This window comes from Siniperca chuatsi, linkage group LG8, assembly GCF_020085105.1.
Source record: "Siniperca chuatsi isolate FFG_IHB_CAS linkage group LG8, ASM2008510v1, whole genome shotgun sequence".
Classification (NCBI taxonomy): Eukaryota; Metazoa; Chordata; class Actinopteri; order Centrarchiformes; family Sinipercidae; genus Siniperca; species Siniperca chuatsi.
The window spans coordinates 4,136,058-4,191,625 of record NC_058049.1 but is presented as its reverse complement, the minus strand read 5'-3'; the positions used below and the strand labels follow the sequence as shown (position 1 = coordinate 4,191,625).

The 55,568-nt window shown below is 39.0% G+C and overlaps 1 protein-coding gene across 2 annotated transcripts; it reads left to right on the top strand.

Annotated features, from left to right (window-relative positions):
- Positions 1-493: 493 nt before the first annotated feature.
- Positions 494-35,929, top strand: arhgef37 (Rho guanine nucleotide exchange factor (GEF) 37). Of its 2 annotated transcripts, none has more exons than XM_044205716.1 (17): positions 494-805; positions 1,544-1,643; positions 5,697-5,759; positions 6,071-6,188; positions 9,079-9,605; positions 14,078-14,207; positions 15,729-15,876; positions 16,029-16,228; positions 16,542-16,672; positions 18,016-18,120; positions 21,140-21,253; positions 21,524-21,693; positions 22,686-22,833; positions 23,173-23,301; positions 25,048-25,243; positions 26,368-26,537; positions 31,546-35,929. In XM_044205716.1, the coding sequence occupies exons 5-17, from the start codon at positions 9,090-9,092 to the stop codon at positions 31,762-31,764; spliced, it is 2,376 nt and encodes a 791-aa protein (XP_044061651.1). In that variant the 5' UTR covers positions 494-805; positions 1,544-1,643; positions 5,697-5,759; positions 6,071-6,188; positions 9,079-9,089; the 3' UTR covers positions 31,765-35,929. The 2 variants fall into 2 exon arrangements, with proteins under 2 accessions (XP_044061651.1, XP_044061650.1); XM_044205715.1 differs by having other exon boundaries at positions 6,068-6,188.
- Positions 35,930-55,568: the final 19,639 nt, after the last annotated feature.

Sequence of the window (55,568 nt, the reverse complement as noted above, 5' to 3'; positions counted from 1 at the left end):
GACAAACATATAAATAATAGTTTATAGTTTATTTTGTTTAAGAAGTTGGACAATTTTCTCAACTCATAAAGGAATACTTAATCCTTCAGTTCATCAGAATAATTCACATTCAAAAACACCACATTTTGGAAATACATGGTTTTAACTGGACAGGAAGGATATGAAAAAATGTAATCTGAAAAGTAACTTGTGACTAAAGCTGTCAGACAAATGTAGTGGAGTAAAAAATACACTATTTCCCTCTTAGATGTAGTGGAGTGGAAGTATAAAGTTGCATGAAATGGAAAAATTCAAGTAGTACAAGTATCTCAATTTGTACTTAAGTACAGTACTTGAGTAAATGTACTTACATTCCACCACTGCAAGTGTTATTGGTAAATTTATAAGCAGCAAATTTGTTGTTCGGCTTTTGTTCTGAAAACAACATGGGTGTTGCTGCTTTTATAAGGCTTTTATTTTGTAAAGTACTGACCGGACGTCGTGTTTGTTTGTTCGCGTGCTTGACAGGCTGCTGATTGACAACAGGTGAACGTGAGTTCCACGTCAGAAACACAGAGCTCAGGACATCAGCGTGGGGTTAAATACGTGATGAGAGGACGGTAACAGAAAGGGCAACGTTTTTATCACATTCGTTTGTCATTCTCTGGTGTCTTTATCCTAACACAAGGCAGCAGACAGACCGCATTATTCCTCAGCCTTAAACCAAACAAGGCTTTTTACCTCGCTCTGCGGCAGTTTGTTTACGAGATTCTGTTGGTTTGAAATCCTCCGACGGGCATGTCTACCAAGGGATACAGCTGAAAGCGTGAGTAAAGAAAATGCTTGACATCATAGAAAATATCTCTATCGTCTTGATTGGTTTCCGTCCCTTCTCACTCATAACGACATCAAAACAGGCAGATGCTGTTTTCTCTAATTATCCCTAAAGATAACATTATGCTTATATTACCTTATGTCTAACTTAAACCAGGCACTACAAACTAAGGTAACAGTTACTGTTTTATGGAGGACAGGCTGAAGATTTTTGGGAAGGACATTCATTACACTAGGGGTTGCTTGAAGGTAAAAATGACATTCCTCCAATATGTCCACCTGTTGCACATGGAGCTATGATTGTTAGGAATATGTGTACATATTTCTCATTAACCTCTCACACACATCTGAGTGTGTGTCAAATTATAATTAGTAAGTAATTATATTAAAGACATCATATGTGTAGTCAACCATAAACATGTATTTCCAGTTTCTAAAATCTATTTTAATGTACAGTATGTCAACTTCATGCCTTGTTAGCTGTTAAGTCTGTGTGTATAATATATGTCATGTGATGCTACTAAATGGATGTACAGCTGTCCACTGACTCAGATTTTCTTGTCTGATTTAAGGCAAATAGGACAGACAGGAAGGCTAACTGTAAATCCTCATGAGAGATAACTGGTGGTTGTCCAGACCAGACAGAGACAGGCCAAGAGATAAACACATCGTTCCCTGATGTGAACAATTATGTTTAGTCTGTCTGAATTTGTTTATTTCCGTTCTCCAGTGATTAGAAAGCCAAGGTTACCATGATGATTTCTTCTCCTTCCGCTGCTTCTGATGTCCTGGGTGGAACTACACTGAGAGAAGAAACCTAACGCACACAGGTAATACTACAATTTATGATCAGTTTATCATCATCATCATCATTCTGGGCACTATCCTGGTGGATGTAGCCATACTTTCTTCGTCATCCTCAGTTCGTTCCTCAGGTTAGCCATTGGGACACTAATTTGAAGAAAAAAACATCCAATTTGTTTGAGTCCCCTGTGGAAGGACATGTTTTTTCTACTGTTTGTTGACAGTTTGGAGTCACATGAGTTATATTGACTTTTTCTTGACTCAGTCCTTGTATATGTGACAGTGACATATTTCTTTCTTTTATTTTCTTCGGCAATGTATTTCTTTTAGGATACGATGCCTATAAGTACGTAGCTTCTTTTAAAATCAGGGTTAACTAGCAGGTGTTGCTTATCCTCCAGCACACATTAGAATAAACTCACTATAATCACATTGCTGCCTTTTAGATATTTTCATTCACTGAAATTTCTTCCCTCCCCGCTGCCAATATCTCTTCGCCAGTATGATGCCAGGTTACCAACGCTCAAATATTCAAGCAGCTTGTGAGTCCATGACGTACAGTACAGTGTGAAAACTAAATAAGACAACATAAATAAAGCAAAATAAAGGTGTGATTGCATCCTTAATCTGCTGTTACTCATACAATAATTGTTCCCTCATTGTGGTAATGCTGCAGCAACCTGAGAATTTGACAGGGAGGGTGTTTAATGCTGACTGAACAGGCAGGATGCGATCATCACTGCTTTAATTTTCAGCCTGGTCATCTTTCCTCAGCTGTTTGTCACTTAGCCTGCAGCAGGAAGACCTTAAAATGGGTTATTAACAGACTTATTGACAGAACTTGCAGTTCAGCAAATGATAACATGATGCAGGGATCGATGTGTTCTGGTATCAGCTGATGTCACATGTCTGAAATCAAACACTGCCATATAATAGTTTCCTTTTGGAAAACTACCAAACTCAAGCTATGTCTTTAGGAAGACACACATGTACAGTAGCCAGGAACTCGACCAACCCTGCAATTACAGTTAACGTGGTTCTACATGTAGCCTTCTCTGCATTTAGCTTTCTTACCACAAGTGTCATCACCCCACCCAGCTCTGACTCGTCTTTCACCTTCCTCTTCATTACTGAAATGACCTTCCCACTCCAGCCATGATGTCATGCTAACTCAAAAACTCTCCTGTCCAAGAAGCGTTTGACATTGCATGTGTTGAGCAAGATTTGTACAAATGCACTAATTTATGGAAAAGTGCACAGATCTTGTCAGCCTAAATCACAAATTATGTCTTCGTGTCTTCCACTCACAGAAAATCCTGAATCAAAATCTATGACTTTCTCATTCGGTTATTCCTTTATTAATATCTCCATCAAGAACATTGTTTTTTGTTTTTGGACAGGCTTACTTTTGGAAATTTGAAAGAAAGTTAATATCACAGCCCAAGGAACGAGTGATTCTTTTTTTTGGTGCAAATCCAGGATTTTCTCAGTATTTCTAATTATTTATACTCAACAGTAGAGAGATGACAGGAAATGAGAGAGAAAGCAGTGGGGAACGAACAGGTCCCTGGCCGGATGTGAAACTGGTGTGTTGTGGTTCATGGTCTGCGCCTTAACCCCTAGCCCACCAAGGCATCCCAGTGTCAGTCCAGGATTTTTAAAGGATTTATTAACTTTTCCAGATAGGTAACTTTTTAAAAATTTTGGATTTTAATGCAGATCAGAATACAGATAGGAAATAAAAACATTACCTGTTGTGTATTATAACCCGACCGATGCAGGAATTTTAGGCAGATACTCATATTGATATTGGAGAGTTCAAACAATCTGGCTGATAGTATTTTTTTCATTTAATATAAACACATAACATTACAGACAATTATGATATGCATCCCTTAGATTATTTTTTTTGAATAATTGTGAGAAAGATACAAACTGAGAGAGAAATTTTACAGGTGAAAAATAAACCTGTCGGTGCTCTCTGGTGAACAAACTATGTGATGGTGACACTGTTTCTAAATGGCCTCAAACCTAGTTTGGCATTTCTGTACTGCAATTTCTTGTTACTTATCAGCCAACATATACTCTAATACGATAAATCTGCAAGAAGCTAATATTGGCCGATATAGGTAGGAAGGAAGGTAGGTAGGTACATGTACTTTATTGATCCCAAATTAGGAAATTCTTGTGTTACAGCAGCAGGTTATCCAGGCATTGCACGGGAACAGTAAATACATGATAAATATATATATATATCAACCCTAGAGGAGCGAAAAATATATCAATAGAAAAATAAACACAATTAATTAACTAATTAATTAATACAGAGTATAAGAAAAACCCTTAGCATACTCCATAAATATAATAAGATATACAGTATATCTATTGAGTATCTATAGAATACACAATATAAAGAATATATATTTTAGATAGATAGATACAGATAGATATAGTATAGGCTCTATTGTCAATAACAAAAAGCATAACAGCTTTGGCAGTTTACGCAGCCTCGCTAGGTATGCTGAGTGCTTTCTAGTAATGGAGAATTTTTTTTCTTGGAAAGGCAGACTTTGGGTCTGAGAAAGATGTTGGCCCTTATAGGTCACTGTGGAGAACTGAATAAATGCCTGAAGTGTATTGTCACTGTGCAGAAGCCTTATTCTTCTAAGTCAGCTGATAAAACAATCCCGTCCTGCAGCATTCCTCCCTGACATGCCGATGTGTTTAACCAGATTAGCTGCTGCCTTCCTGCCTACCTCATCACAGACTCATTGAGTCGGACTGCAATGAATTCCTTCATTGTCTCAGGGCTCATAGGCACATACAATAAGATGGCCATTTGAGTATGTGTGTTTGGTTGACCATTGTTTTGGAGATATAGTGAACAAATGTTCTACATATTGTTTTTATAATATTTCGGATTTTATTGTAGTAGTAGTTTATTGCAGTACTTGCTTTCATCTTTCTTTATATTTTCTACTTCCTATGTTTATTGTTTTGCACCGATATACCAAGGCAAATTCCTTGTATGTGAAAACCTGCAATCAATCTGATTCTGTTGAATCATCTAAGGTGAGGAAAATTTTGTGCAGGAAAATAATAAAATAAACTTTCGGTTCAGTTCTGAGTGCATTCTGCCAGCTCAGTCAGTATTAATTCTCCACCCTTTTACTTTTTGGATTTGCAGCAACATCGCCTGTCTGCACTATATCAAACAACAGATTTTGTTGAAGGAAGGTTTTTTGTGAGAGATGCTAGATTGATTTTTGTTGATCCCTTAACTTTCCAGTTAGCGCCATCATCAGGTCAAACTTTTAATTTGTCCAATAGTTTATGGCCAAATACCTGCAAAACTAATGGCATTCCCATCAGCTGTACTTTGTTTTCCATGCTAGTTAGCAAATGTTAGCACACCAAACTAAAATTGTTTATGTGGTAAAAATCAGCATGTTAGCATTGTCATTGTGAGTATGTCAGGATGCTGATGTTAGCTAGAGCACAAAGGACTAAGTACAGCCGCGAGTGCAGCTGTAGGCTCTTAGACTTGTTCAGATGCATTTTCTTAGCACCACAAGTGAAATTCCATTCTCTTCCATTGTATTATGACAGGTGTCTCCAATTAACTCCAGATAAAACAAAATCTGTTTGCACGGCTGGATACCTTTTTTTTTTTTTTTTTTTTTTTTTTTAGGGGAAATTTGGGGTGAACTCACCCTTTAATATTGGATGAAAGTGAATAGTTGTGCTCACAAAATACACACTCCTCTTAACTTTCATTTGAATACCTTTGTGCTAACTAGTTGCCGCTCAGCGGACATGCACTGTCTTTAATTGCTTGTTTAATTGTTTGAAATAAACCACAGCCCACATAAATCTCTTATTTCCGACTGAAAAAGTCAAAAGGAATGAGTTGTAAATCTCTTTTTGTTACCCTCCACCAGAAAATCCAGACAATCCCTTTGCAAATAGAAGAGGATGAGATGTCCCGTGGTGCTTTTGTTTCCTGTGAGAGGAAAACTTCAATCACTTGAACGCTCTGTCTTCATTGGTCCGCTTAATGTTTCATGTAACCTCCCTAGGTGTCGTCTGATTGGTCCTTCATTCCACTGTGAAGACTTGTCAACCAATCAGCATCTGCTTGGGTGAGTGCCACTTCCTCTTCCCACCAGCTGCTGTCAATCAGCTTATTCAGCAGTGTGTGTGTGTGTGTGGCCACCCTTTCCTCCCCCTCCCCTCTTTTTCCTCTACAAAAAAGCCGTCCCACCCTCCTTTCCACTCCCATCCCCCCTTTCCTCATACACTGTTTTTATCTCACATGCACGCACTCATGAATAAACACTCACACACTCCTGCCACATGAGGCCCAGCAGCAGCCTGATGTGTGTGAGTCACTGGAGAAAGTTACACCAGTGTGTGTGTGTGTGTGTGTGTGTGTGTGTTTTCAATGCAGCAGCGTCTCTGCAGCAGATTTCTGCTTCAGTTGGGACAGAGCACAACAAGACAGACAGAAAGAGAGAGAGAGAGGGTGAAGATCAAGGTTCACCACAGCTGAATTTGGGATTCTGCACAAGGTAATGATAGCCTGATCTCATGTAAATGTTTTTTAATGATACTCACTCACTGTCACTCTAATACACACTGCTGTCGTCATGGTGGAGAGTTTGCTGTGGTTTTGGTTTGGCCTGTGGGCAGCAGATGTCTCAGCCTGGAGCTCTGACACACTTGTTTGTTTGTTTTTCAGTCAAGTTGTGACTTAAAGTCAAGTTTGTGTGCCATACTTGTACTGTAATGCTTTATAAAGAGCTTATAGATGAAAGCTGAGTTTTGGTACCTGTACCAAAATTATACTCTTATCAATACTTTACATTTAGCATTCTAAACATGTTTTTCTTCAAGTCAAAGTTCTCAAATTCTGTCTAAAAACAAGCAGCCTGTCAAGAACTTTGCCTAAACAAAATAGTTTAGAACAGGCAAAATTTAGATTTTAAATAAGAAACTATCTGATCAAGCAGGTGTTCAATACCAGCTTTTGGTACTGTTTTCAATTATTGATTTCCGTCAGTACTAAAGAAGAATTGAGGTTTGATACTCAGCTATAGTTGTAAATCTCAGTTATCCCCAACTCTGGGTCACCAAATGCTGCTAAACCCCTAAACCTTTTGTTGGAGGGAAAAGATAAATCTGTGTGGTGGGATTAGATCCAAAATGAATGACAACAGTCACAGTAACCTATTTTCAAAGTGATGTACAGGTGGAGGACACCTAAAAAAACACAATGTAGTCCAGTGTAGCCGTGCAGTATCAGCTCTGGGTATAACCCCATACGATTTATCAGAACCACAAACTACAGCCTTCAATAAAGTCGAATCAACACCTCTGTAAAGCAAAAAACTGAACATTAAAACCTTCATGAACGTAGAAATGAATGCAGGGCTGTTGTATAAGACAGCAGTAGTTTTAGCTAGGTGTAGCTAATAAACTGGCAGCTGATATATAATGAAACAGATTAAAATGTATGAGAAACAAGTGAATACACAATCATTTTCAGTAACCTATTTTTGATTAAGTAGATTCAAACAGATTCACTTTGTGCACTAACTAAATGTGAAGGAATTTGTTTGTCTGACATTGTTGCAGGAACATATCAGTTTATCATTTAGTGACATAAATACTTTTGTGACTCTCAGTTTAGAAACAGCAGGACCTCGCATTCAATTCAAACAGTGAAAGACATATACCAGTTTTATTGTGTACATTGATGCAGCAGGTGAGATTTTAGTTATGCAATGGTGCAACCTGTTAATAGATAGTTGTACAGTACCAAACTATAAGGGCTGGATATTGAACCTCAAGTTTTTTGGTACAGACTGAAATGTGTCCGTAGAACAGTACACACATGCTCATAATTGTCAAGGTAATGTATGATGAAGGTATCAGTATTGAAACTCAAGATTGCATACTGGCGCTATTGGAAAAACACCCAACCTTACGGACTATGATGCACGGAAGAAACTCCGTCAACAGCCGTGTTGCTGATGTCATGAGCGACTCCTCACACAGACATTATAATTTAATCACTGAGTCAAAAATAAAACTGTCATTTGAGGCTGTCCTTTAAAGCCACAGAAGACTGTTCAGCTGAACCATGTAATGGCTAATTGTCACAGCAGTGGTAGCATTAGTCGCTCTGTAAGCAGCTTGCCAGCCTCCCGGTGGGCCAACACGTGGTGTTCCAGCTCAGAGGATCCATGACAATACATCTCCCCTCTCTGCATGTTTGTGTGAAGTAAACCTCTCATCTGCAGCTCTGTTGCTGTCTGCTGGTTTATGGAGTTATAAAGGCCATCTTAATGAGTCCACTCTTAAATCAAAAGCAGGAATGTTACGTTATCTGCCTTGAAATTTCTAGGAATTTTCCTGTGGAACATATATCCGGCACCAGATGTTTAGAAAAACTTTTCTTGGACCTTTTCTTTACTTTTGAGGTCTGTGAATAACAGATATAGGGTAGAAAATGGTGACAAAACTCACCTCATACTACATACATAAACTGAAAGGTTGTTATGTAAAACTGAATGTCTCCAACAGCATGGCAGTTTATTTAACATGTTTCATGCTCCTACAATCTGTATTTTTTTCACCTAGTCATGTAAATGCCACTTCTGACATGTCTCATTCACTGTTTGGACAACAGAACGCAGTGCTGATACAGGAGACATACAGGGGGAGGACTTACACAAAGTTAACCTGCAACAATCCTGTTCTCCTAGCTGTTGCTGGTTGTTTTTCTACTGCCTCTGTATTGAGCTTTGAAGTTTAACACATATTCCCAATTTAAAATTACTGTTCATAACTCATTTCACTTAACAAAAGAAGTCAAGTATGTCCTCTTTCTAGTTACAGTTTTTGCCTTAGAGTTTTGACTGATCTGAGGTTTATTTATTTATTTATTTTTTGCTATGTTTGATGCTAAAGCTGCTCATATGTCACCACAATTAGGAGACTGAGATGCTGTAACATTTTCTTAACTTCTTGGAAATGCAAGAAAATGTATAATTTGATTTTTAAATCCTGAGTTGTCATCCAGTATTATTGTACATCGAGTGTTGTCCATATGGTCCACACTGGAATGAAGAAATTTGACACCATGCAGCGCCCTGGTGTTGCCCTTCACACTGATAACTCACACGATCAATAATGGTGGAAAACTTATATCTTGTTAAGATGGATGCTTTGCAGTGGAAAACTGCAGTCCAAATTAAAAACCAAGGGGTTCATCTTTTTCCACTTACCATACTCAACTCTATATACTATATGCTTTTATATGTCAATAAAATGCTTTTATAATTTTGGAGAGATGCTTAACAGAAGAAGATAAATAACATGTTACTTAAACTTGAAGTACAAAAATTAAATTTAAACATGAAAACACATTGTCTAAACAGTGTTTCTCTTTGACAGTGATCTCCAGCATGGAGGTGCCCAGGAGGCCACAGCCCTCCTCCTTCACACTGCCTCTCCCTAAACCGGCCTCATCTGCCCTGTCTCCCCTCGGAGCTGTAGAGAAGATCGCCAAGAAAGATCCGTTAAAAGAGAAGCTCCATGAGAAGGAGGATGGAACCGTAGAGAAAGATCAGTTTGGAGAAGAGACGTTCAGTACAGAGGAGGAGTCGGACGTGTCTGGGTTTGTGGATGCACCAGCTGAGACCTCAGAACTTGTAGATACAGATGCTTCCACTGTGGAAACAAATTTAAGACTTTCCTCACAGGATAGCTTCTCAGAGGAGAGCTCAATATCAGAGGAGAGATTTGCAGAGGAGGCAAAAGAGGCCAAAAAGAAGTCTCAAGAGGAGGAAGCAGCAGCTAAAGAGAGGGCAGCCCAGAGACAGATGCTGGCCATAGAGGAACTGGTCCAGTCTGAGAGGAATTACCTTCGACTGCTGCAAGTTAGCACTGTGACCATCAAGAGCAACCTACAGAAACTACAGGTATGTGTGGCATTTAGTGGCATTGTTATGGAAAAATGAATACTACTGATTTGGGCTGCAACTAACTTATTTTCAATTTAATTTAATCTGTGGATCATTTTTTCTTATTATCTTGTGAGCCCAAAGTGGAGGTCTTTAAATTACTTGTGTTGTCAGTTGCCAACAGTCCAAAATCCCAAACCTTTACAATAATATAAAACAAGAAAGGCAGCAAATTTCACATTTTGAGATATACTGCTTAGCAATGTTTGGCATTTTTACTTGATACGTGAATTAAACAATTAATGATCCATCAAAATTCTTGCTCAAGTTATTGAAGTCATTCAGGAAACAACTATTATAAAGTTCATGTACACTACCAAGTCATATAAACAGGTGCGTCGGGTCAGAAACTAAAGATAATGGATTTATTTACGACCAAAGTCTTGTAACTAAACTAAGTACAAGGGATTGACAGTGTGCAGGATTCTTTAAGTCTTTCAGGAAACAAAATTATTTTATTGCAGTTTTTAATCTTCAACTTAATTTACTTTTTTCATTGCAACATTTCTTAAAGTGGTAGCTACTTAAAAGCTTTTTTCCTCACAATGTCCAGCTGTTACTGACAACTACAAAACCTTACTTAAATTCATTCATTATCAGGTACAGTATCAAGTCACTAATCATACAATGCTTTGATCTTTAAAAATGTTTAAACTGCCACATTATAGAGCTGCAACGATTAGTCGATTAAGCAATTGTTTTGAGTAATTTTTTAAGAGAAAATGTCCAAATTCTCTGATTTCAGCTTCTCAAATGTGATTATTTTCTGGTTTCTTTAGTCCTTTATGATAGTAAACTGAATATCTTTGGATTGTGGACAAAACCAGACATTTGAGGACGTCACCTTGGGCTTTGGGAAACAGTGATCAATGTTTTTCACCATTTTTTGACATTTTATGGACCAAACAACCAATCGGTTAATCAAGAAAATGATCGACAGATTAATTGATAAGGAAATATTTGTTACTTGCAGCCCTACCACATTATTGGTCCACTGTTTTCATGGGGTAGCTGTTTCTTAGGGTATTAAGTTAAATATTTTACACTAGGATTGCAGTATCAAATCTGGAGGATGAAGATGCATTCTTAACATTGGAGACACATATCTGTGGTAACTATTCCAAATGCAGGGTCCACTTACTTAGCTATTCCCGGAGCTTTCGACCGTATCCCACGGCTGAAGAATTTGCTGTTCCATTCTCTAAATAAGATTGTGGGATACAGTCAAATGTTCCAGGAAGAACTAAGTGAGTGGACCCTGTGTTTAGAATATTTATCACACATAAGGAAGTTCTCCCTACCCCATCATCACCATGTGACCCTAAACTGGTACGTTTTGGGGCCCGTACAGATTGTACAGCTCCTAGGTCTAAATACTGTACAAGGGGAACTATACAGAAAAAATGTGAAGTATGATTTTGCTAAGAAAGAGGCTGCAAGTCCAGATCAGTTGTGTTCAAAAAGCAAGCTTAGTCTCATGTACTGGGTTCATGTGCAAGTAAAGTAAATCTTTAACAGCATCAAATATAGATTTAGTTGTTGTTTAGTGTTAAGATCTGCCAATCAATTTTGGAGCAATAGCAGGTTTAGTTCTGTGTTTTGAATATGTATTGTGGGACAGCCCTTTGATTAGCCTTTAAATAAAAGGTAATCACTGCATGTTGAATGGGAACTGCAGCATCCAGAACAACTGTAATGCCAAGGCTGCTTGGTGGTTTATTATCGTTAGCTTTTCATTACATCTGAGGTATTGCTTATTACTGTTAAATAGTCATTTATTATCACTGCGGTAATGAAATGAGGCCTCGTAAAACATAATGGAATCAGGCTTTATGGGCTGGGTGGGCTGAACTGTGGATGAGTAAAATGATAACACACCGAGGGAACAGTAGATGAAGGGAAAGAGAATTAAATGAAAATAGGAGTGGAAGGGCTAAATTATGGCCTGATGACCTGTTAAGGGAAGGAAATTAACTGGTGAATAGTTGATGAAAGAGACATTAAGAAAGAGATTTGTCTGTGTTATGTGGCATTTGTCCATATTTTCTGTTTGTTTTTTATATTAGATGTATATGCATTTTTTGCATATGTATAAACACATAAAAATCAAATAACTTGTCCAATGTAAAGTTGAGAGACAAAATGCAAATGTGTGAAAATAAAATGAAAGATGGAGTTGAAAAGGGTGTTAAAAATATGGCTAAAGGAATATGATGGATGGAGGAAGGACAGCAGGATGAAGACTGAGGGAAGCAGCAGAGTGAAGGACGGCTGACACACAGAAATACAATAAATATGTGAATGAATGGTGCCGTTGTCAGACAGGAAAGTTGTTGGTTTGTTTTCTGTGGCAATGTGCACATTGTTCAGTCTTCCAGCAGCGCCCACTATTCTCTCATTAGAATAGAATGGAGCTAAACAAAATGGTTCTTTATCAGCTATGCATTAGCATTTTTCTTGTACGTATTTTTCTTGTAAGGGAGCGGACACACATGCATATGTTGCACAAGATAGACATTTCATTTGAATATGCAAATAAATCTTACTTTTAAAATCTACAATGTTTTTATAATTACACACTTCTGCCAGAAACCTCAGTTTTGGAAGGACATTTTTGTTAGCTTTGCCATTCAACATTTATTTTTGTTTTCTGCTGTAAGTAGCTAAGTAACCTATTAAAAACAGAAATACCTGTTGTTATTCAACTAATTTTATTTGAGCCATCAACATGTTTAATTCAAGTTTTAATATGTACTAATGTGTTTTTTATTTATTTTATTACTTGGGTCCTCTACCAGAGGCCTGGGAGCTTGAGGGTTCTGCGCAGTATCTTTGCTGTTCCTAGTACTGCACTTTTCTGGACCGAGATGTCTGGTGTTCTTCCAGGGATCTGCTGTAGCCGCTCCTCAGTTTGGGGGTCACTGCCCCGAGTGCTCCGATGACCACGGGCACCACTGTCGCCTTCACCTTCCAGGCCTTCTCCAGCTCTTCTCTGAGCCTTTGGTATTTCTCAAGTTTCTCATGTTCCTTTTTTCTGATGTTGCCATCACTTGGTATTGCCACGTCAACCACAACGGCTTTCCTCTGCTGTTTGTCCACCACCATGATGTTGGTTCGCCATTATCATTCTGTCAGTCTGAATCTGGAAGTCCCACAGGATCTTGGCTCGGTCATTCTCTACCACCTTTGGAGGTGTTTCCCACTTTGACCTCGGGGTTTCCAGTCCATACTCCGTGCAGATGTTCCTGTACACTATGCCAGCCACTTGGTTATGGCGCTCCATGTATGCTTTCCCTGCCAGCATCTTACACCCTGCAGTTATGTGCTGGGTTGTCTCAGGGGCCTCTTTGCACAGCCTACACCTTGGGTCTTGTCTGGTGTGGTAGATCTGGGCCTCTATTGCTCTGGTGCTCAGGGCCTGCTCCTGTGCAGCCATGATGAGTGCCTCTGTGCTGTCCTGCAGTCCGGCCCGCTCTAGCCATTGGTAGGATTTCTTGATATCAGCCACTTCAGTTATGTTCCGGTGGTACATCCCATGCAGGGGTTTGTCCTCCCATGATGGTCCCTCCTCCAATACCTCTTCTTCTGTTCCCCACTGCCTGAGACATTCACTGAGCACGTCATCTGTTGGGGCCTTGTCTTTGATGTACTTGTGGATCTTGGATGTTTCATCCTGGCTCTCACACTCACTAGTCCATGGCCGCCTTCCTTACGGCTAGCGTATAATCTCAGGGTGCTGGATTTGGGATGGAACCCTCCATGCATGGTGAGGAGCTTTCGTTTCTTAACGTCTGTGATCGATCTCCTCCTTTGGCCACCTTATTATTCCTGCAGGGTATCTGATCACTGGCAGGGCGTAGCTGTTTAGCTGTATTGCCTGGGCCTTGTTCTTGCCATTGAGCTGACTTCTTAGGACTTTCCTTACTTGTTGGAGGTATTTGGCAGTTGGTGATTTATATATATAAAAAATTATGTTGCAAATAAGTGTTCTCACTTTAACATGTTCTTTGGATTCAGTGTGTTTTTAACACAAATAAATCACATTCAGTCATTTCAGAAATCAAATCAATCAAACATTTAGAAAAATGGATTCAATTTGGGCAAAATTAAAGAAATTGATAAAATGTCCTCTCAGTTGCTCTGGTATTAAATTGAAGAATCATTAAACATAATGGAATCAGGCTTTATGGTGTGCAAGGACAGACCTATGGATGAGCACAAAATTAAAAAATATGAAAAATGGAAAAAAAAGTGGAAGGGCTATTGGGGGAAATTAACTCTCCAATACTTGGTCAAGGGGAAAAGTTAAATGATTGTGTTGCGTCTGCATGTACGTCATATTATATTCTATGTATTAAATATAATCTTAGTCCAGTCTACAATTCTGTGCATCAGTAAATTAATTAGTGCATTTTTCTGTCTGCCTGCAGCCGCCTCTAGCCAACCTGGACAGCATGTTTCTCTACATAGAGGATGTGATGGACGTATCAAGTCGACTCCTCAGCCTGCTGGACCACAAGCAGGTTCAGCCTGGAGACCCTCTCTTCCTGGAGACACTCTGTAAGGGATAAAACTTAACTTTCACTTTCATTTTTTTTTTTATCGGTATTAGCCCCAAATCTCCCATCTTATTGACTGGGGTTGTCTTTGTTACCTGACAACATGATCTTATTCAGCCTTTCACCAGGAAGTGGTTAGATCGTTGCTGGTTTCACAGAGGTTTTCTCTCTCTAGATCAATGCTCTGATCACACTTGTTGACAGGAAACAAATAAAATCTTCACACGTCTTGTCGAGGTGGTTTTCACATTCATGTGATAATCTAAACGAGTTCACACTGACAAATTCACAGTCTCAGCAAGGTCTCTGGGTGGTGTAATGGGTGCATCTCCAATTTAATGTACACACAATATAGTTTATTGTTAAAGTAGTGTATCTGGGAATGCAGCTATACATTTTACTCTATTACTACATGCTAATGTGTGAGAGGTGACAGTTGAAGAGGTATAGGCTGTCAGGGCCACAATGTACTTCTTGTATTTGTGGTATTGTTGATTATTTTTAGATGTATGTGTCTTTAAATGTGTACCAACAATGCAGTCTTTGGTCAAACAAACCAGACTTCCAGACATTCTTTGTCCTTTTTTAAAGGACATAACAACCACTGTTCCAACTATGGGATGCTAGCACTTTCACAGACCAGTAGTACTATGAAAAGCTACAATATGAACATGTAATATTTGTATGGATGTATTAGACTCTCATCTTTTTTGGCCATTGTGGTCATTTAAAAAAAAAAAGCCTTGACTGAAACTGGGTGTTAAAGAGTTAAGAGGAAAATTGCCCTCAATAAAAACACACTGAAACACATAAGATAAGAATATAGACCTCAAACTGTGTATGTAACAAGTAACCTGGACAAAAAACAAACGTAAAAATGTATATAATAAGTAGGTGATTTTTTTCTGTTCGATAGCAGAAAATTAAATAAAATTAGAAGAAAACTCAACTTATTTTCCCTTCACACTTGCACCAAAATTCTGTATAAAATGTGTAAGTACAACATGGTGATCTGAAAGGGGGTAATGAAAGTGAAGGGTGTTTTTTTTATTCTGGGTCCCCATAGTCAAGACATGTCTACATGTGTCTCTTCCCATGACATTGTATAGTTTCTCAGCATGGAGGCTATTGATTAAATCTGGCTTTCTGCATGATGACTATGACGAGACTTAACTGGTGTTAACTGAGTGTTGTTCTGTGCAGTCTATGGCTCTTTTAATCAGAATGGTAGTAGCGTCACTGAAAGCATGGGTTGTCTTTTACATGATTCCACAATGAGCTATCTCTCATTTGTATAAATTAGTCAAATAAATGAAGGGTACAGCTAATTTGATTTAAAAATAAATAAATAAATAAAAAATAAAATATTTTAAACATATATTAGCATTTTAAAGTTGGTACTTCTTACCTTTTTTTGGTATCCTTACAAAAACTATACTATAATTAGTATACTTAACCCCTGTGTTGTGCTGACTGAGCATGATTTCTATATGTAAATAAGTAAATATGTTTTTCCTGACAGGTGATTCGTTCCTCAGCATGTCTTCAGACATTGAGTCAGCCTATAAGGAATACCTGGCCAACTATAACAATGTTACAGTGCTGGAGAACAGCTACAAACAGAAGGAGGCGCTCTGGAACGAGATTGTCAGAGTCATCAAGGCCTCAGCGTAGGTTTATATCATCTTCAACTGTACTTAGTATTGCTTAAAACATAAAATAACAAAAATTACAGCTGGATAAACAATAGACCCAACATGTAACCATTGTTGATTTCAGTCTTGAGGTTATGACCATTCATTGTTGCTGTCCATCTCTCAAGGCCTGAAGTAAACGCCACCTCTCTGAGTTTCTTTTTGGTGATGCCGGTGCAGCGGATCGCACGCTACCCCCTCCTCCTGCAGACCATCCAGAAACACACTGACAGAACTCACCCAGCGTATGCACTTCTGGAGCAGACCGCTCACACCTCCATCGCCTTAAACTGTCGCATCAATGAGTACAAACGCTTCAGAGAAGTTGGTGAGACGGGTTACCATCAAGTCCACTATTATCATATAAACTGATAATGAAAAAAAATATATATATGTGTGTTATTTCCTTTTATGATATAGTCCTTTGTGATCCAATTAGTGCAGCAAGGCACTGACATATCGAGAGTCAGGGATTCAATTCCCTATGCAGCACAACAGGTGGAGGAAGGCAGTAGTGTTTCTATAAAGTTATGTGGGTTTAAATGCACACAAACACAGTGAAGATGTTCTTCAGAGTCACAGTTGCATGGGAGGACTGGCACTGTACTCCAGATTAACTGTCCCTCATACTGTGATTGTAGCTGACAAATACAAGAAGACAGAAACCCTGACCATAAAGGACAAGATCAACCGCCTCAACACCCACAGCATCGCAAAGAAGACATCGAGGATCAGCCAGCACATCAAACATGAGACTGGAATAGCACCTAAGGTAAGATAGAACTTTAATGGCCCTACTTAAATAACACCTTCCCTGCTGAAGTGCAACACAGGATCCCAGCCAACTCCAGGATGCTGTTCTGTAACTGACCATGACCTGGCCATCACTGTCCCTTGTTTGGAGTTAGGCATTCGAAAGGAGAACCTAACCCATAAGAATCAAAGAAGCAACATGTTACAGTTAACGTTTAAGCATGCTTATACCTCAAGGCAACTCTTCCAGGCCTCTGAGCCATCAATAATCTTAAAGTACATACTCTCCCTCTGCAATGCAGTAGTTAATAATTAATCAGAGAAGTGATTAATTTGCAGAGAAAACATATGATATGAGCGTTTATTGAACCTGCTGTTTGCTCTGGCCTGCTACACTGTGCTTTCCTATGCTTACACTTGTCAGTCCAATAAGGTTTTTCTGGTCTGATCCAAGAGTTCACATTCATGAGCATACTCACTTGTCTCCTGTGGCTTTATTTTTAACATGTGCTGACTGGATTACATTCTACTTTGCCTTTTGACATTTCTCATACAGTATGTAGGTTGTAACTGCATTGCATATACCTAGAATATAAAGGAATCACACTTTGAAGCTTTGCAAAACCCAATTTTCTGTGCGTTCGCCTGTCATTTGAGGCTATTTGCTATAAATTGGTGATTAAAAACAAGTGCAACCACAGCCTTACAGGACAGCATGGACTAGGAGCACCCTTCCCAACCATACATGAATGATGAACATTGTATGACTTTGTAGAAAAGCGGAAAAGCTCGGAAGGATAATGGGAACAAGCTATGTGTCTAGAAACCATGTTGACAAAATGCACCGTTATACCAGTGTTGCATAACTGCATGGAAAGCAGTACTTACAGGGGTCTGGGGTTTGGTACAAGTGATTATTTTATATTGTAGGTTCCCAAATATGTATAGCATCATTCCGCATGTGCTGATCTGGCAGCTAAAGAAAGAAAGCTTACATCTTGCAATCAAAGCAAATAAAAAGCATGTAGAATGTTTTCTACTCATTATTTACTGTATATTTTGAGCATTTAGCTAACACTTTGAGTGGTTTAATGCATCTACAAAATATGCTTCCTTGAAACAGCTACATTAAAATCACAAGCCAAGTCAGAGCCATACTGCCCTAAATGTATTCTAATAAAAACAAATTAATAAAGGCCCAGAGAAATGAGAGGAATTAGAGCTTAGAAAAGAGTAGATGGGATCTTGTATTTGCAACCTACAGATGAAAGCCCCATGGCATGTCCTGACATACAGGGACATAAAGCATCTTTTTATCTAATTGTATGACAAATATATGTCTCCCTGTGTGTTGTGCTCTAGCTGGTGGATGAGGAGTTTGACGCCCTTGAAGGTTTCTTTTATGTTCTGGAGCATGGGATCCTGGAGCTCCTTGAGAACGTGGAGACGTACCTACACCACCTGCAGGTAGGCTGCATTTATTCTACATTATGCTAACTAAAAGCTAATGCCTGTTATTTAACATTTTGCTGTTGATATGTTAAAACCTAATGACTTCATTTCTGTTTTTTATGGTTTAAATAAAAATGAAGTATCACTTTTACTAAATAATAAAAACAAAATTTAATTTTGTGAATTAATCATTTTATAAATTTTGACGGGTCCAAAATGAATGTTTTGTTTATCTCTGTGTGGGATGTCTGACGTTTGGTTGGTGTGACGTGGTATAGTTGCCAGTTAGTGTGGAAAAAACGGACACTGACATAAGCACATATTAGCTATCGTAGCTTAATCATCGGAACAACAATAATCCATAAAATTACAGTTCTGCATATTTAAACAAAATAAACAAAAAAATACCGACAGTCATAGTCCTTACAACCTTAACTAATGTGTTGTCACCAAAATTAGAAAAATAACAGCTACAATCCTTAGCATTAGTGATGGTTGCCTCCTGTTACCTAACGTTATAGTTCGTCTCAAACAATGTAACGTTATAATGAAGATGTGTATCAGAGGGGATTTAGAAGTGGGCATACCGACATAACCGATGGCCTGGGGGCCAGTATAAGTTGATGCAGGGCAAGCTGATTGACCAGTCACTCGTCAGCTTATGAAAAGACGGTCGCTCTTCTTTAAGAACAGAATGGACGTGGGATCCCAATATATTACCAATGTGTCATGTCGAAGGTAAATTAAAGTTTAGAACTACTATAAATCTGCTCATTATAGTGTTTAGACCCAAAACGTGACTGTTATTGAGGGTGTCTTCTCATTTAGCAGTCTAACATTAGCCCTATTATGACACTTTATTGAGGTAACGTTAACTTACTTGTGTCTAGCTAGCCATGTAGCCAGCTGCATTGCGCTCAACAACTACAGTACTCACGTTAACATAAAAATCTGGAAATATGATCATAGTCGTCCTTTCTCCCTGTAGCCATTGTTCCTGTGTGGCGCTCAGCTGTTTATTTTATAACCCGCTATGAGATTTGCTTTCAGCAAGAAAACACTTGGACTAATGTTGGTCAACACTACGCTAACACTAACGCTAGCTAACGTCAACTTTTACTGTAGCTGTCTGTCTAATGTGGGTTTTAATAGCATCCCTGCAATGTACTGTACTCTTTAATTGTATGAAAATAAATATTTACTTAATGTGTTACAGTGTAAGGATGATTTGAAATGTCATTTTATGGTAAGTGTTGCAATATAGGGTCCCTAATAATTATTAAATAATGGGAGGGAAAGGGTTACCTAAGGCTAGCTAGCCATATCCTAAGATTACCATAGATAACGTTACATGAAACACCACCGCACAAAGTAAACTAAATCTATAGTTAATGTATAGCTATATGTTGCAAAATGAATTCATTATGCTATCATGAAAGATTTATCACTTGATATGACTTGAGTCTGAGTCTCACTCCACTTGACCATGAAATATGCAGGTTGTGCAATGAACTGGCAACCACTGGAATGGAAGGGGGAGGGGGACTGCGTCATCTAGTGGCTGGATGTTATCAATGTTATCAATAGCACCTTTAAATGAATCATAAAATAAAACAGTTTTTCTTAGCAGCCTCTGACTGTTGTTGATAAGAATGAGGGTGTATCATTATGACGGACATTACAGGTTGACAGAGGCCTGAAGGTTAGAATGTCAGGCTTATGTGCAATTGCTGATTTAAATAAGGTCCTGGACTGAGTTTGATAAATTATTTATTACCACCATCTTTGGTGCTATACATGTGCAGAAGGAAGCGAGATGGCTCACTCTTTAGCTACTGTCATCACTGGCTCTGAAAAAAACAAGGTGTTTTATTCTTTTTTACCACTTGACCAAGTGGCAAGTGAGCTTCCAAATTTTACTTGCCCTGGGCAATTGGGGAAGCCTTATTGTTGAGCCCTGACACTGCAGACTATCTATCTACTGTCAAACGACTGCTCATGTCTCACTTTAGGGTTTTTGTATCTATTCTAAGAAGTGACCCGTACGTCACAGCAGTATGATCTCACAGACATGTTTAGAGAATACACAAAGTAACAACACCATCATGTCCCTTGTACTAGAGATCAAACACATTTTAGTTACAGTTTGTAAATGTGAATTTTGTTTAACTGAGGCATCTCCACAGATACCGAACATATCATCATCAAAAATTTTTGAAATTCTGATATGAGCATCCCATTTTTTGGGATTCAGGAAATGTCATTTTGTAACTTTTTGCCAAATACATTAATGAGTAAACTTCAAATCTGGGTCACATGTGAGGGGATAATTCCTTGGATGCTTTGGGCTCCAGAAGAATTAATTTTACAAAACTTACTTGTCAGCACTGTTTCCTTCATACTAATTCAAATCCACATATTCACTGTGAGTACAACCAACAAGTTTGGAAGTTAAGTGCCTTTCTTAAGAACACCTGCAGGTCTTGAATGAAGGGTGAAAAGAGTGCATATCTAATAATTTCCCCCCATCCAGATTGCACCAGCCCATGTGACCCGTGGAGAAGTGGAATAAGTGAAACATAACTGGATATTTATTCTTGAACATGTTTGAGTCACACTGTGTAAACTCAGAGGCTCCTGAAGTCCCTGAGGTCAAACACATGAGCTTCTGTGTACCTTTCCACTCTAAAATTATCCTCTGTTGAAACTGTTTTTCCTCTATTCCCAACCAACAACGAACAGCACTGTATCCTCCTCCTTTTTTACATTTTCCAACTCATGAGGCCAGTTATTTTCGCCAGGCCAGGACAGTTGTCCTCTTGCTGGGATAATTGACAATTTTCTTGTATATTCACAAAGTAACATCTCTTAACAACCTCTAATTTGTACATGGCAATCAGTTCGAACCTTGAAAACTAAAAAAAGAAAACACTGGTGAATTCAGTAATCCCACAGTCTTTTATCAGAATGAACCTAAGAGACGTCAGAGACCTGAGCAGGGTTTGACAGCTCCTTTTTCTTTGTTGGTCTGCAGGGGTTCCTGGCCTGCAAAACAGAGGAGTTTGACTTGGATATGGATGGAGAGAAGGCACCTATTTGCTACAAGGAGATCACTACTGCTCTCAGACAGTGGATTCTTCCAACATTTGTGAGTCTCTCCGACATTTGCATCCAGATACCAGTAGTAGTCAAATTTTATACATAACTTAAAGCAGTAACACCACAGTAAAACAAATACTGAACTGCAAGTAAATTTGCTGCTTTATTAATTGCACTTAAGTAAAAGAAAAAAGTACTGGCAAAAAAACATAGTAAGTTAAGTATCAAAAGTAAACACACTCTGAAGAATGGATCAGGCCAGTCTGAAATGATTGATGCGTTAACCATTTGTCTGATCATCATCTCTTCTTCCATATAGGAGAAGAGGATGAGGACGTTAATCCACAAGCCGCTGTGTGCGCTCCGTGACCTCCTGGTGGGCCCGCGGAACCTGATCAGGAAAAGGCTGGACAAGCTGCTCGACTACGAAGTGATTTGTGACAAATCCAATCTGAGCTTTGAGGAACAGGAGGTGGCCAACACATACAGGTAGAGAGAGAGAGGGATTGTTTTAAAGTTACAGGCTGGACTGATGGGTGGAAAGTGTGTGGCATACCAGTAATTTGAGTGTCACAGGGTCAATCCACAGAGAGTCAGTGCATCTGTCCATATTGGAGTCTTGACCAAGACACTGAACCTCACCTAGTGATCACCTGACCCTGATCGCTTATTAGAGTGCTCTAAAGAAACTGTTCACATTCTACAGGGGTGTAAGAGACATGACAAAATGCTGATCCAGTGGCAAGTAAAAATGTGCAAAACTTGTCCCACGTATACATACACTGTAGTAATACTTTTAATTTAATGAAATGAGCAACAGAAAAGTACTTTCTAGTAGGACAACTTGCTTCTTTGCTGGATGGGAGCTTAACAGATTTAAAGCTGTCATTAGCACTTGACAGTATTTTTTTAAACTGATTTTCTGATCACTCTGAAATAATTGTGGCAGTTACCCAAATCAGTTTACTGCTTTCTGAAATTCTAGTATTGCAGACTATGTGCCCTTCATAGTTACTAGTGTTGTCACGATACCAGACTTTTGACTTTGATACCATTACTAAACGTTTTAGCATTATTTCCACTGTGGTTTAAAGTTTGTGTTCTGTTGATTTTGTCTGATTTGTCTGAACATTTTTTTTGTCTTTGTCACCAGTTTAAGCAGAGAGGGATCTACTTCAGTTGTAATAAACTGTTTACTGCTGTTGAATATATTCAGCTATTTGATTCTTAACTACTCCACTAACAAAGTCCTGTCTCTCTGAGTCTGTGTAAAGCCAGACAGTGGCTCTATTTTCACAGCCTCCTCCATTGAATTATCATAGTCTATATACACCCTTTTGAAGTGATGTAAAAAATAGAGTTTGAGCTTGTAGCATCTAATGAAAAAATAAAATGTTATTGAAATCAAATATTGAAATGAGTTTTTTGCAGTTGTGTAAAAGTCTAGCTGACTTACATGTAAACCTCTTCTCTCCTCACAGGACAATCAACACGTTGCTCCTCAATGAGCTTCCTCAGTTTAATGGTTTGGCTCTGCAGATGATCTGGAGCATGTTGGGGACGTTCAGCTGTCTGCATAAAGACCTCGCCTCAGACATGGAGCAACTGTTCCAGAGCTTTGCACAACAGGTAATTTTTTTATGTACGATGTGTTGTCCACTCGAGCCTCTACACTGATGATAGGGTAAAGCAGAAAAATAGATCAACATTTGGGCACCAGGTTGTATCAGTGTGTTGTCCAAGACTGTGCTGAAGTTAGCACAGTTAGTTTTCAGTGAGGTGGAGAAATGAATTACTTCCCTCTTACGGCCAATCAGTTATCCAAACAAATAAAAAAACACGATGAGTTAGCTATGTTCCAGTACACAATGAGTAGGCTATATAAACATTAATGACCTTCAAAGGTTTAATTTCCTTTCTATACTCATTTTGTTTCTTTCTCCCTATTTTTCGTCGGTCTTCTTCCAGCTCCCTCACAGCACTCTCGACCCCAGTGCATTCTGGGGTTGGGCCGAGTCTGCAGTGCTGGAAGGTGCGAGGCGACTGGAGACTTTGTGTCAAAGTGTAGAGGACACGCTTAATGCGCCCGCTGTCCAGGTTGGTACAAACTGAGCTGAAATAGTGTATTTTGTTGGGTTGTTACTTCATTAACCCTCTGAAACCCAGGCCTAGTTTTTTTTTTTTTTTTTTTTTTTTTTTAAAGTTAAAGATAGATAAAATGTTACTAGACAGTCAAAAGACCGTAAATTAACTATATCATTATAACAACAATCATTGGACACCTGACCTCCGTCACATTTCCTTATTGCACAGACTACAACACGAGCCAAGTGCACCAGCTGGGCGTAAAAAAGTAGGCCTTAACTCTTACGCCGGTCTTAGCTACGTCCAACTTTGTGATTTGAATTTCCACCAAGCTTGACTGACCACAGTCGTAGCTGCGCCCGGTCTTATGATTGAGTGTAATGCTAACATAGGATGTACGGCTGTACCTGTAATAGTTCGAAGCTTCATTCATAATGAAATCTTAATCAACATTCGATTTATTTTATTGCCATTTCTGTTGTAGCATAATATTGCTATTAGCCTAAGGGCGCAATTATTACTTCATCATTATTTTGTTCCCTTATTGTATTAGCCTGCTGCCTACATGTATTTATGTTGACGAAACTGACGAGTTATATTCATTAAAGAAAGTTGATTTAATAAAGAAGACTAACTCATATTTAAAAAAAAAATTTAGGGTGATGACGTCATAAAATATGACGACAGATATTCAAAGCTTCATTCGGAAACCTCAATAAAAGCTTCAGAAGTTTAAAAAAAAAAAAAAAAAAAAAAAAAAAAAAAAGACTCAGTACATCCCTAATAGGAAGCTAACATGTGTTAGCTTGTCAATTCTCTAGAATAGCAGCATTGTTATATAATAATAGTTTTTTGCAGTATGTCCTGCTGACTACCTGTCAGATGTGTTCAAATGGGTCACATTCCTTAAACTTGCCAGGAAACCTGAGCAGGTTACACAGTCATGTCATGTTTAGTCATAGGTTATAATAATAACCTTAGATTAGATTTTAACAGCTTCTGACAGGTTCTATTTTTGTACTGTCCAACATGTCATACAAGCTGAAAGAATTTGCCAACTCATCATCATATCTGCAGCTTTACGTCATTCATGTAAATCCGTCATAGATGAGTAGACTCCGAATGTGCTTCTTCTTGTTTTGCAACTTTCTTAATCACTTCCCAGTATGTTCACAGATCCATTGACGGGAAATGTTTAATGTTTTTGCTAAGCTGAGCCTGTCATGCAAAATCACAGTAAAGGTTCCCGCATGATTAATTTTCATGATTTTATTTTTAAATGTGTACTATGATTCAGGTAACAACCAGATTTAGCTCATTCAAAAGAGTATATAAGGTAGAAATGTGAAGGCTCGGTCCTCAAATTATTAATATTCTGATTGGACAACAGCAGGATCTTCTCTAATTAAATGACATAAATCTTCAGAATTGAGGCTTTCTGCATTAAATTAGAAGCTGAAATTAAGGATTTTCTTATTTTCTATAAGTAAATAATTTAAAACAGCCCTTAACTTGAAGAGATCAGATTCCAGTTTTGGGGTGTGACATCAGATTAACATGTAAGCCCACATAAACACGTCTTTGTATAACTTCATAAACACATCTAAGTTAGATTTTCAGCTTGGCATGCTTTTAGATAATTCAACGTGACCGTTTTCTATTCTGTTCAGGCCTATCTTGTCCTTTTTACCTAATCTAATATTTAGTTTCCTTACATTTCACTCTACCTTCTCTTCTGCCTGTGCTTTTTTCTGTCAGCCTCTGAGTCCATCCTCTCAGCGGCGTCTAAAGCAGCTAACAGATAAGCATGGTTCTGGAAAGATCTACCAGGTGATGGGGACGGTGGTGGGCAGCCGGGACCTGGACCTGAACCTGGCCAAAGGGGAGCTGGTGGCCATTATCAGTGAGGCAGATAGCCGTGGAGACAAACGAAGATGGCTGGTCGATGCAGGAGGTAAGAACCAACTACTGCTGGGTAGCTGGTTAAAATGTTAATCAACAAGAACCTTTCCTGTTTTTTTTATTTGTTTCGTCTCAATCTTTGCTTATGTCAAGTTCTCACTTGTCACTGTGACAGTGTTGGCTGTATTGTGATGTTTTCTTCTTGGATTTGTGTTTTCTGTGATCACACTAAAGGAAAATAAGACACATTTATAAGAGCATCATTTGTGAGTGTGGCCTTCAAGGGGAGAAAAAAAGCTGGTACTTGTCATTAGCAAGCTGAGATATGAATGAACAATGTTATGAGACATAATGCTCTTTTGGCTAGCCAAGTTATATGTGATGAAGATGAATTAAGAAGCACTTACTTTCTATATTTACAGATGTGGAAAGTAAGAACAATAACCTACAGTGTCTAATTTATATCTGAGGTTAAAATAGATGCTTGGTAGCTAGAAATCCCAGGAATTACAGATGCTACTGATACTGCTGTAGAAAATATTGTAACACCAGAGCAGCTTTTCTTAAATGCAGCTTTGACGCCATCTTTTGGGTGTTTATTATTGCAATTAACCAGAAATCATATACGTGTACAAGTATTTAGTATAGGTTAGTAAACCAGGTACTTTGGCAGATAGGGTTATTTTGTTGTTTTATGTTGGATTAAACACTTAGAAGAGGTTAAATACAAGTTAGGATACGTACTTTATATTAATAAGTTTGTCAAATCTAGTTTTAAATTTTAGTGTTACTGACTAAATGATACAAAAGTAAATCAAGAAAAAAAGCATTTTTTATAATTAAGTCATATTTTAAGCAAAGATGTCCAAAATTCACTGATTCTCAAAACTTTTTCGTAGTCCTCTATGATAATGATAGTAAATTGAACACCTTTTGGGTCAGACAAAACTACAATTTGAAAACGTCAGCTTGGCTCTGGAAAAATGTTATGCCTATTTTTCACTATTGTCTTACATTTCTAGACCAAACAATACATTTATTTACTGAGAAAAGCTGCTGATTTAATTGATTTATACAAATAATCGTTAGTTACCGCCTTAATATATAATTACATGGTAACGTTTTACAGCTTTTCCATGGACAACGCCTCCTTTTATCTGTGTATGTTGCATGCAGGCAGAAGAGGGTACGCTCCTTCCTCCAAGCTGCTTCGCTATCACCAGCCAACAGAGGACCCGCCCCCTTCGCCGCACCTGATCCTGCACGAGGGCGTGACAGGAATCAGAAGACACTCCTACACGCCAGAGGGACGGCCACTGACGGTCATGAGCCGGCCGTTCTTCCAGGTGATTGATTGATTGACTGTATTTACTGAATTTACTGGAGCCACCCTCAAACTCAAACTCCCAGGCCTCTGCTAGAGGACCCGAGCTTAAGGATGACACGTACCACCCCACGGAGTGAGAGGGGGAATTTTATATATACATAAACACACATTTTTTTGCAATGATCCCTCAAATGTGGTTATCAAAAACTTGTGACAAAGATATGTAATAGAGGCAGGATTTTCTACATTTTAAAAATAAACTTTATTGTCCAAAATGACATCAGTGCACAGGAACTGTAATCTACACTGGGAATTTAATAGTTACAAATAACTATAAATAAATAAAAAAAAAAAAACAAAACACAAGGACAAGCAAGCCTACTGCCGATCCAACAGGGGCTGGTTTATGCAGGAAGCACAGCTTTTTCGCATTGTAAACATCTTAAAATAATAAAAAATAATAATAAAAAAGGCAATTTAACTGCTGCTGAATCAAGAGAACAGCACCACTGCTATAAACGTTCAGGGGAAATTTTCAACGTATCCGGTGGAAAACCAGACTTTTAAATTTAAAAATTTCACAAATGCAGCGACGGGAATTGTTAGGTTTGGAGGGTGTACCAAACTGCGAGTCCTGAACAAAACTGTTAGGTGTGAATATATGTAACGTTACCATTACACTCCTATTAATGTCATAACACATAGTTGAGTGGAGGCTGTTGTGTGAGCATCTTAGCCCATTCTGCCTGACAAGGTATGAAAGTAGCTACGTGGTTAACTAGCTAGCTAGCTAATGTAGCAAACGAGTAAGTATGAGTGACATGACGGTTGTCACAGGAGAGTAAAATATAGAAAATGATGGGTTAATTTTTTATTAACTTTCCAGCAATGTATTTCACAAACTAGTTAGCAACCTACCATGAACACACTGTTTGACTCTGCACCACCATCTGCTCAGCTGTGATGCCGACACATGCTACAGTGCTGAGAATATTGTTAACAATGGAGTCGGAGCGCACTCTGCTGGACAAACTTTGTGATGACACCATTTATAAATTACCCCAAGCATTGTTTTCTGCATTATGTTTTATTAAAAAAAAAAAAGTTTTCATATCCGCGCATATAGGACAACATATACACAGATACCGATATAACTGTGCTAAGCCAATATCGACCTCAGCTTGCTGCTATGACTTTAAATTGTCTGACATTAAACTCCAAACTGTAAATGTGTGTGTTAATTTCCTTTATTAAACGTTACAGACTCGGTGTGTGTCTGTAGCTTTAACTGATCGATGTGACAGCGTTCTGCTACGGATGCATCAATCTGTCACATGTCTGTGTGTGTGTGACAGACAGACAGAGAGAGAGAGAATCCTTGCATGTCCAGCCTCGTGCAAGTGTAATAATGTGTGTGTGCCCATGTCTGTAAGATGGCATACTGGAGTGTGTGTGGGAAAGGTAGTGTGTGCACATATGTAGATTTGTGTATTTGTGTGTGTTATTAATGGGAAGGTCCATAATTAGCTGTTTAACCTTGTAAGTGGGTTACGGTGTGAAGGGTTGAGAGTTAATTTATGCGACGCAGCACTGCAGGCTGAGATAGAGCGTGTTCTTGTGTGTGTGTGTGTGTGTGTGTGTGTGTGGGTTGTGAGACTGATTTACATTTGCAACACATGTGAGTGTGAGAGGGGAGTGTCATGGCTTGTACATTTGTGCTGGTTTATGTGGATGTGTACATGGGAGAGAGGGAGATTTAGGTGAGTGGATGAGAAAGCAGGAAAGCGTTAGGCGTCAGATTTGTGTGTGTGTGTGTGAGATAGGCCTCCACACTGCCTGTTAAAGTGAGTGATTGCTCCTGTGACCTTTTTATAGAGGCGGTTTTTCATGCCCCCTCCTCCCCACGTCCAGCCCTCATGACCCTGAGTCTGCTCATATACAGAACATACACGTCCTCAGGCCCTGTCCTCACTATTACAGATTAAAAAAAGCATTTTTTTCACTCCGTTCTGTTCTTTTATCCACACTGAGCTGCTGTTTTCCACCACAGAAAATAGATTTTTTATTTATTTATTTATTTTTTATTTGAACTATAGCAGTCTTTCCAGGCCAGGGTGTACCCTACCGCTCATCCAATGTGAGCTGGGATGGGCTTCAGCCCCCCTGTGACCCTCCATGTAGGCTACTATATTCTCTCTTTAGGCACTGATTGGATCTTTTTCTCATTTTAACATGATATGGAAGTTTCTTGTTGTAACAACATACCACCTTATGTTATAACAAGAGTTTCTTGTTTTAATTAGATACATTTTTGTCATATGTCATTATAACAAGAAATATTTTTTGTTTTAACAAGTTTTTGTCCTTTCCATCCCATGTCTCACATATTGCTTTCATCACCATTTTCATCACCAAGAATTATTTACACTTCTGTCCCTAATAAGAGCCTTTAAGCAGACTGTCCTTTTGCCTTTGTCGGAAATAATCAAATTTAAATCTCTCATTTCCTCACATGTCTGTCCTGTCATGTTATTGCAGCTTGTAGACATCCTAGAAAACAGTAATATTATTAATAAATTCCAGTGTGGCTTTTGTAGACATGCAGGCAGTCTCCGTTAACTCTGTCTCTGTCTCTCACATTTGTGGCCCCACCATGTTGTCATGACCATATATCAACACAGGGAGGTGCCGTTTAGCTACACCACAATCCTCACAGCTCTTTCATTTCCATCAGAAAAATAGCTGCAGCAAATATTCACCCAGCTCCTACAGCATGAATCACTCTGCAGCCGAGAACCAAGGCCATTTTACTATTTTTTTTTATTTTTTCTCCTCCTTGTCTCTGTCCAGCAAAATGCTAATTAAATGCTAATTGGTGTAGACCGTCAGGGCAGAGCTAATGTCGTAGCTGAAAGGTGAGCTGAGGTGAAGGGTTTGTTAATGACACCAAGCAGCCAGCTAAACTCAGCTATTAGCACTGCTGGGGCTCTCGGTCATACCAACACAGGGCTCATTAGGAAGCCTTCATTCTGTCTGTGTGTGTGTGTGTGTGTGTGTGTGTGTGGTGATGGGATTTATCAAGACATAACTAGTAGGATTAACCTTTTCAGAGAATATTAACATGATTTGTGGTTGTGTTAGCATTTGTGTGTGTGCCTGAGTGTGTGTTCGCTTTTGTACCTGTGTGCATGCATTCTCTCGTGCTTGCTCATTTCTTGAAGTGTTGTGTTGTGTTGTGTTGTGTGTGTGTGTGTGTGTGTGTATGCCCTTATTTAGGGATGCCCTGATCAAGTTTTTTTTTGGCTCCGATCCCAATCCGAGTACTTTAGTATTGGCTGTACAGAGTCCAATCTGATGCTTATATTTACCTAAATGTTGTTAAAATAAGTATCTGACACATTGAAACAACAGTCATAACCTATTTAATCTGACACACCATATTTTTTACAAGTTGCTTGATCCAAATACTTGAGGTCCTGGTTCAAAATTATTAGGTTTATAATCTTGAATCATTAATATGATAAATGAAAGATTAACTAGAGAATGCGACTCCTGAAACTGAGGTAAAGCGATGAGCTAGAGAGAAGACGTGTCACTCTGTTGGAACCATGGAAACGCTCAGTCCACCTGTGATTGTACAGTGGTGTTACAGAGTGAAGGTTCTTCCCTCAGAAATGATTGGCTTTGTACAGACTAGGCAGGGGACAATATGAAAATTTCATGTCACAATTATCCTTGCCAAAATAATTGTGATTCATGATATTATCCCAATAATCATTCAAATATGCTCTTAAAATGGCACTAAACATACTGAAATCACTTACACTATACACACTACATTTAGTTAAGAAACAAATATTTTTATTGCATCACAGAGAGGACACACATCTCTTTAGTGAAAATCAAACAATCTTAAATAAGGTAATCATAAATCATAAGGTCCCCCTGCATAAATAAAGGATAAATAAATAAAAAAATAGAAACGTCTGTTCTTTCTTTCATGATAATTCCTGTATTTTTTTTAAATCAGTCTCTATTTTTCACTTCTCTACCATGATGTCAAATGGTACAGACAACAATTTCAACAATTGCATCAGTATATATAATTTACCCCTGACTTAAGAAATGCAGGAATTATCCTTTAACAAAAGTCCAACTGGCATTGCGGCATAGAGTCAAACTGTACTACTTTGAAAAAACAACACTGTGGCACTTAATGCTAACCTTGTGGCCTAGAGAGTGAGACGTGCCAAACCTCGGTAATTCAAAATAAATCAGAAAAACAATATAGGACTGTATATTGGCGATCTAGACAGCTTTTTGAAGTCACTCATGAGGATATTCACAAGTGGTTTTTTTTTTTTTTTTAGCCAGATCAGCGATAAAATCGTATATCGTCCAATCACTAGTACAGACATTGCATCCAGGGAGCGCTTAAGCCCGACAACAGAGAAGTTTTGGCCTGTTATCAAGTTGCTGTAGGAATTAAGATTAATTAGTGACAGCTGATTTGACTTGCTGTCTGAGACATTTGTCATTTTAAGAGGTGAAAGCAATGGTTAGCACCGGCTAAAAACAAGAAAGTGTACACTACATTGTACATTTTGAGTCCAAATAATTATTCATCTTGACACACATGCAGTTAATTGCTCGCATTGGAGATCCAGCTGTGCTAAAGGAGAGCTGCGCTGCAATATTAGCAGGCTTAGTTGGACAAACACAGTAGAGAACAGTAAACACCAAAAGACAAATTGAGCCTGAGAGTCATAAAATGGCCACTTTACAGAGGATAAACCCTTTTGAGTTATGTAACAACATGACGTTTCCTTTGATGCCACACTCAAGCCTAATTTTATATCTTTTCCCCTCTACTACGAGTAAGGATCTAAGAATAACTAAGTTGTCTCTAGATTTTCCTCTTATCCCATCATTTTGTTCTCTGCTATGGAATGAACATTACAGCCTCACAGGGTACCTGGCATGGCTGACTTTTACTCTAGTTTTTGACTCAGCATCCTCTCTTCCAGGTGTTTGCAGCCTATGACTTCAAAGCGAGAGGAAACCATGAAGTTTCTGTTTGGTCTGGCGAGCCAGTTCGTGTCCTGGAGCCCCACGACAAACGAGGGAACCCTGAGTGGAGTCTTGTGGAGGCGAGAGGTGGGCAGAGAGGCTACGTGCCCTCCAACTACCTCACAATCATGCCTATGGGGAATGGGCCACCTGGCACATACCAGCCCTACTCCTAGGAGGGAAGAAAGGAAGGAGAGGACAAACAGCAGCATGAACAGTATCAGCATGTACAGTATGACAAGGGTTTCATCAATACCGTCTTTAGAAAGCTTGCAGCACTATTTTTATAATGAAGCTGCATCTGCTTCTCAAATAGCATGTATCTACATAGTGACTATCAGTTATTTTGATTTTCACTGTCAAAATCAGTGTTTAAGACATTAAATACAATAGTTTGATGGCCACAGTGTTAGAACAAAAAATTCCAGATTCTGTTGACTTCTTTTTTTCAGTTTTACAGATTGAATTTTTAAATGTATCCTCATCTCTTTTCACAAAAGTGCCCTCCAAAGTGGAGAAGACACAAGTCTCACACAATGTTGTAGACAAACTAATTTGAGCTTAAAAACACTGACATCTGACTGTAATGTCATCCAAACTCTAGCTAAACATTAAAAAATTGTTTGACGGTGCAACAGTGTGAAAGCCAGAAAGCCACTTGGCAGAAAACGCGAAAAGCTGTTGGCTCAAGCGGCTGGAACATGTGCAAAAGAGAATATATATACATTTGTGCTGCTGGTGTGACGTTTCAATGTGGATGGTAAACCTGTAAAAGAATCAAAATTTTTAGTGTGTGAGGATAACCTTTTAATATATCATCAGTGTTTCAAAGATTTTCTGCTTTACTGTGGACATGGCCCTACATAATCCCTGTCCTTACTAGTGTTAATATTTGTGACACACTGGAAAAAATGAAGGAAGCTGTAGCCCTGGTTCTGGTAGTTGTATGTTATGCATCTGTGCTGCCAAAGTGCTAATTAGCACAGCTTGTTGAGATGGAATTTAACTCTGCATCTTAAGACTGAAAGACAATCTTCTTTTTTATGGCTATTGTTACAAAGCACCAGAGATGCTGGGAGAATAGTTTTGAAGGCAAATGGGGGGGGCATCTGAGCTGTATGAGAAGAAAGAAGTGATGATCCTCCAGTGGGACAAAGGGACACTTGAATTGGAAACGATAGACTGCATGTGTCCGTGAGTTACCAAGCTAACTGAAACACTTAAACACACAGAGAGCAAAAAGTGTGTGTGCGCATCTATTTGATATGAAATTGGGCTGACAGGTGTGTGTGTGTGTGTGTGTGTGTGTGTGTGTGTGTTGATTCTCCTCCTCCTCCTCACCTGGAGGCAGGAGGAGTACTGTATCGAGACTGACAGGTACACAGCGCTCTCATCATCTCAGACTGTGTAATGTGATGTAAATGTAAAATGTCTCCAGGGCAGAGTAGGAGAGAGACAGACAGAGAGAGGGGAGAGGAAGAGGTGTCTGTAAAGACAGAGGAAGGACTTTATACATGGAGAAGAACTGAAAAATACAATGGAAAAAGGTCATGAGGAGGAATAGCAGGATAACTCTGTGCCGAGTCTCCTGCCTGCCTGTTAGTCTGGATGTCGGTTTTCTCTCCGCCTCCTTCCTTTTCCCTCTCTAACCATAAGCTGATTTAAATTCTCTCTTCTCTTCCTACATTCACTCCTGTATCTGTAAAGGCGATGTGTTACTGTTGTGCTTTCATTGTCTCTGTGCCTATTATAGTAAGAGACTAAGAGGTTTTAATCATGATATAAAATAGTATAGACCGGACTTAAGCGACCTACTTCTGTATTCATAGACACCTGATGATGCTTGTTGCTATGGATACTGTTCAATCAATGCAGGTCGCGTCTCCTTGTGGCATTCAAGTTGGCTGGACTGTGAAAATATTTAGCTACAGCAGAATTTAATTGTTTTTGTCGCTTTAGTGAACGTTTGCCGCTTCAGTATCTTCTTGTCACAAGGCATACAGACCTGTATGACAAGAGGAACCGTGCTGCACTGGAAAAAAGTACCATGGTCTCAATACTTCCACTTCTTCTGTATTTGCTGAGGCAGAGAGAATGTCTTTTCCATACATTTTATTTCTGTGCATTTTATTTCCATTTTAAAATATGCATTTTTGTTCTACAGCTCTCATCGCTTTAAGTTAAATAATTTCCTTATCCTGCAAACATACCCTTTGGATTTGGAGTCAAGTCTTCATCTCCATTAGTTTATGTATGCTGATGTATTTACAACTAAAAATATTATCTAATGGTAAAAAGATGTTGACGTCCACCAGAATATCAACAGTTATCGTTTGGCCCACCATATTGAGCTATCCCATATCTGACAAAGTAATCAACAAACATGTCAGCATTAATGGAAAAGGCCAAATCATCAAAACTGTACCAACTAATAATGTGGACACATCATATTAGAAAAGAGACAGAAAGAAAGATGCACTCTCCATTGTTTTAATGTTTTTTGCAATCAAGCCCCACTCCTATCACTTAATGCTCCAATCAGAGCTGAGCAAGAATTTGGACAACTTCCGTAGAGTAGAACAAACTAGATACCCCGTTCATGTCAGACTTAGCGTTCACGTCAACATCCAATTCATAATTACGACGGGGAAACTCTCCTGAAATGTCTGAAATATCCAACTTGGCATTTAATAATACAAAAGTGGCAGAAAACCAAACCAACATGGACGCCTCACATCAGCCAGAGACCGCCTTTCAATATGATTAAACCCTAATTCAGTGGATATGGTGTTATGTCAATGAACAGTATTTTATTCCTCACGTGACCAATTCTGTAATCATACACCTGTTTTGATGATGTGAACATTCGCAAGTCATGAACAAGGGAATTTTTCCCATCTCTTCCATCCATCCCATGTGATATGAGCATGGTACAATGCCTGCCCAGAGATCTTAAGGGTATCCGAGAGAGAGAAGCAACATTTCAATCTTAATGATCATTTTCCCACCATGTTGGCGTCTGCTTGACAGTGACTGCATATGACATTCCTGAAAGTGGACTTCTTATTACACAAGCATGTTTTGCATAAAATTGAGCCTTTTTCCTCTGGATTGTGCTGTATCAGCTGCTGTGGATGCGAAGCAGAGGGAAGGAGGCTGGGATTCAGAGCTGCTCAGCTGGAGCTTAGCTGTTCCCATCCGTCTGAATGTCAGGATGGAGCAGAGCAGCAGGAGGGACAGAGAGTGTGTGTGTGAGATGTTACTAATATACCAAAATACCAAATGTCCTCAAGGTTAGTAAGATGAAGGAAAATAAAGAAAATCCCCCAACCTGACAACACTTTACCTGCTTTCACCTCTTCAAAGGCCAGTTTAGGGTGAAAGGAACAATTCAGCCATTAAATGTTGTTTAAAACAGGTAATGGCAATAAACCTTGCATTTTGGCATATATTCTGCTGTTTAGTATTTATTTAACCATTAATGACAAACTAACAGTATGAAGTTGCTATTGGTGATGCTCCCTGCAAGTTTAAATCACTTTTGTATTATATATAGTATTTTCTTATTCCCTGAGGAGAAAAAAATGTAGATACTGTATTTAGTACTTCCCCACACACTCCTGGGAAAAGATTGAGTCACATGCTTATGATATATGACCCTGTATAAAGTAGCAAAGGTTGTATTTTTCCATTGAAAAATTACTGTTTGATCAGAAATTGGATAATGTAATGTAAACTGGATAATGTAGAGACCACACAAGTAAGGTTTCGTGATGTCCGTACAGAAATGTGTGTTTATGTGTGTGTGCCCTTATTACCAAAAGAGGCTTTCATTTTCAACTCACCACCACTAGAGGGAGTAGGAGACCTAGGTTGGTAGATGAGAGAGCCTGTGTATTTCACTGTGTAACTGGAATGTGTTTGTGTGTGTTAGACCTCTTTACCTTTGTCAGTATTAGTGCTTGCCTGAGAGCAGAGCCTAAACATAATCCTGTACATTTTGTTCATATCCTTCTTTTTTTATTAACCTGCTATCAAACCAACATGTGAAGTATAACATGTTTAACCTGCTGATGATCTGGTTTTACAGTCTGTACAGCATTTGTGTTTATAATTTATTGTTTTGTAACTCTGTTTAGTCATACTGTTGTTTTAACTTATTTGACGCCGCAGGGCTATAGGACCTGACATGAATCATGAAGTGTTGCCAAAGTTATGATGCTGAACTCACTCACACACACATGTGTTCACCCAGCAGATGGGAGTTTCTGCACTGCAGCAGTAGTATCTGTCAGGGCAGCTGTGAACTGTGTGGCTTCAATAAAACTAAACAGAAACCTGGTCAGAGTCCTCATGTCACTTCACACTACTGCAAAAGAAAACCCATTTAGATGTTAATGACAGTCTGCACCAATGAAACCTAGTGCAGAGGCACCAGAGTTAAAACTGATAAACTGTTATCATATATAATTGTGTGAAAATAGGATAATATATAATATAATGGGAAATCATAACCTTTCTGACATCAGATCAGAATCAATTAACTAATCTTGATTTTTTTTTAATTATTATTTTTTGCTTGTTTGGGTTGGCATTGCATTCATTGAATAGAGCGTATTTTAAATTCCCCACGTGGAGAAAAAAATGTCTTGTGCTCCTCACTGCAATTCCAGAAACACTAAACACAATTTATGTCAGACATAAAACATTACAGAAACAATAAAATAACAAAGAGATGCATGAGATGGTCTTCACCATCTTCCAGTCCAATGTCCATCCAAAACCCTCCCATGTGCCTGAATTACAACAATTCTGCAAAAATGAGTGGGCCAAAATTCCTCCACAGCGCTGTAAAAGACTCATTGCAAGTTATTGCAAACGCTTGGTTGCAGTTGTTGCTGCTAAAGGTGGCCCAACCAGTTATTAGGTTTAGGGGGCAATCACTTTTTTACACAGGGCCATGTAGGTTTGGATTTTGTTTTCCCTTAATAATAACCACCTTCATTTAAAAACTGCATTTTGTGTTTACTTGTGTTATCTTTGACTAATATTTAAATTAGTTTGATGATCTGAAACATTTAAGTGTGACATGCAAAAAAATAAGAAATCAGGAAGGGGGCAAACACTTTTGTACATGCTGCTGTGATTGGGAAAACCTGCCTCAAAGCCTGTTTCACACCTTTTCGAGGAAACGTCGTTCAACCCGGAAACCGTAGCAAAATGGTGCAAACCGTTTTCAGATTGAACTTGCCCGTGGTTAATGATGTGAAACAGTCGCAGTTCGGTTGAAGTTTGTATCTCTGTAGACCGGAGACTTTGACAGGGCATGGTAACTGTCAATCTTTTTTTTTTTATTTGGCCAATCAGTGGCTTACAAAAACTAATTTCACCAATACGCCTCCTGAACCAATTATCAATTACTTTTTAATTCAGCTAATCACTTCACAGTATTATAAAGGGGGCGGTACGCAAACAACTCGTGCTCCATTGTACCAGACAACTTTTCAACTAGCTAGCTATGCTAGCGTTTGCTTATGGCTTATCAACTTCTTGATCATAGAATATAGTAACTTGCTCATGTTCGAAAGGCCACCACAAGAAAACTTGATCGTTGTTTAGATTATCAAACAAACAATGAATCATATTTGTTTGTTTCTGGCTTCCAGCATTAGCTAGCAAGCCTTCATTTTCCCAGGATCATGCCCGGTGGGTGGAGAAGGATCCAACTGCAGTCCTCCCTCCTGAAGCCCCTAGTTCTCTGAGCCAATGGGGTTTGAGCATGCATGTGAAGCGGGTCTCGACTACACTCGAAATGCTGTTAAAACAATGGGTATATGTAACCTAGATATCTAAAAACTATAACTTTTTGACCAAATTTTGCCCAGTCTATTGACCTGCAAATCCCAATATCAGTGGTCAATGGGTTGCCTACTCTGTTAAAGGATAGGTACACAATTTTTCCAGCCTGTCTTTAAAACAATACTCATGTGCCCATATAAACATTGAGACAGGTTTGACTCACTGTGATCGTTCCTCCTGTTCATACTGGACAGACCCTTCCTAGTGTATTTCCAATTTAAGTGATGGGGGACAAAATCCACAGTCCTCATCTGTGCAAAATGTTTATCTGAAGTTGATGTTATTCAAATCAAGTAGATATCTTCCAAAGTTAGTCTTTTTAGTATAAAATTCCATCAATTTCTTATAAAACCCCTTGAAATCCATCTGCGTAGTTTCCTCTCAGATACTTTCAGCTTTCACCTTGCCAGTCGCTAGTTTGAATCCCAGACCATCTGAGAAAATTTTGACTGAAGCTGGCGATGAGCTTCTTGCTTCCTCAACAACCACTGTGGCGGCCATAAGCAAGGCACAGAACCCCACAGCCTGCGTGTCAGCTGGGCAGTTTACTCTCTGCAAAAACAAGCTCTGGCAGATTCTTACAGACTGAACATGTTTGCAGAGTAAACACAGCTCCTTACAGGTTTCGGACCCTGCAGTGTGAACAGGCCTGCTGTCCAAACTGGTCGGATTCTTTACGCAGCAGCTGTCACTATATCATCTGCAGCTAATCTAAAATGTTGAGTGTCTCCTCTCTTCCTGTCTATTGGCTTTGTTCACATCCTTACCTCAACTCTCCATCTTATTCCTGGGATTGATTCAGCAGTCAAACATCACAATCATTCTACTCCCTTTTGTATTTTTCACCACAGTATATCATGAAACAATTCTTAAATTCCCATTTTCTCTGAGCCACCTTAGTCATTTTGTGTTTTCCAGAGCAGCAGGTGTGAGTTTGAACTGTTCACAGATACCTCTTTCATCTTTATACACCTACAGTGTAGCGGAGTGCAAAATAAATGCACAATAGAAAGCTGCAGTGAGAATACACACACACACACACACGCACACACACATTTATATGCTGTGCTGTGTTTAGCTTTGTTTTCGTTTCGGGTGATTTCAGCATTGCCTTCAATGTACGTTCACCTGCTGTGTGAATGTAAAGTAGCTCAGCAGCAAATATTTCCCAGAGAAATAAAAATGGGAAAACATGTTGTGACAGTGTTTTTTATATTCCCCGCATACAATGTATTTTGTTGGTGAGCCAAACCTAAACACCTGTCACATGCTGTTAGCAAGGTGTGCTTTTACCTATTTTGTTCTCACCCATCATCAGACAGCAAACTGCCAGCAAACATCCAGCCACAGGTGTCCTAATGGCTTGTTTGTCTGTTATTAACATAATTTTTTGTTTACATTTAGGCTGACTTTAGTTGAGTTATTGATAAAGAGATTAAAGAAATGCTAAATGGAGAAAATGAGACAAAGCACTGCCAGTATTGATTCATACTGAAATAGAGAAAAACACAAGATGACAGAGTATTAATGACATGAAAACACAAACAGGAGGGGACAGAAACTGAACCAGCAGTTTGCCTCTGTGAGCTGTTTCAGTGGATTTTTAGAAACAACATGACTTCCAGGAGTTTGGATAACTGCAGGAAGAGGTTTTGACTGACAAATACACTGACTGGTTTGGACTCTCTGGACATTAAAGGTAAATTTAGATTTATTTACATTTCTTTTTATGTATGTTTTCTAACTTTGGACAGCCAGGGTAGCTGTTTCCCCCCGGCCTCCAGTCTTTATGCTACGCTAGGCTAATCGTCTCCTGACTCCAGCTTGATACTTAAAACAGACATGAGAATGATATCAATCTTCTCCTCTAACTGTTGGTAAGAAAGTGACTGAGCCTATTTTCACCAAAACACATTGTGTGTATCCTAGAGTCCCATCAAACGTATTGAATGCACACACCTTTCTCAAAAAACATTTGCAGAGCTAGTTTTGAAACCTGCATTGTTAACTTGTGACTTGACGTCCATGTTTACATCGACTAACAGTCTTCTTCCTCCATATAGTTACTTTTGGGTCTTTATTATGCAATAAAGAAATAGCTTTGAGAGCAAAAGTATCCACACTCACAAATGTGTGAGAAGTGTCATCCAAAAGTTTTGTTTGCAAATCCAAAAGTACCTCCCCGCCTTTTGCTTTTGCATTTGCAGCATTTCTTGACACTTTACCGCTACCAACTGTCAAATGTGCAACATTTTGCAGAGCAAGGCAATTATTTTCCTTAGAGAGAAAGCAGCTGAAGTTTCTCGGGCAGCTGTGCGAAATATAGCGGCACACGCTGTCCTGATTTTCCGAAAGGTTTTTTGGCCAAAGTTCAACACTGAAAGCAGGTGGAAGTATGACGGATTCAGTCCGCCCTCTTCGGACGGTAGGAATCACCCATGTGCTTATGTGTGTGTACATGCACGTCCTAATACACATGCTAGTAGATATACAAAACATTGCTCATGGAGCCACTAGTAGTCAGAGTGTCAGAGTACCACTTATTTTGGGTGCATTTTATGCCTTTATTACAGAGTTAGATTAGATTTGACACCAGAAAAAAGAAAGCCACGCCACCAGGGCCATTGTGATTACATGATCAGCACCAAACCCCGGTGGAAACCCAGAGGTCACCAGGGTGGCCCAGAGTACCTTTCTAACTGATTAGTTTAGTTAGTTACATGTCCAGCAGAAAACAACAACTTTGCCATCACTCAGAGGGTCATGTCCATCTTCAGAGCTTTGTGTCTTGTAAACACAATGCCAGTGTTTGCTTGCATTTTAGTAGCATGATGTCTGCTGTGTATTTTCTCAGTTGTGTTTAAGGCTGGAGCTGCCTGTGAAATCTGAGCAGATGAGTGTGTGTGTGTGTGTGTGTGTGCTGAGCATCTCCAAAAGGAGCATTAGCTGGATTCAGCGGGCACTGGAATGTGAACTGGAGAGGTGGTTTGGGGGCTTTTAGAGTGGCACTTAGTGAACAAACGCTGCCTCTGTATTCGTGTGTGTGCTCTGTGCATGCTTGAGAGAGTGTAGATGCTTGGATGGCTAGTCTTGTGTTTATCAGTGTAAAAAATGGACATATGCATGCATGAATATCTTGTTGTCATGTCGTGTATGTATATTTGTGAATAGCAAATATTTCCTGTGTGGATTTTCTGTTTACATCTTCACTGAACATATGTGTCCATTCAAGCATTCAGTTTTAACAGTGGCATAAACGTGTGTGTGTGGCTGCGCCTCAGCAGTGTGACAGTGAACAGATCTCAGGCTATAAATATCTTGTCCGTTAACTGAGGCTGAGCTAAAAATAGACAGACAGTTCACATTACCCCCTTGAGGAAAACAGAAGAACTGCAAGTAAAACAAATGTCAAATTTTGATTCTCAGCCCAAATTGTCTGAAGTCCTCACCTCTAAAATCTAGTCAAATCTGGCTCACGTTTGGTTCTCAAGCACCACAACACAGAAAAGTCAGTGTGTTGTCATTTAGCTACAGTCATCCTGACTCAGCTGGCTGTGTCAATTTGTCGACAAAATGGTCATAAGGATTTTTGTCACCTTAGACATTTTGAGTTGATCAGTCTTTTTTTGTTTTGTTTTACAGAGAACGAGCTGTTACTCATGAGTCATTAGGCTACTGACATATGAGACGTGTAAGACATCACTTTAACACTGAAAATATGCTTTGGTATGTAATAAGCTGGTAAGTTTAAGGGAATTTCATCTTTTTAATTATTTTTTGGGCATTTTATGCCTTTATTTGATAAACGCCAGCAGGGAGATGACAGGAAATGAGGGGAGAGAGAGAGATGTGGAATGGTATGCAACAAATGTCCCCAGCTGTACATAAACCAAAAGCAGCTACCCTGAGTTTAAGGGAATTTCTTAAGGATGGCACTCATTTTTGGATGGACAGTAATACTGGAAACAGTTCAAAAGATTATTAAATCAAATTACTGAATCAATTAGTGAAATAAATTGCATAACTATTGTTTACATTTGCAGGAGAAACACTTGTGAATTCTATGAATTTCAATAGAAAAATACATCTCATTATTTGAGCAGAGCAGGACAGCGGTGCAACATGGATGTGTGTTTTGTTACAGAGGGTAAAATGGAAAAAGTTGGTAAACAGTTTCACTTAGGAGATGCAATGCCAATCACACAGTAAACCCATCTATATTCCCACCTACACTTTTATTGTGGTTATTCTCAACTCTGTGCATCTGTGTTTTACTGTCTAAACTGGGCTTTACTGTGTTTGTTTTATTGTGTACAGCATGTCTGGCATACATAATGTTAAAAAAGCAAAAAAAACAACAGCATCAGTGTTTGTGTGTGTGTTTTAGGACTGTAGTTTGTAATCTTCATTCCATCAGCATGTGGAGTCTTCATCCTGGTTCAGAAGCTGCCTGTTTGTGTGTGTGTGTGTGTGTGTGTTCAGAGCAACAACGGTCAACCAAACTGTTCATGTTGCTAATGGCAGCCTCAGGGTGAGAGCAAGCCATCTGCGCCTCTGCATGCGAGAAGTGTGTGTATGTGAGAAGTGGTTGTGTGCGAGACGGAGTGTGTGTGTTGCACAGTCGCTGCCTTATTTACAGCTGATCCTGAGTCCTGATTTATAGTTAAAGAGGAAAGCAGGAGAGATGACACACACAAACACACACAATTTGTTGCAGCCAACTCACAACCTCACAACACATTCGTGAGAGTGAGGTGTAAAGTGGGTTTTTTTGGGGGTGACAGCTGATGTCTGAAATTAGGAGCAGCCAAAGTCAAACCCCCTGAGGAGATGGAGAGGTGCTGGGCTGACATGACACGCACACACATATACACATATGAAAGCAGACAGACACACATTAATATCCTTTTGCCCACATCTGGGTCACCAGGAATTAAAGATGCTTCATGCAGAATTGTATCATTAATAAATCATCAGTGTATTACATCATGTTTTGTCTTTTTTTATTTTGTTCCTCATTCCCTGCTTATTTTCAAGATAAATCAGTTGAAGTTACACTCGCAGACGTTGAGAGGAAGTGTGTGTTTATGACCTTGCATAAATTAGAAAGATTTCAGAGGCTGAATCCTTTTTAAACCTGAATGTGTCATTATGAGATGATGCTTGTCCAGTTTTTAAAGAATCCTACAAATGTGCCAAGATATGTGATTTTGTCCCCCTTTCAGTACAATGCAGCCCTTTTTTTAAATTGAGCCACTGCACCTCAACAATTCTGTGCACACCCTTCTGTCCCAGTGGTGACTCAGTTTAAAGTCATTAGACACACACAGCGGATTGGCTGATTAAAATTATTTTCAAGACTGTGGCTGTGATGATTGACAGCTCTGTGAGTCAACTATTAGTTTAATTTCCACAGCTCCTTTCTTGACTCCTAACGTTTTTTCTTTCCCACAGCAGACATTTTAACTTGCCATAGCAGGAAATGCACAGGTGTAACTAATAACATTAACGCATCAGGGAGCCAGCAGCCACAATACCTGACACTTAAACATACTGAATGCAGCCATTATTAATTAATGCTATTACTTACACCTGTGCTTGACAAGTGAAATGTTCTGCTGCACTTTCTGTTGCAATCAACTGAACAAACTGCTTCTGACTAATTAGAGGAGAAGTGACATTTATCAATACTTTCTAAGGGGCTGCGTAACTAACCAAGCACATTGTTTTCTGCATCACTTAATGTAATAAAAACAAACATGTAATAAAAGCCAGGCTGATAAAAACAGCTTTAGACTTGTCATAGCAGGAAAACCACAGGTGTAACTAAGATATCCACTGATATTCAGAAATTATTTATTTATTTGGATCACCATTAGCCACTACCAAGGTAGCAACTACTCTTCCTGGGGTCCACACAAGTAAACATTACATCATAATGTAAAACAACCAAAAAATTGCTGATTGCTCAGTTATATCAATGAGGCTGATGATGCCACAGGCCTAAACTGTTTGTAAGACAGAGCATCAACACATATCAATATCCAGGGTTAGGGTTAGGTGTAACTAATACCATTAATTATGGCTGCATTTCTTTTAGGTTTACTAGTTTCATGGCTCTGGTATTTCCCATGCTGGCTTATTGGGACACTTAATTGGAATGGAGTTATCATTAATATCATTAATCACACCTGCACTTTACCAAAATGTCTGCTGTGAAAACGGTCTATAAGACCTGGCATTAAACACTTTCAGACTCATAGGTAATGTTGCCTCCCTGGTGTAGAGCTAACGCACATACTGTATATATACATATTTATTTGTCAGGAAACTCAATTTCTGGCCACAATAGAATATCAGTGGACCTCTAACTGTCCATAATGGCTTTTACATTGTCAAGATATTAGTTTGATTTCCTCCTAGTATTCATAGCAGCTGTAGTGTGTTTGTTAGTCTGTTTGTCTTGCCATTTGGTCAGAGGGGTGGTGTCACATGTTAAAAAGTGACATCAATGAGTTAAATGAGGTCAGTGGCTCTAACCTACACTATATTCTTGTACAGAATGTATTCTGCGTGTGTGTGTGTGTGTACAGTACACTCCCTCACAAACACACATGCAGACAACAAAAAACACACTCGCACATATATTCCTGAAGCTCTGCTAAGTCGTCTGTGTCTCCTCTGTGCTATAAGTAAATGTCTTTCTACTTTAATCTAATTTAATTGCCAATTCTGACATGTGGCACCAAGACGCCAACTCATTTTAAACATGCCTGTGTGTGTGTGTATGTGTGTTTTCAGTCCCTGGATAGACAAATACAAACATTTTTTATCTGCTGTTTGCTGGCTCAAAATGATTGTGTGTGTGTACCGTCATCATTGAAAGCTCAAGCTTATTAGTTGCATACATTTTTTGTAATTATAATGCAGCAATCATGAAATATACAATAAATGTCTTTCCAAGTTGTAGTAATTGGATTTTTTTGGAGCCCTGCAGAGAACATGCCATACTAAGGTCAGTGGGTTTGACAGGGAGCTACAACTGTGTGTCATCCGCATAACAATGAAAAGAAATACCATGTCTACAGATGAGGATAAGGAGAACAGTATTGGTCACAGAATTGAACTTTGAGGGACACCGTAATTGATTTGGGAAAACGACGACATAGAGTTATTATTGGCGACACAGAATTACCTATTGGACAAATAAGATGAGAACCAGTTTAGTGCAGTGCCAGATATGCCCACCCAGTGCCTCAGTCAAGAAGAATGCCATGATCAATAGTGTCAAAGGCAGCACTTAAGTCCAGCAGCACAAACATTAAACAGATGCCTGCGGCATTCATTAAAAGGTGATTAATGGCTTTGAGAAGGGGTGTCTCAGGGTTGTGGTGCTGAGAAAAACCACATTGAAACTTTTCCAAGGTACTATTATTTTCCACAGCATCAAGAAGCTGCCTAGAAACAATTTTTTCAAGAACCTTGGAAATAAAAGGCAGTTTGGAGATAGGATGATAGTTATCCACGAGGGTAGGATCAAGCCCAGGTTTTTTTAGGACTGGCTGGACACAAGCTGTTTTAAAATAATCTGGGATGCAGGACTGGGGGTAATACCAGATCTTATTAACTTCACAGTCAGCATCACAATCAGCAGGGGCACAAAAAGAGGCTGGGTTAACTAACTGATCCACAGACTTAAATAGGAATCTGGGTTTGTGCTGATGGGCAGAAATAAGTGCAATAAGAGAAATTACATGTTCTTGCATCTTTCACCATCCCATTATAAAAGAGTAATAACTCTTTCATGGCCACAAAGTGGACCTGGAGACCTAATTTCTTCCATCTGTGTCCTGCTGTTCTGCATTTCCTTTTACAACATTGAATACTGTCATTTAGCCATCACTGTTTTCTAGTCTTTGAATTTGATCTATTTTTCAGAGGAGCTATGAGATCTAAGGTTGAAGGATACAGGTAGTTAAAAGAATCAACCAAATTGTTGGTGTTGGCGGAATGAGGAAACACATTGCCAGGAGAATTGAACAGTGTACAAAATGCAGAGCCACTATGCTCATTAAGGATGCGTGTGTACTTAGAACGGGATAATTCAGTACTAGCAGCCTCTAATTTAAAGTTAAAAACAATGCATAGGTGATCAGATACAAACATGTCCCTGATTTCCACAGATGGAGTTTTCAGGCCCAGACTAAAGTCTAGGTCTAAGGTGTGGCCACGGGAATGAGTTTGGCCAGACACATGTTGTTGAAAGTTAAAAGAGTTAGTGATATTAAAAAAATCAGCAGCAAGGACATCAGACTCATCAACATGAATATTAAAATCACCACAAAGAACAATTCTATCATAATTTAAAACAAGACTGGACAAAAATTCAGGGTGCTCCAATAGGAAGGAGCCAGCTGATTTAGAGGGGCGATAAATAATAGCAAATATGACTGGAAGTGGGCCACCAAGTTTAAACATGAGCACTTCAAAGGAAGAAAAATCATTGCAAGCTATGAGGTTACATATTAAATGCTTCCTATAGATAGTAACAAGGCCGCCATCATGACCACAATCCCTAGGGCAGCTAAAGCAGTCATAATCTGTAGGGCACAATTCAGCCAGCTGACTGTGATCTCTAGGACGGACGAAAAGTCGGTGCTGGGTTAGAGCTGAAGTTGAGACTGGAGGTAGGGTTCTGGCCCGGATCTTTATTAAATCATTGTTATTGTCAGGTGTGTCTGTTTCGTATTAAGGACCTATGCGAAATTACCACAGGTAATTTTAAAAGTAGGACTAGAAGGATCCAGGCTCCAAATAACAGCACTATGATCAGTCCACAAGGGAGAGTTAGTGGGAGCAGAGGGTGCGTGGCTGTTTTTGGTGGGCAGAAAAGAGAAAGAAAAAGAGCGAGGGGAGACAGGTGATCTAAATTGTCAATTACGTGAGGAGGACAATACAGCGTGCTGCAGGTTAGCTGCCAGCATGCGACTACCTGACTTGTTTGGGTGAAGACTGGCTCGTTGCTGAGCTGCAATCAGGAGGGAGCTGGGAGAGGAGGGAGGATGCCACACCCACCACACACACACACACACACACACACACATAGAAAACAGGAGACACAGTGGAAAAGGACACAAGGAAACACAAGGGAAATAATGGGAGGCATGTGCGGGGCCGTGACATTTAGATCAGAACAGAGTCATGTAAGATGTTAACAGGTGACTTTACTTTGGTTTATACCATATATTTACTTTGTTTCATTCCTTCACAGTAATGTTTTAGGGAGCTACATTATGACCTCTGACACTTTGGTTTATTTCTCCATGTTACTAATGTTGGTGACAGTATTGACACTTGATGTATTGGTTTCCTCATTCTAAGTCATTATAGTGGCTTTCAAAAGATGTCCAATTAGCTACAACAGGTGCAGACTTGTTCCACACATGCTTGTTTGTTATAAAGGGCAAAAGCCTGCTTTGCTTCAGCTTTTGGAGCCATCACACCCATAGAGCCATGTGTTAAATAAAATAAATTACAAAAAAGCTGCACACAAAGTAAGACTAAAAGGTGCAAAGCTAAAAGTTAAAGCACAATGGCTGAAAATTTAAGTTGAATACAAAAAGCTATCATTGACATATGTTGATGATGATTTATAATAAAGATATGATTACATTTGATTTTCTCTTTTTTATCACTTTCTAAAACATAAAAATGTTGATAGAGATTGTGTTTTTGATTTATTTCTTTCTGTATGTCCTCAAGCAGAAAATCTCAGAAACATTTTAACAGGAAACTTGCAGAAAGGTTGGTCATGGGGTGACAAAGACCTGATTAATTTCTAGGGAAAATCTGTCACGTGGAACTGACACATCTTGACACTTTCATAGTATATCAGTGCAGTGAGTGTCATCTAGTTCAACTTGCATCTACATAATGTCACTCTTAAAGTCTCTTTTTTATTGTAAATCATCCCTCCTCCCAGTCTACATCTCCTCTATTTCATTTTGCGCATCTCTTCTTTCCCAATTCCCAAAAATGATAGGGTCAAAGCAGTATTGCCAGGAAACAGTGGCCTTTAATCCTTGACCTCCTTATTGCATTGTTATAGGCACCCATTATAAGTAAGCATCAATAAAAATGCCTGAGATGTAAATGCAATATCTATTTACATGACCAACAAAGATATAAATCAACATAAACTGTTAGTCTGCATTCTCAGTAGCATTGCCATCTGCTCTAAGAAACTGCAGTTTTTTCCATGCATTATAAAAGGATGTTTCTCCTAATTTAAAAAAAAATATCACACATGCCTTGTGAAGCTGCAAATAGACAACAAGGCAATAACTACAGGTTGAGACCTTCCTTCACTGCCCTGTCTTTTTTCTTCAGTCTCTTTCCCCTTATTTCCCAGAAAGAGCTAAATCCCACTGTGACCTTGCTCTGCTCGATTCACCTCCATAGCTCCACCTCGCTGAGCTGTAAAAAGAAAGTGGCTATCTGTCTTAGAGGAAGAAAATGAGGATGAGAAGATACAGTAAATGATAGATAAAGGTGGAGTAGAGGGAATAATTTGGCAGCGAAGAAAAGATGTTTTGGAAATGCGAGGAGGAGCAAGAGGAAGAAAGGAAGATGAATAAACATTATGAGGAGAAGATGGAATGGAGGCAAAAGAAGAAGGTGATGGAGAAAGAGTAGCAATAAGGGTTTTAATACAGGTAGGAGAAATGGAAGAGGATAATGAAGAAGAGGTGAGGAAAAAGGAGTGGGGTAAGGGGAGTTGAAGAACTATGAAGTCTAAAGAGGAAAAAAGTAAATTGAGGGAGAAAGAGGAGGAATTGATGGAGGCAGAAGATAAAGAAGAAAAGGAGAAAGAGGAGGTCATGTTTATCACTGAACCCATAAAGACCCTGTCAATATAAAGACAGGGGCAAAGGGCAAGAGAGGAAAAGAAAAAAGAGAGGTAATAGGTTGGAAGGCGAGAAGAAAGGGCAGAGGAGCTAAAGGATTCCAGTATATCAATATGGGGGGGAAGAGAGAATGTGTCTGTTTTATATCTGAGATTGCCAAGGGTACATGGTGTGCATTACAAACTCAGTAGCTGCGGTGGAACTGAATTTAGAATGCATTCACACACACATGAATGTGCAAATGTACGCTGGCATTTTTGTGTGCACACCCACACAGACAAACAAAAAACTGCACACACTTGTACAAAAGCACTTTTCACACATGCACTCACATACTCTCTCTCACACACACACAGCTGGTGTCAGCAGAGTAGACAGATGCATGGTGACAGGGCTTCAGTGCACTGGATTAATACACTTAGTGTTCCACATGTCAAACTGCATCACTGCAATCACGAACAGGCATCTCTCTCTCTCTCTCTCTCTCTCTCTCTCTCTCTCTCTCTCTCTCTCAAACAGTCTCTCTCTCTGATTACTTCTAACACCACAGCCAGCTGTCGAATCATCCAGCGATCAAGATGACCAGTCGGTCGCCCAGCAAACATCAAGCTGACAGCCCAACACCCACCCAGCCATGTGCATACACAGGATGCCAACCAACCTGCCAACCACCCACATAACTTAATGTTATATATTATATTAAATACAGAATCAACAATCCAAATAGCTAATAACTATCGACCCATACAGCTAATCAGTTCCCAACATGCCATTCAGCTAGGTTACCAGATAGCCAACCAGCCAAGTCATCAACCAACTAGTCAGGGTAGCATAGGTAACAGCCCTGAAATGGATAGACAGCAGCGCATACATAGGGCAGTTCTGAAAATACTGCATTGGATGTGTGCAGTCAGTTCAATTATGTCAAATTTTGGATGGCGGGTGGAGTTTCCAACATTTTGTCGTGCAGACCCTTGCAGCTACATGGACATGGATATTTGCCTTAAGCCGGTAATCACACTGGATGTGTTCTTATCAGTGGAGAATGACTTTTTCTAATTTATTTCAGTAGCTAAGGGGACTTTGAGTTGTGTCTGTCTTGCATTTTTGGAGGAGTGGCCCGTGTACTGTGAGTTGAAAAAAGCTCAGCTCTGAGCAGATAAAAGCTCTACATCCTTGCAGATTTTTCTCTGCTGTCCAATCAAAAGCATACAGGGATGGGCATAGGCTCGCCGAACCAACAAAAATGGAGGAAGGCGTGCAGTTCTTGTAGCTTGTCTTTTCTTGGTTGACATAAACAAAAAAGCTTGGAGGTACGTGAAAATATGTTGTTAAGTTACTGCAGTGGAAAAGTAACTGTACCATCCAACCAATTTACCTGCTAGAAAACGAGTCACCAGCCCACAACTCGCATAACACCCACCCAGTCTGATAGATAAGAAGCCAACATACCAGTTAGAGAGCCAGGTGGTAAGCTGGTCATTCAAGGTCGATAAACAGTCGAGTCCATAAGAGGTTTGACACATGGAGAATGCTGTTGCCATGAAAAAGATGTCATGTGTAAATATCACAGGGGATCAAAAAGCACTTTGTGTACATGTGTGTCGGTGCATTTATCTCTCTGCTGCTGAGGGTACAGGCATGCTTATGTGTGCTTGCAGAGATGCAGATACACCACAAAAAACATTTTTTGTTTTATCAGTAAGCAACAGCGGTCTCGAGTTTGGTTAGCAGTTTTATGACTGCAAGATTGCTGGGTTGAATACCAAGGTCACTAAAGAGTAACGCTTCCTTCCTCCCTCCCTCAACATCTATTGTTAAGTTGCCCTTGAATAGGACACGGAATCCCAGAATGCTTCTGCACAGTTGTTAAGTGTCCAGGGTACTGTCCTAGTGCACTGCGTAGTAATAAAACTTTATTTTTATCGCACATTTCACACAGAGAAAGCAGCTAAAGGTTCTTTACATGCTACTACTTCTGTGAGGCATAGAAGGGTAGGGATGAAGCAGAGAAAACACAGCCAAAAGAAAAATATTAAGAGCAATGATTGTCAAAAGAAACAAAATAAGTCAAGAGAAACTGCTTTACAGCTTTGCAGGAGCTTATTTGTTCAATACACCTTCAGTAGGAGGCAGACAGAGCAAGTCCTCATAAAGCTCCCTGAAATGTATCATGATGTGACCCAGACTATAAAAATTGAACAAACAGTAAAAATCTATTTCTTCCTCAGCAATGCATTAGATTTGGCCTTTATTCCTGGTGTTGTTGGGTCATGGTCTACCTATTTAAAATCAAATCAAGCATTTGCAGACTGTGGATTTACAGTACAGGTCTCATCATAAAATTTATATAAAAGTCTTTCCTTGTTACCTTGTGGCCTTGGGTATATCTTTAGATGCCAAATGTATGTTAAAATGCATTTTCATGTATGTTTACATCTAAGTTGCACTTTTTTCATCCTGTTAAGTGAATATTTGTTACCATAAATACAAGTATACTGTATATTTGTGATGATCCAGTCAACCCTTCATCAATTAAGTATCATTCAAATCCTCAAAGACCTTCCCGTGACCTACCTTGTCATTCTGTTTTATGTGTAAACACATTAAACCACAGACACATGGGGCTTTTAAAGCCACACAATGCCCTATTGCACATTAGCTGCTCCAACTGGCAACCTGACTAAAAGTATGAGACAAATCAAATTAAATACCCAGAAACTCAGGTGATGCCAGTCTACGAGAGAAAGCATGTTCTCCAACCAGGCAATTCTGTGATGCTTTATATTAAAGGCCCAGTAAAATGGATGTGCGGTCACTTTCACACCCATAATTCGGTTCATTTGGTCCTTTTTTTAATGTAACCTTTATTCAACCAGGAAGTCCCTTGAGATTGAAATCTTTTTTCCAAAGGAAACCTGACCAAGCCAGCACACCAATTACTTGGTCCTGACCAAGGAGAAAAAATAATATCAAGAGCTGTAAACATATAGTTATATAGACTGAAAGGTACAACTCTTTCATTGAACTGTTTTTGTCACCCTGCATCATCATATGTGTTACCATGGTTACACATTGCTTATTGTTTCCTTGACACGATCAGCAGATTGGATTTAATATTAGTTTAGCTTTTGAATTCATGCTAAAATCACACATATAATATCAGAAAATCCTGTGATTGGTCTGATTTGCTCTCATGCCACAAATGAACTGCACCAGAGTTCACTTGGAAGCGGACTGAGAAACCACCTTCCTAGGCTGTCTCAGTCCAGAAGTTTAGTCAGCACAAGAGTTTGATTGAACCAAACCAAACAAATTATGTGTGAAAGCACCCTTAGAGCTTCTTTAGCTTCCCTAACATGATGTATTTCCAAGTGAAATTAAATATGTGGGTAGGGTGTCATTTTGAGAGGGATTTGATCAGATTGTTTGGGGTTTTGATTTTGAAGTCCCTGGAGAATATTGAGCGATATATAGCTGTCACCATTCGCCTCCACCTACACATCCCTCAGCTGTGTTGTTAGATCAGGAGGTGGAGGATGAGGGAGAAATTAATAAATTAGACATCAACCATGCCCTTTTGGAAACGTAAACAAGTTTTTCCCAGCTGATATACCAACACTCACCTCTGACCCATTATATCTGTGCTAGCCATATGACCCATTAGCTAATGGTAAAGTGTAGTTTTCTTTAATGGTTTAGTTGATACATTATATATAATATTAGATTGCATAAATGTATGTATATGCTGCAGAGTGCAGGATGAGTCATCAAAATATTTTAACATTTTACAGGAAGAGAAGAGACCGGTATTTTGATATATAAATATTCTATATGATTTTTTGACACATCTCTGACAGATCCCAGGGTCACAGGATAAAAAAACATTTTGAATTACTCAGTCTTTTAAAGATGCAAGAGGGAAAAGACGGGGAAAAGATTTAACGTAGGCCACTCCAGCTGAGGACAGATGGAGTGCTGGTCATTGTTTATATTTAGTAATTCACTCTTAAGATTTATTCATTTATTCATTTAGGCAAATAATTTGAATCCACAGATGACAAACTTTTTTGTGATGGTTTTTCTTGATGAGACAAACCATGCCTAGTGCACTTTAAACCAAACCCTTTAAACTCATTGCACCCTTTTAAAGAATGTTATCAGATTGATGCCAGTGAGCACAGACAGTGTGTCAGCATATTCTGCCTGCTTACACCTGGATTCAGCACCATACAGTCACACTTTCTCAGACAAAGCACTCAGCAAAACAGCACTGGCTAAAAATATTGTTGTGTTTTCCTTTCTCTGAGAAGAAAAGAACAGCTTACATTTTAGCTCACTTTTTTCTCCTGGATAGTTACAAAGATTAATTTATAACCTCCCAGTGAGCAGTTAGTTTTTAGGTCTCCCCCTGCTCTCACTCTGAAGCATCTAAGTTTCCACTGAGGAATTTGTTTATTGGCTGCGCTGGTGATGGAGCTGCAAACTCCTGTTAGACCGTGACTATAATCCCTGAGCTGGATCTCAAAGTGTTTTAAGCTAAACCTGCTCCTTACAGTGGGCTTTTTGGAAAGAGCCTCTGCCACATGCTTCCGCTGGCTGCCGTCCAGACTGGACACACACACACACACACATCAATACATGTATGTATGCAACCCCGCACAGATGGAAATAAATATAAGCACCTTAGCAGACACCAGCAGATTTAAACACATGCTCATAGCTTTTGTAGCATTTTAGTGTTTCCGCCAAAATGAAAAATGTACCAACACTTCTGTCACAAAATTATCAACTATTGACATAGCACATTTCATACACAAAGATGATTAAAAATGCTCTACATATTCCATAAAGCACATTGAGAAGAAATAAAGTGTCAGACATACAAAATTACAAGCTAATATTATAGATTTTTAAAAAGTAAAAAGAGAGACGGCTATATTTTTAGCCCCCAAAGTCAATTCAGAAATGTAAGAAATTAAAGCTTCTAAGATCTTAATTTCTTAAAGTGGCTATAGTATTTTTTCATAGTAACAATGTATCAAATGACAATGTTGCTTGTAATGATGAACCTACAGCGAATTATCAAGCGAATTATCACCCGAATCTGCAGCTCGGCTTTATGGAGCTTTATAATGAGATTCATCTCATTGTTTAGCTGTCCGGCCTACAACAGGCCGGTCTTCTGTTTTGGTTCACTCTCACCGCTCTCATACTGTTGATGTTGGCCGCAGCAGGCAGCTGTTTTAGGGGAAAAAAGGTCTAAAAACCCACTGCACACTACCTACCCAGCACCAAACAGCAGACAGACACAGTTAGCGACTAGCTGGTGAATACAAAGGAGCATTTAGTAGCTAAAGGGCCACATTTCCCTCAGGAGTTGGTAGAGACCAAAAAAAAGAGCGAAAATATCAGACTTACATTCATCAGGTGGTCCAGAACACGTCTCCACATGAAAGATAATGTTGCTCCGTAAATGCTGGATGTGTAGATAAGAAACTATTTTCTAACAAGTTTGACATATACAACTTAAAAGGTGATGATTTGTTAATGTTGTGTTCACAACTTGTTTCTGCTGCCCCCAAGTGGCCAAAAATCAGTTATAGCAGGTTTAAGTATTTCTCTATAGCATTGAACATTCATGACTAAATAGCAATCCTAAGTAAAAATACATCTCTAGGTATTTTCGGTATTATTTATTAAGAGTTTAACATTAAAAAAACTCTAATGAAAAAGGTGATGAGCTTCATCAGGACTCTGTAGATGTGGTTTGATCTGATTCCATTTACAGTGATAAAATGACCACCCGAACTGATGAACTGACATCTGATTCTGATTCAAATGTTGCCAAATTCTGATTGATGCATGGAAGTATGTGACATCCCCTTTTTCTAATTTAATGGTTCCCACCTAAAACCAGTGAGAGGCGCTCAGAGAAAATAATAAATACAGAAATCTCTTGGCATGGCATCTTCAATCAATCATGTCATTTTCCCCTCTAATTTTCAACATGTCATTGTTTACCCCCTTTTAAAGAAGCCCTCTTTATATCCCTCTGTTTTGAGTAATTTTAGATCCATCTCCAAGCTGCCATTTTTGTCAAAGATTTTAGAAAAAGTTGTCTCCACTCAATTGATTTCTTTCATGAATAACAATCAAATCTTCAAAAGTCTGGTTTCTGCTCCCGATGCAGCACTGAGACTGCTCCTGTTTACCATATACATGCTACCCCTGGGCGAAATCATGCATAGTCATGACATCGATTTCCACTGCTACGCGGACGACACCCAATTGTATATCCCAATAAAGCCTTGTACCATGGATGCATCCTGCCTCACTAAGATTACAAATTGGATGTCCAAAAATGTTGTGCAACTGAATCACTCCAATGATTGATTGATTGATTTTAAGATTTTACTGCTTGTTTTTAAAGCCTTGAATGGTCAGGCTCCTTGCCTATATTTCTGATTTGCTAACTCCTTATGAGCCTGATCACTGCTTGAGATCCTCTGGCAGGGCCATACTTAGGGTTCCAATATCATGATTTGTTACTAAAAATGATGGGCTTTTGCTGGCCAGGGCCCTCAGCTGTGGAACTCCATGCCTGGCAAACAGAGTATCCTCCTTTAAATCTCTTTTTAAGACTCACTTTTATTACATGGCTTTTTCTTAATCTGATGGCATTTTTGCAATTATTTAAATTATTTACCATGTTTATATCTTAAGTTCTGGATCTTATTTGTTTTTATTTTATGTTTTTATTGTAAAGCACTTTGTAACTTTGTTTTTGAAAGGTGCTATGTAAATAGTTATTATTATTGTGTGTACATGTAGGATTCCATCACTTATAGTAAGACGCTGATTAAGAAAATACATTTTCAGGGCCTTTAAGACATCACATGTTTAACCATATGACCCATACGAACACAAACATTCTTAGTGTGCACACAAGAGTAATTGACCCACATGTTTTGATAAAAAAAAGAATGTGTTCCAACTCTACTGCTTTCTTAAGAACATATTTCCTCTAAATCTGTAGATGTGAAGACACACATACATGGTTGCTGTTCCAGAGTTATAATAAGGCTTACATGTCAACAGCGACGTAGACTTACACTGTCATTAAACAACAAAACTGTTTACAGTGTAAGCAGCCAACATACAGGATTTCAACCAAAACCCAAACACGGCTGAGCCTGATAGGGGAGATGATG

Excerpts from the sequence above, each read along its gene's own strand:
- arhgef37 (XM_044205716.1), top strand. The coding sequence starts at position 9,090 with ATGGAGGTGCCCAGGAGGCCACAGCCCTCCTCCTTCACACTGCCTCTC. Across the intron at positions 14,208-15,728 it reads TCTCTTCCTGGAGACACTCT|GTGATTCGTTCCTCAGCATG; the intron begins GTAAGGGATAAA and ends TTTTCCTGACAG. Across the intron at positions 16,673-18,015 it reads AGACTGGAATAGCACCTAAG|CTGGTGGATGAGGAGTTTGA; the intron begins GTAAGATAGAAC and ends GTTGTGCTCTAG.